Raw genomic sequence first — 71,958 nt, forward strand, 5'->3', positions numbered from 1 at the left:
TAATTGAACAGTAAAAAATAAATAAAACAAACATGTGCAGAATATAGATAAAAGTTAAAACAGAAAATTAAAAGTCTTAACGAAAAAAAAAAACATAAATATAAAACATAAATATAATAACAAAAATAATCAGAGAAAAAAATAAATACTTAAAGCCTTGAATAATAAAAAAGAGAAAAAAAAAATTGAAACTTAATACAAAAAAAAAAGAAGAAGAAAAAGAAAAAAATTCATTTGCTGTAAAATAAAAATTAAAACAAAACATAATAGAAAACTAACCAGTTTTGCTCAACAAAGTTGAATGATTTGGGAGAAGGAGGAGAGGAGGATTTGAATGTATGGAACAATTAGGATTGTGGGTGATTTTTGAGAGTATGTGATGGTTTAGATTTAATTTATAGAAAATGTGTCTCTGATTGTGTCTCTGATGCTCATATCGTGTATCTCTGATGCTCATATCATGTGTCTCTGATTGTGTATCTCTGATTGTCTAATTGATTAATGAGGGTAAAATTTTTTGTTACTGTTTTACCTCTCTTAGAATATATGAGATTTAAAATATTACTTTTTACTTTTTACTTTTATTTTTTACGTTTACCTCTTTTAACATGTATGATATTTAAAATTTACTTTTACTTTTTACTTTTACCTTAGATAAATCAGATAAAAATTAAAAAATCCCTGACCCTTTCTTCTTTCTTGCGTTCTTCTTCCTCGATAGATTTCTTAGGGTTACTGTAGCTGCGCATTCAGGCACGATTTCGCCGCTATAGCGGCCGCAACAGCCGCCACTCTTCAGCCTATTGTAGCGGCGCGGTCTGTGGCGGCCAGCTGCCGCACCGCACCGCAACTCCGAGAAAGCGCGCTAAAGCCGCCACTCTTCGACACATGATATGAGCCGCTTTAGCGCGCTTTCTCGGAGTTGCGGTGCGGTGCGGCGGCTGGCCGCCACAGACCGCGCCGCTACAATAGGCTGAAGAGTGGCGGCTATTGCGGCCGCTATAGCGGCGAAATCGCGCCTGAATACGCAGCTACAGTAACCCTAAGAAATCTATCGAGGAAGAAGAACGCAGGGAAGAAGAAAGGGTCATGGATTTTTTAATTTTTATCTGATTTATCTATGGTAAAAGTAAATTTTAAATATCATACATGTTAAAAGAGGTAAAAGTAATATTTTAAATCTCATATATTCTAAGAGAGGTAAAATAGTAACAAAATTTTTTACCCTCATTAATCAATTAGACAATCAGAGATACACGATAGACAATAAGAGATACACGAGAGACAATCAGAGACACAATCAAAGACACATTTTCTATAAATTAAATCTAAATCATCACATACTCTCAAAAATCCTAATTGTTCCATACATGCAAATCCTCCTCTCCTCCTTCTCCCAAATCATTCGACTTTGCTGAGCAAAACTGGTTAGTTTTCTATTATGTTTTGTTTTAATTTTTATTTTACAGCAAATGAATTTTTTTTTTTTTTTTTTTTGTATTAAGTTTCAATTTTTTTTCTCTTTTTTATTATTCAAGGCTTTAAGTATTTATTTTTTTCTCTGATTATTTTTGTTATTATATTTATGTTTTTTTTTTCGTTAAGACTTTTAATTTTCTGTTTTAACTTTTATCTACATTCTACAAATGTTTGTTTTATTTATTTTTTACTGTTCAATTATTTATTTTAAATAATTAATAAGTATTAGGTACACTTTGCACAGTAGCGTTGTAGCGCTACACGCTATAGCGCTATAGCAGTTTGGAGGGTTGGCCGCTATCCGAGATTAATAAGTATGATTAATTCTGTAATTTTTCCTTTCTACAAGACTTCATGTACTTAGATGGCTGAGTCTGATTTGGATTTAGCTATAACAATACAAACTCAGTTGTTTCTCTTTGTTCTTGGTTCAATAGTTAACAGTATCCTAGGATTTTGGGACTGAATTGGGCTGGGAGAGCCAGTAGCCTCTCGAAAGCTACTGGTCTATCCTTTTATTTTCTGCATTTTTTCTCCTTCTGTAATCAGTTTCTATAATCTTTATTTTCTTCAATTGTCCATAGTTTCTATTAGTGTTTGTACTTTTCCACTGGTTTCCTGCGGAGTTTTCGGTTTCTTTTAATCTCTTCCAATCTTGAGGGATGCTCGAACTACTGATTCAATTAATTGAACCTTGTACAGATATTGCTTGATGTTGTTTCAGTGTTCAACATGGTTTCTTCCCTCTCTAAAGAGAAGCAATCAATAAGAATAACTCATCAGGGAATTGAGGTTAGTTTGTATCCCTATGTTCTCTGTTGTATATATATATATATATATATATATATATGAATTGAAAGTAGTACTCTACTTGCTAATCTATTTTCTCCTCAGCTCTTTTGATATATACTACTGAAGCAGGTTTTCAGAGAGTTATACCCAGTTAGGGATGATTTTATTATATTAGAGTGTGTATGGAAATCAGATAAGTTTATATTACTTGAGAAAAAGCATAAGAGGGAGAATGAAAGTCAAGGTGAGGACTCTGGTGGAAATCTCTCAGTCCAAGCATCAGATGTCAACTACAACAGTATTGAGTCTATTCTTGGGGGTAAGAACCATGATGTGCTTGATTCTGCTATTCCATCATCACTTAGTCTTCTTTCTTTTTATATAAAATTTTTTGCTTGATAATTTAGTTTTTGCCAATAATTAAATGTTTTGTGACATATGTCTTTTAATTGCTTCTCTTTTTCTGTTTAGTTCAATTGGTTGAAGGTATTCTGTTCTGAGTTATTACTGTAGTTGCAGGATCTCGGACATGTGAGTGCAATTAATTGTGAAATAAAACAAATTAGTTTAATTGAAGATTTGCCTTGATCTCGCCATTGTTGCTTGTTTTAATCGACCATATAACATATCTCACTTTGGTTTCTGGAGTTCTTTTGTTTTAGGCTTAAGAATTGGCATCTCAATGGTTAACTGCATTTGCAAGTGATCTGCATGCTTGAAATGGCTTACAAACCTAATAAACAAGTTGGTTTTCAGGCTTAGGCCCCATTGTTTCACAGAAAGTAATAAATAAAAAATTGCTTTTCTCTCTTCTTTACTGGATACATTCATCAGTTAACTTGTAAACCAAATGATTGTAGCACAGTTGACGCTAGGGAACATGGGGGTGAGAGCATATATTCGATTCTCCCTAGTACCGTCTTTGGGAGGAGTTTAAAGTCTTAATCTTGGGACCCGCCTCTAATCGGACTAGTTGTGAAGCGATGAACCGATTGGAATATCTCCAAAAACAAATTAACTTGTAATATTTTCGTGTCATAAATTATTAATTAGGGCTCGGTAAAACTGTCTTGTGCAGATGACCAGCTTGAACCGGAGAGAGTTGAAGCAGATGCTGCTGTCAAAGATTCCTGTCATGCCAAAGATATGAATACCGATTTGCTTACTGGCTCGTTGCAGATTGATGATGGTAAGCAGACTGTATGTAGTGAGGAAGGAAGAGAAAATCAAAGCACCATAAAAGCCTCTTTAAAGGAATCTTCACCGGAGGGTGGCTTGCATGTATTATCACGATGCTCTACCGACGATAAACTTCATTCTGCTTCGAAAAAGATGGCATTTGTCTCGATCAAGAATCGTACATCAGCGCCACCCAGTGCTCCAAGTATTTATGGGTTAACTACCAATCTAAAGGCATTCCATTTCATAAACAATGAAAGTGATCAAACAAAGGATGACAAGGGGGATTCACTTGCTAATTTATTTGCTGATGTAAATGCAAAGGAGAGTCTTTTTTAAACACTGATGTTTCTGAATGCAAGCATATTGGAAATGTCTGGATTCTTTCAATTGCATTAATCTGACTTGAACGGTTGGAGTAGGTATTGTAGTTAAATTTTTTGTGGTGAGTAGGTATTGTTATGACCAATTAAAGTTGATATTACCCAACACTAAGACACAAGAACTTTGTATTTATCCAAATGCATAAACAAAGTCATATATTAACTAAATTAATACACAAAATAAGCTAATCATTTTACTTTGTCTCAATTTTTTGGTGACTCCAAGCTTTGGTCTCATAAGTTCAAATTTCATCCTAGGAAGAGCCTTGGCAATGCATATCACCCATTCTACATATTGGTTCCTGTAACTACAATGGTATATTTTGTCAATTAGGCTCCTAATGGAAGTGCCAACATTTTTAGATACAATCTTGGATTTGATAATGATCCAAAAAATAAATGAGTACAAGGTAGTTCAAGGTTTTGAATTAGTGAATTTAGATATTGCCCCATGCATAAAAAATAAGTTTTTTTTTTTAAAATAACCTAGGTCTCACTGCCCCTTACTTGACCAACAAGCTTCAGGTTACTCGAGTAAAACAAAAGTGTTTACTCAGGTAAATTGTCTCAACAGCAGTAGAAATCTAATCTGATAAGACTTCCAAAACAAAATTAGCTATGTAGATAAGCAAAGAGAATATATTAAGCCAAGGTTTTACCAATTAGCAAGTACAAACCAATGACTAAGGGAATAGGAGAAGAAACCCAGTCAGTGACAATCAAATGTATGTCTGACTTGGAAAAGCAAAAGCACTATGTTCTCAGGACAGCTTATTCACAAATGCAACAAATTTTGTGCAGTCTTTAACCCATTTGATGAATATGTACAGTTCAGTAATGTGGTCAATATAGTCTGCTAAATTTCAAGAAATTACTTAGGTAGCAATTTACTTTTACTAAAGTAGCTTTTAGCAGGAACCAGCAATAAAAGCAGACCTGAGATTAAGTTAGGGTTCGCTTTTTCTGCAGTTACTGCAGATAAGTTATCTGCAGCTCAATACGACGTCGTCTTGGTGCGGAAATCATAATGTTTTGTAATTTTAATTTATTTCAGGATTATTATAGTCTTTATAATTATAATTTTTTAATCTTTCAATCTCAAAACAACGTAGTTTTGGAAATAAATGCAGATAACTTATTTGTATTAAGTGTAGAAATATTTTTCTAATTAAGTTACTATGGTTCCTTCAGCCTTGAATTTTACAATCACTTACAAGGATGAATCAGTTAAGATGCTACAGTAATACAGTCACTAAACAATTTTCAGCTTTCCAAAATCAAATAGCAAATGTTGATTTGAAAGAATGTTCAGTAGGCAAGGAAAAATAATGCAGCTATAGCAATCTGAGCTAAAACGGATTCTGATACATTAATATTGATAAAATTTTAAATATTTATTTCATCCCAAATAACTAAAGAAAAGAAAACTAATTTTTAAAAATTTATTTTTATACTTGACAAGAAGGATCTTACACTCAAACGCTACGTTGTTATGTGAAAAATATATGTGTTGTTTGATTTAATATTTTTGAAAAATAGTTCAAAAGAAATTTTTTTTGTTCCATTAAGTTTGAGGATTTTAAATCATCAGTATGTCATAGCCAAAATGACCCAAAATAAAATACGTGAGATCCACAAGCCGTCGCGGCTAAATCATCTCTGTATAACAGGATAATCTTTATATTACATGTTTTATCATTACAATGTTTATGATAAATTAAAAAAAGTTTCGAACCATCAAGCTGTAGAACAAAAACAGATGAGATTAGGGGCAGGATATACTTACCATCAAAAAAGTTTACCACCTTTACAACCAATTTAATCACCGTTGATTTTCGTTAATCTAACAGTTATAAATTATTGAAAATTAATAATTAATTAATAAATACGACCCAATAATTTACAATAAATTATAACCTTTAGATTGACGGAAATCAATGTGATTAGGTTGGTTGTAAAGGTTGTAAACTTTTTTTGGCGATAAATATATCCTTCCCCATTTTATATTATTGTTTTCATTATTATAAATTTTTAGACAAATTTTGAATTACCAAGCCGTCACGGCTAAAATAATACAAAATAAAGGGTTTGATGTTTGTCATTTTTTTTGGTAATCTATGTTTCTCATTTTAAATGACATAAGTTATATCATTTTAAAAGAGAGATAGACACAAGAAATGAAAATCATGGGAAAAAAAGTGGATGATTTTTTTTTAATTTAAATTTTAAATAAAAAATATTATTTTGTGTCTATCTCTCTTAAAATAATATAACTTTATGTCATTTAAAATAATAAATATTTTTTTAATAAAATATGTGAGATTAACAAAGCATCACGGTTAAATTATACTTCTCAAATAAATCTCGGGTCCAACGAGATCTAAACTTTATATCTGATCTAAAAAAGCATGCATTTGTGTTTTACGATAATCTGCGCCCAAAATTTGGAGGATTAAAGCCTATGAAACAATTGTAATTTATTTTATTTATTTATTTTGCTAAAATTTAACACCAGTTAGATTCTAACCATTTTATTATTATTTAGAGTAAATATTATTTTTGGTCATCAGCAAATTTTACGATGCCCGCTTTAGTTTCTAGCAAATAAAAAGGCTCATCGTGGTGTCTAAGAAATTCAAAATGGATCCATTTAGTTAAAATCGTGGTCTCTTATAAATTCAAAAAAGACTCATATTAGTCCCCAAAAAGACTAAAATGGGTCCATTTTGAATTTCTTAAAAACCACGATGGAACTTTTTATTTGTTAGAGACTAAAGCAAGTATCGTGAAATTTGGTAAGAACAAAAAAAAAAAAAAAAGTATTTACTTTATTTTTTATCATCTTCCTTCTCTCTCTCTTTTTTTTTTTTTATAACATTTCCTTCTCTCTTTTTATGAATTTAAACATCTACCAAAGTTATGCAACTTGTCAGCATCATGATATCCTATCTTTATAGGTAGACCAGGTTTGTTGAAATGGGGATTACAATACGAAGGTGTAAAGATAAACTAGGCATGTGCAGGCAACTTGATGACATAGAGGGGCCCATGACAAATAACTTTAACATTTCTTCGTAACACTAATTGGCGCAAACCCATTTACAAAAATAAAAATAAAATTGGCGCAAACCCACCGCAACGAAGAATAAAAAATTAATTAATTAGATTATTTGGAAAATTAGAGTAATTTAAGCTTTTAGAGCATAAGCCCGTTAACTTTTATCTTTTTCTTATTTTAAAAGTCATTTTTACAAAATTTAAAACTATTTATATTTTTATAAAAATATTTAGATTTTGAAAAAAATATTTGGCTTTTGACTTCTGCTTTTTTAAAAGTTAAAATTTTTAGCTTCAGAAAAAAGTAAATTTTTGACTTTTTTTGTGACTTCTACTTTTTTTAAAAACAGATATCCAAACGAACTAAAAATGAAAAGTACTTTTTTTAAAAAAAAAAAAACAACTTCTGAAGAAAAAAAAAGCCCATACTTGCATTCAAAATAATTGGGAGTCAGAGGCGGAATAAAAGATTTGTGTGTGATAGATAAATTCATAAACCTTCTGACGTCAAAAGGAACATCCCGAAACCACATAATATCAGAGAAGCCACATAGTATCAAGTACATTCGTAGAATATTCATCACATAGGAGAAATAATGATTTTTTTTTATTTTTTTTTTTGAGTGATGGTGGTTGGATTGTTAAGAAAACTTTCATGCACTATTCTAATTTTTTTTTTTTTTTTTTGAATAAAGAGAAAAGGTATTGTTAAATAAAATTGGAAATAAGAAAGGAAAAAGGACAAAAGTTAGTGTTTACAGGTTCTGACTAAGGGAAAATACAAGAAAAGTGGAACCAATACTTTGCCTTACCCACTAATTAGATAATGGTTCTCATAAAACTGAATCTTTTATGTTGTGGTAACCGGGATATCACACATTGTATATCGTTTTTGTTTTTATTTTTTAAAAATTATTATGAATTTTTAAAAGTTTATAATAAAATGGAGAAAATTAAGGATGATATGCATAATTAAACTAAAAGAGAATCTAAAGTTAAAATCTAAACAAATAAAAATAAAAATGACATATGTCATTAAATATATCATAATTTAGTAAACAGAGATAAATTTAATTTTCTTTTTTTATGTGAAAAATAATTGCATCCGAAATTCAAGTTTTTTTTTTCTCTTACACTTTTTTTGGTATATTAAAATGATTGTAAGGGAAAGCACCCAATAATACTTGCAATGAATCCGTAGTATCAATGTTGTCAAACTCGAGTTTTTACGTAGAAACGAAAAGGGTAGTAAAAACGTAAAACATAGAAACGACACGAAACGTAAAGTTTTTACTTTCTACTACTTAAAGTTAAGATACAAAATTATATATGCATGCAAAAAAAAAAGTTACATAATGAACATATGTGTTGAGCCACTTATCTATCTAAAAGGAAAAATTATTTTTGATAACCAAGTATCAAAATTATAAACAGTGATAACTAACAAGTAATAGATAACCAATCTGCTCTAGCTGTTTCATACACTGCAGATTTTGGATCATTGCTCATCAGAATATAATTCCACTTCTTTCATTGCACACAATGATCAAAAAACACAAAACGATTCTTATAGCATAACTTATAATAGAATTACAGCTTTATAAGACATAATTATAAAAGACTTATGTACAAACAAAAAGATATCAAGATACTGTGCATATGATTTGAGGAAAACGAAAATTGTTTTTTTTTTTAATTTCTTTTCTGTAAATCTTTTTTTTAAAAAAAAATGTGTTTTAAATAAAAACGGTCAAAATAATAAAAACGTAAGTTTTTACTAGTTTTTATCAAGGATCGTTTTTACTTGCATTTTAATATGCATCACTTTAGTAAAAACGTAAATTTTTACATTTTTACACTAATTTTTCACAACAATAAGTAGTATGTCTAGATATGTTTTTTTTTTATTTTAAAAAAGCATTTTTGTGACCTCACTTTTGTTTATAGCTTTTTTTCTTAGAAATTATTCTTTTTTAATTTTTGTTAAAAAAACATTAAACTTTTTCCTTTAAAAATTACACAAAGAAACGGCCCTCAAATTAATTTTTCAAAATACCGTAAGGCAGTAAGCCTTTTAGTAAGAGTACCTGCTCCAATAGAGAACTCCAAAGCACGGACACGGTCTTTGTTTAAATTTGTGCGTGTCGGTCCGACACATGTTCTGACACGTGATTAATATTTTAGGACACGTGATTAATGTTTTGATACATGTTTTTAACACGCAGTCAACGTTTCGACACGTTTTTTTAAGGTCTAAATTTTATTTATTTATTGGTATCCTATTTTATTTTATTAACTAAACATAAAAAAATAATTTATAAATCAATTTTTTCTATTATGAAATTTGACATGAAAAATTAATAGGGTACGGAAAATTATTTTCGTTTATATTTATGTTATGAAATTTAAATATTTAATTGTTTATATGACTTATTATGGGCTGTTATATGTATTAAATATAAATTATATTATATATTAAAAATATTATTTAATATCAAAACGTGTTCCAACGTGTCAAAATATGACATTTTTTAGAATTAACGTGTCGACATGTCGTGTCATGTCATGTGTCACATGTCAATGTCGGTGCATTATATATAGAGAACATATAAGTGTGAGTGATTAATTTCTTTCTAACATTGATGGCTATATATATATTTGACAAAACAATATCATAAATTATTTTCTAATTTTGTATACAAAAATCAAAGTTGCTTAATCGGAGGCAAACATTTCACTAAAATCGAAAGGTCTAAAATCACACCTTGTCTTAGCTGGTTTGTTTAAATAGGCTTTCGTGACAAAGGGATGGACTTTTTTTTTTTTGGTGAGCTAGGGATAGACTTTATTGTCCATAATGATAGAAATAATTTGTAAAATAAATGGTAGTGGCAGTTGCAGCCTACAAATGGTAACGTGGGTCAATGTGTCCCACTCAACTCGATTCATGTTTAACCTCACAAATTAATGAGGTGTATTTATAAATGGGTTAAAATATCAGTTAATCCCATTTTATAATGAGTTGGTGGGTACTTAGTGGTGAGTTGGGCTTCTCAAGGACGGTGGATCTTGGAAAGTATTTGGGTATTCCTCTTCATCATCGCAGAGTTGGGAGGGCGGCTTTCAGTCATATCCTCGATCGAGTTCAATCTAGGATTAATGCCTGGAACCACACCAGTCTTTCTCTAGCAGGAAGAATTACACTTTCGAAAGCTGTTCTCTCAGCTATTCCAGCCTACACAATGCAAGTTTCTGTTGTTCCTCTCGGAATCTGCAATGATATTGAGAAACATATTAGGAGGTTTTTGTGGGGTTCTAATAGAGCATCTACTCGTCCTCATCTGGTTGCGTGGGATCAGTTGTGCATGGATAAAGATCATGGAGGGCTGGGTCTGAGGAAAATGAAGGAAGTTAACAGGGCTTTTATTATGAAAATTGGTTATGGGATCCTTTCTAATCCAGACGCGCTTTGGGCTAGAGTTTTAAAGAGCAAGTATAAAGTTCAGTCTGATTTGGTTCCTAATATTTCTGCTACTCGGAATAGCTCCTCTCTTTGGAAAGCAATTGTTTCGTCTTGGCCTGTGATATTACAACATTCCAGAATTTTGCTAGGTAATGGAAATTCTACTCATTTTTGGGATGACCCGTGGGTTCCGGGTTGTGGTGCACTCTCATCCTATGCTGCTATTTCTGATCCCTCTCAGATAAATCATCAGCTAATGGTCTCTGATCTTGTCTCATCCTCCGGAAGTTGGATGTGGGGGGCTTTCCAGCATAGTCTTCCCGATCACGTCAATGCTCGTATTAATAACATCCTTCCTCCTTCGGATGTTAATGGTCATGACCGAATTTTGTGGACAAGGACATCTGATGGGAGTTTTTCGCTGAAGTCCGCTTATATGGCCATATCCAGGGGTAACGAGGAATCTACCAATTTACCTTGGAATCGCGTTTGGCAGTGGCATGGACCTGAACGGATTCGTACGTTCCTTTGGCTGTTGTTAGGAGATAAAATTTTGACAAATGAAAGGCGTTGCAGACGGCACATGGCAGGTTCAGATATATGTCATCTGTGCAATTGTTTTACGGAAACTTCCTTACATGCGGTTAGAGATTGTATTGCAGCAAAAAAAGTGTGGGAGATTGCAGTTAAGCGAGAGGCTTGGGAGGATTTTTTCTCTCTTAATCTTCAGCAATGGGTGTTGTCCAATATCTCTGAGGATCGTAATTGGTCCAATTTGTCATCATGGCCTCTTCTGTTTGGTATCATTTCCTGTTTCATTTGGCAAGCTAGGAATAAGAAAATTTTTCAGGGATCTTCTGTTCCTGCTTATGGCACTTTTAGAGCTGCTATGGTCTATGGTGAAGATTTTTCTTGGTCAGAAAACACGCTTCGGGTTGCTGGTCTTGAGACTAACTCGAATAAAGAGAAATTAGTTTCTTGGGTTTTTCCTTCGGACCCTTGGGTTAAGCTCAATGTGGATGGGTCAAGTATGAATAATGGAGAAGCTTCTGCTTGTGGGGGTGTATTTAGGAATGCTAGTGGAAGGTGGCTTGTTGGCTTTTGTAAAAATCTTGGCTGTGGTAATGTTTTGTTAGCAGAACTTTGGGGTTGTCTCCTTGGGCTTGAGATTACATGGAGGAAAGGTTTCCGTTTTGTCTGGCTTGAAGGTGATTCCTTAGTAGCCCAGTTTTTCATAAGAGAAGGGTGCAGCTCTCATCATCCAGCCTCTAACTTGGTCTTGCGCATAAGGAATATGCTGGATTGGAATTGGAGGGTTAGAATTTCCCATATTCATAGGGAAGGGAATGGGGTTGCCGATTGGATGGCCTCTTTTGCCTACTCCTTTGATTGGTCTTTACAAGAGTTTGACTCACCTCCTTCTGGTTGTCGTGACAAACTTGAAAGGGACTATGTAGGAGTAGTTTGGTCTAGGAGGTGTTCCTAGTTTCTTTTTTTGTTTTTCTGTTTCCTGTTTGCTTTTCAAAAAAAATAATGAGTTGGTGGGTTGACACTTAAATTAAGCTAAAATAAAAAAAAATAATTAAATAATTATTCAATTTAAAAGATCAAAATTTTCTTCATCAAATAATACTTTTTAAATTAACATATTCCAAAGAAAATAAAGCTACTCAATATAAAAAAACTAAAATACTTGAATATGAATTATGATCTCAACATAAGCAATAATTTGTTTAGGTTGACATTAATAGGGTGGGTCAAGAAGAAGATAGACCAATTAACAAATTCATAATTTAGAGATGAGAAGTTAGCAAATTTAAGACCCACTTACTTAAGAATTTTAAAAAATAATAATAATAATACAACCCAATAAGTCAACCCATTGGATTAAATCCGTTTTGTCAATTTAGAAAAGGAAAAAATTATTCTCATGGTACATGAGATAAGTTTTTCCTCCTACACATCCTTCGATAATTGTGCCACCTTTTTCTTTTTATTTTTTTGGATGGTGAACCCCACAAATTTGTATCTATGACATAAGATAATTTATCTCCTTTAACATGATATTAATAAAATCCTTTAGAAAAAAGAAGCCAAAATTTGGAAGAGAAACAAGCAGCGAGCTAAACCAAAATGCCACAATAGTACACTTGATTGAAGGAAGAAAAATAATATCTTTAAATGAATCATGGTGCAAGAACAATCGCGGAAGATTTAGCATACGTGATAATTGAAGTAAAAGGATTACATATGAATTTGTCACATGAGAATCACAGGAGTGGAACTTTTATATTATAATTATAGATGAATGCAAATACAACCTAGTTGCTAATTGGTAAAGGAGAGATTGTTGGAATAAAATTTCTTCCAATGACAACAATTAGATTTTTTTAATTGAAATATTTGGGGAGATTGGGATTGAACCTAGACCTTACAGGGACTTTGTAATTTATGTCTTTGAAATTTTTTTATGAATGAAATATAATGGTGTTGGGAATTCAGTATTGAGTGATGAAGAATGAGTTAAGCAAGAAACATAAAAGTAAGCATCCATAAATCTAAAATCTTAAAATTTTGGGTTAAGATGTGATATCAGACTCATCTATTGTGATAGATTGTTCTTTAATATATTGATGGTAGTTATTTTTCAGACCGCCTAATAGTGGTGTCAAAGCAAATGTTTGATTGTTCGACGATGAAGACGGTGATTTATGTTCAAGTTTATAGGTTATACCAAACCTATGCAATGGAACTAAGGCTTGCTCATTCTTAGTTGGCAACCTCATGAATATTCAAAGAAGTTTTTACTAGAGAATGAGTTAATAGTTATAGGACTCATATACTTGAGGAGAACATTGCTGATAAAGTTCTAGATTAGAAAGGAATATGTTAAACATGGAACATATTAGTAAAAGGATTCATAAAGATAATGTTTTAAATTTTAGATTAAAATATGGTATTAAATCCACTTATTATGATGAATTGTTGCTTAGTCAATTAATGTAATTCTTTTCCTACCATATACTCTCCTATACCTCTTAAGAAATGGAACAAGCAAGGAGTTAATGGTGCTCATCCCCATTTAGATCTGGGGCCTCCTCAAAATTCTCTAATAACTTAAAAATGTTTTTATGGAACCTTATTATTAGAGTGATAACAAATATGATACCCTCCATCATTGTCCATCATAGTCGACTCCATGAAGATATGTCTAATAACCTTTCTTCAAGTGATGAGCATTAATTGATGGTATGCCCAATGTTCGGTTTTCATCTACTCAAAGACTCGCCTTTATTTGTATTAAAAAAAAAAAACTCACCTTTATAGCAACATTATGTATAAACCACTAATCCTCAACTATATTCGCCTGCCCATTTAAATCCTCTAAGTCAACATGTACATAAGTAGAATATCTTTAATGTTTAGGTAATATTGAAAACTCATTGCATTATTCATTAAAAACCGACAAACCAATTTATTTATAGGTTTAATATTTTTCCAACAAACAAAAAATAACTTTATTTTATCTGATTGTCGATTGTCATATGTTACATGATGAGGGAAGAGAATCCCGCAAGATAATTTCAAGTGGGGACCATATTATTTTTTATTTCTCTCTCCTCATATCACTTTCTCTCCCTCTTTTTATTTTCCTGCACAATAACTTTTCTGTAAAATAACAAGGGATAGGTTATTTTACTTATCATTTTTTTCTGCCTATCTTTGCCTATCACTCTCCAATACCGTTAGATCAGAATCTCAAGAAGAGAAAGAAAGATAAATGTTAGTTAAGATTCTGATCTAATGATGTTTTAAAGTAGTAGGCAAAGATAGGTAGAAAAAATAGTAGGTAGAATAACCTACCTCAAATAACAAATATAAAACTGCTCTTATATATGCATAAAAGTGAGTAGACTTTATTAGGAAAAAATTTATGGTAATCCCGGCTTATCATGCTTCTTCAATCGAGTATATGACACTTGAAAAATAAAATGATTTTCTCTCTCCTCATATTCTCTTATGAGTCTCTTTACTTACAAAACTCCACTAGTGACATGTATATGCACGAGATAAAATTATTTTCTATATGAAAAGCATTAACCTGTTTATTCATATATATTTATTCCACCTTTTCATTTATGGTTAATATCGTCTAAATTATATTTTTTTTTCTACTTTTAATAAAAGAATATTTACTATCCTCGTACATAACATGCCTTAAGAAAAAAGGTTTTGTTTTACTAGAATGATCAACAAACATAACATCCCATGCATCAGGAGTAAATCATTGTAGATGCACGTCATTTATGAGCATTAACATTGCTAAAATGTTGGTCCAATCACACTTCATCTGTAGTGACCATTGATCGGCAAAACACCCCATAATTAGTCTTCTATCTATACAATAGTCTCCCCAATCCCCATCTATACAAAGACCCACCTTGATAAAGACACCCTGTAATGTAATTGTACACTCTCCAAGTTGCATAGTTGCATGTGACTGAAATATATGAATCTCTTGTCTCAATCACTCCACTTGAGCATATATCTAAGTTATTATGAGTTTTTAAAAATGTCATTTGTCTAAATTCAAAAAATGTCACTCCAATTAGATACGTTACGTACGATGATATCAGAAAAAACCAGCATTGCACCTTCACATGTATGATGTGGTACTTTAATAACCAATGCTTGTGTAGGTTCCTCATTCTAAATATATTGAGATGTATATTTTTTATAATTTTTTTATATAATGATGACACTTATATAAAAACGCTAATAAAACTATAATTAATTGAAAAAATTAAGAACAAAGAGCTAAAAAGTAAGTAAAATACAAGGGAAACTGGGAAAGAACGAATGTTAAGAATAAAGTGAAACACAATTAAAAAGTAACAAAAAGAACAAAGAACAAAATATAAAAAACAATAAGTAAAAACAGTTAATATTTCCACACCAAAAAAAAAAAACAGTTAATATTTACTTGATTTTGAACCATCGCAACTATTTAAACAAAGATTAAAAATAAAGTGATGAAAATGAAAGGGATAAGTTGCAATGCATTTATAAATTAAGTTTAGTGTTTGTCATTTTAAATGACATAAGTTATCTCATTCTAAGAGAGAGATAAACACAGAAAATGAAAATCATGGGAGAGAGAAAGTGGGTGGTTTATTTTTAATTTAAAATTTAAATAAAAAATTTATTCTGTGTCTATCTCTCTCTTAAAATGACATAACTTTATGTCATTTAAAATGACAAACATTTTTCCTTGTAAATACGTGTAAATCCGGGTGCTAGATGGGTTAAGGGTCCCATTTGGATGGATTTAAAAAAAATGGTTTTTTATTTAATAATTGTTTGAAATATTTTAGGTTTGCATCAATATCTAACAAATATTTATAAATAAAAAACAGAAAAATATTTGTTCTTTTAAAGGATATAACTTTGTGTCATTTTAGATTCTAACTGTTGATTTCTGTTAATCAACGGTTAGGTTTTATTGGGTCAAACTTATTAATTAATTAATAATTCACAATAAAACCCAATAAATCCTAACCGTTAATTGACAGAAATCAATGGTTAAGATTTAAATTGACACAAAATTATATGCTTTAAAAGGATAAATATTTCCCAAAAAAAAATTAGTCTCTTTACTTTTATAAATTGTTGACAAAAATTTGCTTAAAAAAATACTTTTTTAATTGCTTTTTTCCTTACCTTTGCTTTTATCAAAAGTGGAAGAGAGAGTCTTGTGCACTGTTAATAAAATCTGACTGACCCGACGGGTCGAACTGGGAACTAATAAATTGATCATATAATCGATTCAGTTGAAGTAACGAATCGGCCATGCATCAGAATCGCTGCGACCTGGTCTGACCTGACTGGTTTTTATGAAAATCGATAACTCGATCGGTTAACCGGTGACTCGGCCCGGTCCCAAAAAAAATAAATCATAATGGACATATTTGAATATTTTTTTTGCTTATTGACTTACATAAGTTATGTACCTACAACACTAATATTATTTCAATTATGCTCTATGCAGAAATTTTTGATTTGATTTATTGTTAGAGATGTCATTTTATGAACCTGAAGCCTCGTATCACGATCATTATATTTTTGTTTGATCCTTTATTAAATAATAATATGTGATTTATTATATTTTATATTAAAATATTTGAAATTTTTATCATTTTTTTAGATATTTGAGTATATTTATAATTTGTTAATATAAATTATAAAATTGTATATAATTACTGAGTCACGTGGTTAAACCAGTGACCCAGTACCTTCTCAACCAGGTCAATGACCGGATCGATTTTAATAACCTTACTCTTGTAATCAAACGGGTTTGAGAATTGAAGACTCACAAAGGAAGTTGGGGAAATTAATGACTCAGGCTTTGAGAACTGAGGGAATTAAAGGCCATGTTAAGTGTTATCTCAATTGGGGTCCTGAATTAATGGATAATCGGTTTAATTAGTTGGTTACTAATTTAATCACATAAATTAAATATATATATATATATATATATATATATATATATAATAAAATAAAATACAATATATATATATATACAATAAATATAAAATAGGAAGCATTTTTGCTAAAAATTAGAATTAGATCAATAGTAATTGCTATAAGTTATAATTTTTATGGTTTAGGTTATTCTTTAATGATATTTTTCAAGTATTTTGTAAAAAATTTCGCGGAACTTATTTTTGAAATAGCTTCAGCTTATTCAGGGAGCTCAGTTGGTAACTTGGCGCTGAGTTAGTGGGGTTGGATATGTGTTCGATTCCCGCTGAATGCATTCTTGGGGAGGGGGCTGAACCTTTAGCCATCACTGTTCCCCCGCACTCCGGATTAGTCCCATAGCCGGCTCAAAGAGTCGAAGCTCGTGGGGATACCGGAGGGAGCCAGCTCGTCTCAAAGAGATAATTAGGGTTGGGTAACTCCAAAAAAAAGGGGAGCGCATTCCGCAGTCAAACGTTGGACAATCATGCATAATAGGGGTGTTTATCAACCGATCCAAACTGCGAAAACTGAATCGAAAAACTGATAACCGAATAAACCGAAAACCGAAAAATTGAAAACCGAAAGAAAATCGCAAATTTTAATTGGATTGGATCGGTTTTCGGATGGGTTGATGAAAACCGATCCAATCCAAACCGATCCAATATATTAATTATTCTCTACCTACTTGTCCTTTCTCCAATCATAGCCCAAAAATTTTTAAACTCAAGACTCATTAACTCATCAACTAAACCAAAAAAAAAACTTAATCACGTCTCATCAACTATGGTACTGTTTACTGGTATTTTTGTATTTCAATTTTTTTTTTTACAAAGCCAATATATACAAAAGATGTTATTTGCACAATAATCATGAAACTTATTTTAGGATTTTCAAAAAACCGAAAACCGATCCAATCCAAACCGAAAAAAATTGGATTGGATCGGATCGGATTTGAAAAAAAAATCTAAACCGAATGGATGATTACATGATCAAACCGAAGGAATTGGATCGGATGAATTTTGCTTCCAAAACCGATCCAATCCAGACCGTGAACACCCTAATGCATAATATATTCAGAATCTTAGTGCTTAAGGCATACGTGATTCTACTTGCTTCTTTCTCGTCAGAAAGAGAATCGGTTTTAACAGCAAAGTCAAGCATTACAAATGGAGTTCAATTGAAGCGTATTTATTAATATTTGTACCCATTATTATTCTTTCTTTTTTATAGTAACTAAAATAAGAAATAATAATAAGGTCAAAATATTAGTATATGTTAATGCATATTAATTAAATTTAAAATGTATGCAACCGAGATTATAAAAGACAAAATATAATTTTATTTTATTTTTTTGCAATTTCTGATATTTCTTTTGGTAGGATATATTTTTTTATTGGGATAAATTATTCTGCCTACATTTATTTAACCCATTCACTACCATTAGATTTAATTTCATATAACAGTGGAGATTATTTTATTCATTTTTTTTCTTTCTGCACTGTCTCTCTCCCTTTCTCTCTTTCCTTTCTCCTATAAACACATTACAATTCCCCTACAATGAAACCTACATGTGAGGATATCAGGCCTATTAAGAAGAGAAAGGAACCTATATGGACTAAAGACTATGTCTTGTAGAGTCAGTGAAAGGTCCAATTAATAGTAGAAAGGATTGTGTACGGTCAGTAGCATAGTCTGATGTATAGTTGATTCATTGAGGTGGATATTAACTACTATATAATACAATGGGTTGTATGTACAATGGGTATGATGAATAAAGAACTCTTTTCTGTTTTCTGTTAAATCTCTTTCTCTAGTCAGATACAAGTCCGCGTCTTGTATCAACTGGTGCTTTCATTTTGACCCATCAACCATGAGGGTTCAAGATTTGGCCGAAGAATTCACCGCTCACCGTGATCAAGTTCATCATCAAGTGAATGAATCGATTGAAGCACGATTTGCAGCGATGGAGGCACAACTTAGAGAATTTATGTCTCGTTTTCCTCAGTCACAACCAACAATTCAACAATTGTCATTTACCCAGCCACCACCAACAATGGGTTCTGATGATCGAGGGTCTCTGCGTTTTGTGAAAATGGAGATTCCTTCATTTGAGGGTCAAGACCAATTGGATCTTCAAATCTGAACTGTTCTTTCGTCTACAACAGACTCCGGATCATCTCAAGGTCCAAATCGCAGGGTTGAAGATGGACGATGTTGCAGGGGACTGGTTTCAATGGATCTTTAATAGTGGTACTTTGCAAACGTGGGAGGAGTTCACTAAGGCAGTGAGACAACGTTTCGGTTCGTCACATTACAGAGATGTCAGAGGAGTTCTTGTAGAATTGACCCAAAATGGTTCCTTGGCGGATTATATGCGAGAATTTCAAAGATTGATGAACCAGGTACATGATCTCAGTGATAATCTTTTAATGATTCTTTTCATTTCAGGATTGCAACCTGATCTTCAGAGAGCAATTCAGTTGCATTGGCCCACTAGCTTGCATCAAGCTATGCAACTAGCCTTAGCTTATGATAGCCATCATTCTAAGCTTCGTTCCTCTTTCACCAATAGTACCAAGAAATCCTTTCATCGTCCCCACTCACCCACCAATACTTAGAAAGCTACCCCTTTAGCTATTCAATCATCCCAAACACTAGCCTTACCATCCCCACCTACAGTACCTGTTAGAAAATTATCATCCGAAGAAATACAAAAGAAAAGAGAACTGGGTATATGTTTCACATGTGATGAAAAGTGGACAGCTAGACATAGATGCAAGGCCAAGATGATGCTCCTTATAGGAGGAGTAGAAGACTCGGGTGAAGAGCAAGAAGAAGAGATAGTTTGGGGTTTAGAAGAACCCAAGGGAACCAGAATTGATGCAGCTTTGAATTCTCTGTCAGGGAGTAATAATTCGAGATCCATACAATTGCAGGTCAGTATATTGAATCAAGGAGTGAAGGTGTTAGTAGACTCTGGAAGCTCTCACAACTTTATTAGAAGAAGGCTAGCAGAAGAACTTCGGTTGCCTATGACAAAATCTTCTAAAATGGGAGTCTTTATGGGCAGTGGAGAATTTCTACTTTGTGACAGAAAGTGTCCCAATGTCAAACTCCAAATTCAAGGCCATGGATTCACTACAGATCTGTGGGTTATTGAGTTGAGAGAACTACATGTCATTCTAGGAATGCATTGGTTAACTCAACTAGGCAAGGTCACCCATGACTACAATAATTTGTCCATGGAATTTGTATGGCAGGGAATACCACTAAAATTGAGTGGCTGTCAGCAACAAGGAGAAGAGTTATCAACAGAGAGTATGGAAGGTGAATGTAATACTCTCTCACTGCAACCTGTTGAGGAGGCTCAAGCAAAGGCAATTTCAGAATTACATGCCTTAAAAGATAAGGTTAATCTTGCTTTATGGTCAGTTTCAATCAACTGCAGTATAGTATTTTCCATTCCAAACTCGTTGCCACCATTCAGAGACATGACTCATGCCATTCAATTAGTGGAAAATTCGAAACCAATTGCTGTAAAACCATACAGATATCCTCATCACCAAAAAGAGGAGATTGAGAAACAAGTGAATGACCTGTTAGGCTCGGGATTCATCCAGTACAGCCATAGTTCTTTTTCCTCACCAGTTTTGTTGGTGAGAAAATAGGATAATAGTTGGCACATGTGTATAGATTACCATGCTCTTAATTCCATAACAGTCAAGGATGTTTTTCCAATTCCAACCATAGATGAGTTGTTGGATGAGCTATTTGGAGCTTCAGTCTTCAGACAATTGGATTTGAGATCGGGATATCATCAAATTCGCATGAAGTCTGAAGATATTCACAAGACCGCTTTTAGAACACATGAAGAACACTACGAATTATGTGTCATGCCATTTGGATTAACAAATGCACCAGCCACTTTTCAAGCGGCAATCAACAAAATTTTCAAACCTTACTTGCGTAAGTTTATAGTAGTTTTCTTTGATGATGTGTTGATTTACAGCTCTTCAATGGATGAACATGTCCAACACTTGGAAATCACCCTTAGGTGCCTATTACAACATTCTTTTTTTGTTAAACTCAGCAAATGTGAGTTTGGTGTGCAGGAGATAGCTTATTTGGGCCATGTAGTGACTGTTTCTGGTGTTAAAGTTGATCCAAGGAAGCTATCAGCAATAACAGACTGGCCTACCCCTCACTCTATCAAGCAACTAAGGGCTTTTCTTGGTCTAACAGGATATTATAGGAGATTTGTACAACATTATGCTTCAATAGCCCATCCACTAACTGAGCTGTTGAAACATGATAGATTCTCATGGACTCCTGAAGCTGATGTATCTTTCCAGAAGTTGAAGGTAGCCATGTCCACAACACCTGTGTTGAATCTTCCAGATTTTAGCTCTTCTTTTGTCATTGAATCAGATGCATCAAACTTTAGAATAAGGGCTGTATTATTAGAAAATGGTAAACCTATTTCATTTTTTAGTAAAAAGTTGGGGGTTAAAATGGCAGTAGCTTCTGCCTATGTTCGTGAGTTATATGCATTAACCAAGGCTATCAAGAGGTGGAGAAACTACCTACTAGGTTCTCATTTTGTGATAAAGACAGATCATCAAAGTTTGAGGTAATTGCTTACTCAAACTATTCAGACTCCTGAACAATAGAAGTACATGTCTAAGCTTCTTGGATATAGTTTCAGCATTGAGTATAAAACAGGACTTTCCTATGTGGTGGCAGATTCACTATCTAGACAACATGATGACATGGTGCACGGTACAGCTCTAGCTTTGATATCTGAACCTAAATTTGACATTATTAATCAGATTAAGTCAGAAAATTCTGCAGACCAGGACTTATTGGCTATACATCAGTCATTGGTAAATGGTACAAACAAGGACCCATTTATTACGTGTAAGGATGGCCTGTTGTTTTACAAAGACAGATTCATGTTGGGCACACAATCCCAGCTTAAAGCCATTCTGATTACTGAAGCTCATTGCACACCTTTGGGAGGCCATGCAGGTGTATTAAGGACATTCCTTCGAATCTCTGCTTCCTTCTTTTGGAAAAATATGCACAAGGAGGTCAAAGGTTTTATCACTCAATGCACCATTTGTCAACTGGTGAAAACTTCTACTCAAGCTCCAATGGGTTTGTTAAATCCATTGCCTATTCCAGAAGCTGTCTTTGATGATTTAACCTTGGATTTTATTACGGCCTTGCCAAAGTCACAAGGATTTACCATCATTTTAGTAGTGGTTGATAGACTCACGAAATATGGACATTTTGGTCCATTGCCTGCATCTTACACAGCTTCAACATTGGCTCAATTGTTTTGTAATATGATTGTGAAACTTCATGGGTTTCCAAGGTCCTTGGTTTCAGATCGTGACCCAATATTCTGAAGCAATTTTTGGAGGAAATTATTTCAATTGAGTGGTACAAAACTCCATGCAACATCAGCTTATCACCCTCAATCAGATGGTCAAACTGAGGAGACCAACCGATATATTGAACAGTACCTTAGAGCTTTTTGCTCAGAACAAAATCATGCTTGGTCTTCCTATCTTTGCTGGGCAGAATTGCATTATAATACCTCTTTTCACTCTTTAATTAATACAATACCATTTGAGGCATTGTATGGGAGAGCACCAGTGATGTTACCTATGTACCCAAGGGTTTTGATCAAAATAGAAGCCTTAGACACATTACTTCAGAAGCGCAATGAAGTCTTAACAAGTCTCAAGCTAAACTTGCAACGTGCTCAACATCGAATAAAACATCAAGCAAATAGGCACGGTCGAGATCATACATTTCAAGTGGGTGATCTAGTCCTAGTTCGTCTTCAACCTTATAGACAACTATCAGTAGCAAGGAGAGCTAATCACAAGCTTGCTAAGAGGTATTTTGGCACTTTTCCAATTCAGAAGGTTATTAGCTCTGTTGCTTATCAGTTAAAGTTAGCTGAAGGCAGCCAAATCCATCCTACTTTCCATATTTCAAGCTTGAAACCATTTCATGGCTCAGCAAATCTTAGTGCTTCACCTCTGCCTATAGAGAGCGTGGATAACAAACATGTCCAAGTGCCCATTGCAGTATTGAGTTCCCGCACAGTGCCAATCAGAGGAAGAACTCAGCAGCAAGTTTTGGTCCAATGGTCTGAAACGGTACCTGAAGATGCATCATGGGAATCAGTTGGAGAGCTTAAAAGAGTTTACCCTTCCCTACACCTTGAGGACAATGTTGCTTTTGAAGAAGGGGCAGTTGTTACATGTGAGGATAGCAGGCCTATTAGGAAGAGAAAGGAAACTATATGGACTAAAGACTATGTCTTGTAGAGTCAGTGAAAGGTCCAATTAATAATAGAAAGGGTTGTGTAAGGTCAGTAGCATAGTCTGATGTATAGTTGATTCATTGAAGTGGGTATTAACCACTATATAATATAATGGGTTGTATGTACAATGGGTATGATGAATAAAGAACTTTTTTTTTGTTTTCTGTTAAATCTCTCTCTAGTCAGATACAAGTATGCGTCTGTATCAAGATTATTTTATCCTTTTTTTTCTTTCTGCACTGTCTCTCTCCCTTTCTCTCTTTCCTTTCTCCTATAAACACATTACAATTCCCCTACAATGAAACAAATCAACACACACGAAAAATTCAAAACCTGAGAAAACAAATAACCCTAAAACTAAAACTCACGAAGCACACAAAGATAAACAAACCCAGAATGAGAAGAGAGTGTTTATAATGTTTGATTTAGTGTGCAATGTTATTATATATAGGAAAGGAAGAAGACATCGTATCATGAATAAGTTGTGGGAATCACGATCTTCTTCGAAATTTTGTTATTGAAAACAAATTCATCAATGCTCATTTGATGTGTGAACAATAGCGACGGAAATTACAAGAAGAAATTTTGTCCTGTTGCCAAAGAGAGAGGAGAGAAAAGGATACGAGGCAGAAGAGAGAGAAAGTGATAAAAGAATTTATTTTATCCTCTAAATCTTCATTTTTGGATGAAATTAAAATCTAACGGTGTTAAATGGAATATGCAAAGGTAGACAGAATAATCTATCCCTTTTTTATTTATATTAAACAACAAAAAATAATGACTAATTGAATTTAATTCGTAAGCATTATTGGTATTTAACACTCGCCACTCGTCGCTCAATTATTTATAAATGCAATTATAGGGATAAATGAGTCATGTCAAGTTAAACTCTAGTCTAAATCATTATTTAAGAGAAAAACTATTCACATGTTACATTAGGTAAGTTTTTTTTTCTTACATATCCTTCGATAATCGTGCAACCTTTTCACTTTTTTAGGTAATGGGCCACCACTATGTGTCTATGATATAAGATTTCTTCTCTCTATAGCATGAGACTAGATAAGCCCTTATTTAAAATGTGAGTAATACTTTTCTTATGTTACATAAAAAAGTATTATCTCTCACACGCATATTTTTCGAATGGGTTCCATACAAAAAAAAAATTCTCTCACCTCCAACTCTTCTCTCTATATTATTTATTGTTTGAGTAGGGAATAATATTTTTATTTTTTTTTGGAAATACAATGAAAACTAAAGCAACATCAAAAAAGCCCTATACTGGGCACAATCTTGGGAGACTAACTCACCTCAAGTCATTACAAAGCAATTTCAAACAAGCCGTTGGAGGGACATCCAGCACAATCAGTTGTCCATCCTGATGAGGTGCATGAGTAGCAAGCCAATCAACAACAAAATTGCCTTCTCTATAAGTATGACTAAGATGAATAATCCAGTCTCTTTGAAGCATGCTACGAGCTCGGATGATTAAAGCAGAAAGAGGGTGACTTACGTCACACCCTTTTCTAATAAATTCCAAAGCCACCTTGGAGTCACCCTCCACAAAGACTCTCCTAAATCCTTTATGCCAAGCCAGATCCATACCTGTCAAGAACCCCCAAATTCTCGCTGAAGTAGAAGTACCACTCCCAAGAAATTTTGTAAAACCAGTTAACCAGTTCCCAGCAGCATCCCTTATGACTCCACCATATACAGTCCTTTACCCACTGTCTATGCTGGAACCATCCACATTAAGTTTAACATAACCCTCAGAGGGAAAATTCCAGTGAATAAGACGTTCCTCTCTTCTAAGCTTCTGATGACCAATCTTAATAAGGGTTTCATTAGCCAATTGAATATTACCACAAGTGAAGGTAATGCGCCTAATGAGACCATATTCGAGGTGCTAGTTTGATCAAAGATCGCCTTATTTCTTTTCCCCCACAAACACCAAGCTATCACCCCAAAATACAAAGGCCAAGTTCGATCAGTTTGAAACGGACTTTTTAATCCTAGATTTGTCTGAATCCATAGGTGAAGATCCATGGAGAAAAAGTCACTGCGGTTATCAGAAGGAACCTAATGCTCCCATAATTCCCTGGCACCAGGACAATCACTAATGGCATGTAAACTATCCTCAAGATTATAATGACATCTCAGACACGCTGCATCTGTAGCCATGTGACGATGCACTCTACGAACATTAGTTAAAAGAGAACCTCTGTAGAGAAGCCATAAGAATTGTCTAATACGTTCAGGACCAGGCCAAGCCCAAATTACCTTCCAAATCCTATCCTGATGATAATGCGAGGTACCCATGAGATTGTTATAAGCTGATTTCACTGAAAAAAATCTCATCTTGGCTACCTGTCCAAATAACACGGTCCGGAGTAAGATCCACTGTAGGAGGGAGCACACTACGACTCTTGTCTAATATTGAAGTAGGAAGAAGGTGCAGGAATAAAGGCCAGTCCCAATTACCATAACAAGTTACAAATTGAGACGTAGACCAATGAGTCATAATAGGAGGAATAAGTTGAATGACCAGATAAACAAGTTGAGGACACCCTGGCACCCACGAATCCATCCAAAAAGACGTATGAACCCCATCCCCTAAAATGATACGAGAATTCTCTAGAGTTTGAGGCCAATACTTAACAATAGCCTTCCATAAACCAGAATCATTTGCTGAAGCCGAGATACTTGGAATGAGCCTCTCCTCCACCTTATACTTGCTACGAAGGACCCGAACCCATAACTAATTACGATCAGTCATGATACAGTGACCTAGCTTCATGATAAAAGCCATATTATTCTCTTTAATTTTACGAAAACCAAGCCCCCTTACAATCTTCGGCAAACAGACCGTCTCCCAAGAAACCAGGTGAGCTTTCCTTCGTTCAGAAGTTGATCCCCAAATGAAATTCCTAGTTACACTCTCAATACGATCACACGTACCACTAGGAATAATATAAGTTTGCATATGATATTGAGAAATTGCAGTAAGAACTGACTTAGCCAAAGTTGATCTTCCTGCCAATGAAAGAGTACGTTGATTCCAGGCATTTAAACGAGCTTGCATCCGATTTAAGATATAGCCAAACGTACTCTTCATAGCAGGGCTATGACGAAGAGGAATACCCAAGTATTTAGCCAAGTCATTTGTAGGAGAGAAGCCCATCAACTGCCTTAAATTCTGCACTCGGGTATGATTAACGTTTCTGGAGAAGAAGACTTTTGTTTTTTCCTTGCTAACCCTCTCACCAGAGCACCTGCAAAAACAATCAAGAATCTTATTAATAATAACAACTTGCCCTTCTGTGGCTTCTGTAAAGAGCAGAAGATCATTTGCAAAAAATAGATGGGAAAGCAGTGGTCTCATTCTATTCAATCTGATATGCTTCCAAACGTCCTCCTGAACTACTACATTAATCAAATGAGCAAGTCTTTCTATGCAAAGGATGAAAAGATAAGGAGACAAAGGATCTCCCCGACGAAGACCTTGATTAGGAGAAAATTCTGTCGTAGTTGATCCATTCCATAACAAATTCATTGTACATGACGAGACACAACACATGATCAGAGAAATGATATTCTCATGCAAACCAACATTCACAAGCGTGTCTTTCAAAAACTCCTAAGAAATCTTGTCGTAAGCCTTTTCTAAATCAACTTTGACAGTCATCCAACCCTTACCTCCTCTCTTTTTATTCATGGAATGGATGATTTCCTGAGCCACAATGATATTATCCGCTCCTTGTCTACCCTTAATAAAACCCCATTGATTAGGCATAACCAAGTGAGCCATATGAGATTTCAGCCTATTAGCCACAATCTTAGTTACAGTCTTGTAAATAACATTACAAAGGCTAATAGGTCTGAAATCTTTAAGTAATTCAGGCACATCAATCTTAGGAATCAGACAAATCAAAGTTTGGTTAACCTCTTTGATATTATTCGGATGAAGGAACACACCTTTCACAAAAGAAATAACTGACTCACCCACCTTATCCCACTGAGATTGAAAGAAAAGAGCATTAAGCCCATCCTTCCCAGGCGACTTGTATGGACCAAAAGAGAAGACTACATCTCCGATCTCCTTACTGTTTGGCATAATACTCATCGTGTCTAAAGCATGCGCTTCAATAACTGGAAAAAAGCCACGAACTGGAAAAGCCAGTTTAGGTAATGGATCTTTTGTGTACAGATTTTCAAAGAAGGAAACAACCATTTCCATTAAAACCTGCTGATCACCAATCCAAACTCCCTCCGAGTTTTTCAACGTATCTATGTGATTCTTCTTACGTCTGGCAACCGTCACAGAATGAAAGAAACGCGAGTTCCTATCTCCAAGAGCGAACCAATTCAATTTCGATCTTTGAAACCATGTGATTTCCTCTTGAAGATAAATCTTGTCTAGTTCCCTCCATAGATCCTTTTGCAACATCTCAAGGCTATGACTGTACTGATAACTAAGACATCCATCAATACCTTTAATCCTTGCATGCAAATCATTCTTTCTTTTCAGAGCAATCCTATAAACATTTCTATGCCATCCCGAAGCATTAATCTGAAATGTCTCTATAGCATGCATGCAGTTTACATTGTTTGACCAACATCCATTATCCACCTCATGAAAAGTGCTCTCTGTTAATCAGGACGCTAGAAAATGGAAAGGACGCTCCCCTCTCGGATAAATAGCAGGCTTACCTTCCCATAATAACACTAGTCGATGATCTGAGCCAAAGAAAGGCAAGTTGAAAGCCACACGGTTAGGGAAAACCAAGTTCCAATTATCATTAGCGCAAACCCTATCAAGACGTTCCTGAAGATTTCTTCTTTGCCAAGTGAAAATAGAACCTTGATTGCCAATGTCAGACAAGCTACATTCATCTAAACAATCACGAAATTCCCTCATGCTATTCCAGTTATGCCCATTACCACCTAGCTTCTCATACCCATACAAATACGTGTTAAAATAACCTACTATCCCCCAAGTCGCATTCCTCATGGACTGATCTAACAGTGAAGACATAATTTCCCACAGTTGAATACGTTCCTGTCTTCGCGAACTTGCATAAATAAAAGTCATAAACTCCTCTCTATTTTCTTTTACCCAACAAATTTTAGTATGAACAAGTTGGTGATGAGAAAAAAGAACATCCACTGAAACTTCATCAGTGTTCCAAAGCACCCAAATACTGCCAGAAAAACCAACAGCATCACGATGAAAGTGACCAGAAAAACCAAGACGCTGAATAGCTCTATCCGCCATAACACCACTCAATCTGGTTTCTAACAAAGCCATAACTTTAATACTGTATCTATGAGAAAGATCCTGAATCAGAGGCGGAAAACTCCTTTTCCCAGCCCCTCTACAATTCCAGGTCAAAATATTCATAAAAATAATCTTAAATTTATCAGAACAGAAACCGGCCCTAAGAAAGAGCATTGGTATAGACCGAAGTCGCACCCAAAACGTCCAAATTATCCAAAGGGATAGAATCCTTGTGAGTTTGATAAAAATTCCTCACTAACGTAAGAGCATCTGGTTGTCTTCCATTTTTACCTCCATTATCCAAGCCACTAGAAGAAGGAAGAGTCTCTTGCTGATCATTAACCACATGAGACGTCTTCCTCTGGAATTTAGATAAAGAAGGGTGCAAGACAATTTGTCTATCTTGGAAATCCTCTGACATATTCTTCTGAGAATCAAGTTTAAAATTATTCTTTTGAGATTCTGTACCTTTTGAAGCATTTAATCTGCCTTTGCTAATATTAGCATTCTGGACCAGCTGATGAACTTTAGCAGATGATGCAGTTGCTTTCTTCTTTTGGTTCTCTTTGAATTTTACTCCTTGACTTTGGACCTCTTTTCTCGACTTGCCCGCGGATAGGTTAGCAGATGGAGAAACTGTTTCCATTTGAATATCCTTTTTCACCAACGGTTCTTCATTATGAGCAATTAATTTTCCATGATTAATTCGTGTCAGACCAGATTCAATGCTGATTGAATCTATCACTGGAGAATCGGAAATAATTAAGATATTATTATCCTTTTGAGCCAACTCAGCAATAGCTTAAAATCTTGAACCTGATTGAATGACCTGTCTGTGATTAGGATCAGAATTGGAAACTGCCTTATTACGTAACGCTGCATTATTAACAACGCCAACTTGTCTCTTACCCGATGGTAATGATTCCTCGGAATAATAGTTTTCTAATGTAACATTAGAAAAGTATTACTCTTAAAATATTTCAAGCCTAACTTGACTTGTTAGTCTCGTATAAACCAAATTATAGGATTGATCTGATTTATTCTCAAAAAATATAAAGTCTGACTTGTAGTATCAAACCTACTAAGTCTTAAAAAAAAGCATTATGTACTTTGAAAATTATAGATTATGATTTTTTTTTTTTTTTTTATGTTTAAGTTAACGGAAAATCAATACAATACAATAATTGAAGCCACATTGCAATCCAAAATATTGACAATTTAATTATATTGTTGAAAATTATAAGATATTATTTTACTAATAAATAATTATATATTATTTATAAATAAATAATAAAATACTATTTTTTTTTGCATACATAATATACTATTTATTAAAAAATACAAACGGAGCCTAAAAACTTAGAGGTAACTTGATTTTTAAAGATATCTTTAAATGAGTTCAATTATGTACTATAATTAAAGGGAAAAAATGTGTATCATTTTAAAGGATGTAAAGTTGTGTCATTTTAAGTGAGAGAAAAAGATAGATAAAGGAAGAGAGAGAGAGTGGACAGAAAAAAATACTGATGTGGGTCCCATCTCTTTATGAGAGTGAAATGATATAAGTTATGTAATTTAAAATGACAAACACGTTTTCCATAATTAAAATGAGCCTAGTCATAGGCATATTAGACTCTAGGCCACGAATAAGTCGTCTGATTTATTTACAATCTTAGGTGTAGTTATTATTTTAATATATAGTTTTTCTTTCTTTTCTTTTACATTTTTTTATGTCTAATATATAAAATTAATTATTAATTTTTAAAAGAATTATATAAAATTATGTTATAAATAATATTTTTATCGATATATCATATCCAAACATTACCTACTTCCCTTGGATCATAAGATAGTATAACATATGAACTCGTATTATTTTGCAAATACGAGGAAACGATCTTTTTTTATATTAAATAAAAAAGATATGATCACTCAGAAAATTACAAATTCACAATCATACATAAATGAATGGGAAAAGTGTCTATCCTTTTTAAGGATACACACTTATATCCTTTTAAGAGAGATAAAGAAATAAACTTGAGGAAGAGAGAGAGGAGGGAAAATTTTGTAGTTTAAAATTTGAAAAAACACACTATATTTATCTAAAAGAACCATGCTTTTAAATGATAAATAATAAACCCTAAATAAATTAATAATGATAATTTTATAGCTATCTATTTTCAATATTTTTTTTTTCTTTATAAGTATTAATCCACCCTTATAATTATGATTTATCCATATCATCGTATCATATTTTACTCTTTTTTTTTTTACTTTTTTATACCAACGTATCATATTTTACTGAATACGAGAGGATGTCACTCATTTTACCTAATAAACGAGGGGATAGGATATTGTGACACACAAATAATATTACGCACAATGATACGACCACATCTTAATCGTTGATTTCTGTCAATCAACGGTTATCAGTTATTGCGAATTAATAATTAATTAATGAGTTTGATTTGAAAAATGATAACCGTTGATTGACGGAAATCAATAGTTAAGATGTGGTCGTAACATTGTGCGTAACATTATTTGTGTGTCAGAATATCCTATCTCATAAATGAGTTAACCAAACTAAAGTTTGCTATAAAAAAGAGGAGGAAAAGAAACAAACTATTGAAAGGAAGGTGCGGTTTTTGTTTGGGTTTGTGAGTATCGGAGAAGATGGGTAACGGGAGCAGCAGTTTCTTATTTTGCGGTTGCGTTGAACAATCAAGCGTTGGGGTTGTTGAACAGTGGGGTCGCTTCCATCGCCTCGCCCAACCTGGCCTTCATTTCTTCAACCCTTTCGTCGGAGAATGCCTCGCCGGCGTCCTCTCCACCAGGATCTCCTCTCTTGACGTCCGCATCGAGACCAAAACCAAGGTTCACCTTTTTTCCAATTCAGTCTTAGGGTTTTCTATGTCGTTTCAATTTTCACAAATAATTAAACGATTTTTTTTAAAAAAACTTTTATTGTCTCTTTTTTTTTTTTCTGATTATTGTGTATTTTGAAGTATCAATTATGAGATAAGAATTGAGAAAAAGAGAGAGAAATATTGAGTGTTTTTTTATTTTATTTTTTAAATTGTGGTGCAGGACAATGTGTTTGTGCAGTTGCTTTGCTCAATTCAATACCGAGTAGTTAAACAAAATGCTGATGATGCTTTTTATGAGTTGCAAAACCCTAAGGAACAGATCCAGGCTTATGTTTTTGATGGTATGCTTTTTACACGGTTATCAATTTTCCGTTGACCATTTCTATGTTTTATGGTTTTTTTTTTTTTTTTTTAACTGTGTTTGTTTTGGTGTTTCAGTGACCCGTGCTATTGTTCCAAGAATGAGTTTGGATGAACTCTTTGAGCAAAAGGGTGAGGTTGCCAAAGCTGTGTTGGAGGAACTTGAGAAGGTAAGTTACTGCTTTTGTTAAATGAATTCTGGCCATCTTCAATGAAATATGTAAGAGCTGGTAAGTGAAAAGAACCTTAAGGGTCCATTTGATTCGCTGGAAGGGAAAAAATAAAATAAAATTGTATCTCGTTTTGATTGTTCAAATAGCATACATACCTGACATAAAACAACTCAAATGACTACATGAATCTCTAAATTTTTGTTACCCACTAAAATAAGTTATAGAATCTTGTCCACAACACAAAAAGGAAAAAGACCAATAACTACTACCCTTCTTTATCCCAGTTTTATTGCATGTAAAACAATGCATAGCACAAAGGGTATTGCAATATATTTTGCTTTATTCTATTCATCAAACAGCTAACAACACAAAGAATTGTCCCATGACTCGACCACTTGTGTCACAAAAAATTGTCCCTCAATATGCAAAATCAACCTCAAGTCATACACAAATTTAGTATGTATTTAGTTTTGTTCCTCTTAAAACTAAATGAGTTTATGCTAAAGCATCTGTTTTGAAATATGACAACTCAGTAAGATTTCGATTTACTCATTCGGTTCCTTATGCTGAATTTCTTGCCGTTTTATTTATCTGCATACCAATATTCCATTTTCCTGAAATTTGCGTATCAGGTGATGGGAGAATATGGATATAGCATAGAGCACATACTGATGGTTGATATTATACCTGATCCTTCTGTGCGTAAGGCAATGAATGAGATCAATGCAGGTAATAATACTTTATGGTTTTAGATTTTGTTTCCCCTCATATGGACATATCATGCAGTGACACATGTATGTATGTACCTCAGTCTCTTCGTATGCTCTTCTCATTCCATGGGCTTCCATCGCATGCCCTAGATGAAATTATACTATGGGCAGTCAGCCAACAAATTTTAATGATAATTGTAAATATTAGCCTGTAATGACTTGGTCATAAATTTTTTTTTTTGTAAATATCTGTTGAATTGGGTTCTGAAAGATAATTCTGTGTGTTCTGTTGGGTTACTACTTAATTTTCTTCCCATGTTTTTTATTTGTAAATATCTGGTGAATTGGGGTTATCTTAATTGTAGTTCTGTGGGATCCTGTGTGCATCTTGATTGTGTGTGTGTGTGTCAGTGTGTGTATGTTTATTCCGTCTGCATGTCCCTGTTTGCAACCTACTTATTGAGGATTGATTTTACCTTACAGCTCAAAGGATGCTACGTGCTAGTGAATACAAAGGAGAAGCTGAAAAGGTGTTTCTAGTTAAAAAAGCAGAAGCTGAAGCTGAAGCCAAGTATTTGGGTGGGATTGGTGTGGCCAGGCAGAGACAAGCTATCACAGATGGCTTGAGAGAGAACATCTTGAATTTCTCTCACAAGGTAGAAGGCACTTCCTCTAAGGAGGTGATGGATCTTATCATGATCACTCAGTACTTTGACACTATCAAAGACCTTGGGAACTCATCAAATAATACCACAGTCTTTATACCCCATGGACCTGGCCACGTTAGGGATATTGGTGAGCAGATACGCAATGGAATGATGGAAGCAGCCAGTGGTCAAGTAAATATCATTTGATCTTATAGTATTGCCTATATATAAGTTTACTTCTCTCTCAGACACATTGGGATTCTACAGATATGTAATATGTTTCTGCTGCATTGTCCGGAATTAAAGTTTTGGAACACTTTGAATTTGTAAATTATCAGTTTTCAGTCGTACTATACAGTCCTTGCAGTCATACTATACAGTCAATGGCATTGTACTGTTGAAACAATTCGAAAATGATATGCAGCTTGCTTTATAGGAACCTTTTTTCTTTAAAAAGAAAAAAATAATAATTTAGTTTTCGTTTTCCTGTTTCATGGATTATATATGTTTCCTTGTGACACCAAGTAGTATGTGCATAACATTTTTACCTTGGGAATGTCTGATTTCATACTTTCTATTTGGAAGTTGGAAACAGTTTCAGCTTCTATTTTTCAAATTCACGGTTGATCCAGGCACTCATAAGATCAAATGTAACGTTTATGTGGTACACAGGTCTTGCCATTACTAGATAATCAAACAAAACCACGTTCAGGTACACAGGTCTTGCCATTACTAGATAATCAAACAAAACCACGTTCAGAGTAATTGGAAAATTTGTTGGTCATTCTTGGGTAAATCAATCAAGGACACATGCTATATTTGTTATGGTTGGATTGACTTGTAGAAATGAAATTTTTGTGTAGGTAATATGAGTAGTAAAATTGTTTAGATATAGTGGCACTGTTGATTTCAACAGATAAACGCATCAGTCGGAATAGCAACTATGCAGATAGTCAACATGCCTAACCTAATTGCCCAAAAAGTTGTTATAGCTTTCTTTATATATGATGAACGTAATGATTATTGTGCATATTGGTTCTCGATTTGACAATGGTAACTCTGAATATCGCTTGGGGGATATTTATAACTTGGTGATATTTTTATTGGAAATTATTTTCTTATGTTGCATAAGATAACAAAAGTTTCTTACATACACATGTAGAGGAGAGACGAGAGAGAATATAAGCAAGAGAAAATGTATAAATGAATTCTATTTCTTTATACGTGAGTATAGGAAAGTGTTTTTAGAAAACAGTTCCCCCTATTTTTATATCTAGGAGAACCATTCCTCGGGTTTTGCTTGTCCTCTAGTGTTATCCCGTTGTCTGTCTACCCATCAAAGTTAATAGCTTCAGAAAAAAAAATAAAAAATAGATACATGACTTGTCCTAAACGTATACAATCAGTACAGTTGTTATAACTAGATATCTCCTCCATAATTTTCATTGTCGTATAATACTTTTTCGTCATTGAAAGAATCTTAAAAACACAAAGTCGAAGCAAGTCAATAATCCTATTTTTGGCTTCCGATGTCCAAGTATTGTCTAAAACTCTTGAGATGCTCGCTATCTGTGACATACTCCTCTAATAGTCCAATGACATTTCTCGATCCACCTGCAAACTTCAATGTCAAAAATAACAATTAAGGGAAGGAAAAATACATGAAAACTATTGCTTAAAGTTCCATATGGTGCCAAGTGGACAAGCCTTCACCAGTCATACATAAAATGTTGCTCTATGCACATAACCATGAAGTTATGATAAACTGAAATAATGTTGGTATGAAACTTCACTAAAAAGCTACTGGTACAGAATCCAATTAGCATAGAAATGTTTTGGAAAAATGAGATGTGTTCATGATGGTAAGTTACTCCTTAATAATTATGCCTTACCTTGCTCCAACAAGAACAATCTTGAGTTAGCATATCAAGCTATTGTTTAAGTACATGTATACAATAAGAAACGGAAGTGTACAAACCTCAGGCAGCAGTCATTATGTGAAGCTGTAAAGAATTGACACAACCACAGAGTGACGCATTCTTCAAGAACCAGACTAAAGCAAATAAAAACAAAAGCACCCTTTAATAAGTCAATTGCAGAATTGCTCAACAATGCAAATAGTGAAAAGTGAGAACTTTACCTCTTCCGCCCTTGATCTTTTCTATCTTATTTGTATGTAATTAAAGGTGTTGATCATATGCACAGCATTATCTTTCACCTTAGCTAAAAGCTTATCATCAAATGCATACCTTTGTCTCGCCAACTCAATATGTGAGAGAGTTCGCCATATTAACAAAAATGCAGCACCGTGTCAAATCCTGGTAGTAAGGATTATGAGCAGGCAAATAGGGAAACATGCACAAGGAAACTTATTTGACATGTGTAGCACTTTCTTTATCTACCAGTAGTCTTTGCAAGAACAGATTCCATCTTTGAAATGGTGATACCTTGTCCTGTCTCTAACTATAATTACTCGATCATAAACCTTGGAGATGAATTTTGTTGCTTGATGACAATCCCCACAAACTCTTAAATTCTTCACAATGCGAATTGGAGTTCCAGGTGCTGTGTTCATCAATCCAAAAGCAATAGCCAACTTCTCACTGTGTACGGACAGAGCAGTCTCTTTATCTTCCTCATCATCAATATCAAGCAGAAGTTCCCCTAATTCAGGAACATACCCAGCAATCTTCAACTTGGTCGTCATCTCATCCAAAAATGAATAAAGCTCCCTACTTTGAGGATGGGATCGATCTCCAACAAGGAATTGATGGAATACACCCTTCAATTCAATTGAGCTGCAACCAGGAATTTTTTTTCTGTCACTACTGATTTCATTCTTCTCTCTCAGCATTCTTGCTTCATTCCATCTCCCAGATGTAGAATATATATTACCCAATAGAACATGACACCCTATATGGTTAGGATCCATTTCTTTAATTATCCTGCCTATTCTATATCCCCGCTCCATATCTTTATAGATTCTACAAGCATTCAGCAGTGCTCCCCAAATTGCAACATCTGGAGCCATGGGCATACTTGAAATCATGTCTTCAGCCTCCTTCAAGAGCCCAGCACGACTAAGTAGATCTACCATGCATCCATAATGCTCTATTTCTGGGTTAATTCCATAATCACTAACCATCAATCTGAAATACAATTTTCCCTCCTCGATCATATACCCATGGCTACAAGCATTTAGTAAGGCAATGAACGTGACTTTATTAGGAGAAACTTTTTCAACCTTCATTTGCTCAAAGACATTTATAGCCTCATTGGGTTTTCCATGCGTCGCAAACCCACCGATCATGGCATTCCAAGGCCAAACCCTTCGCTTCACATTGTGTTCACAGAAAACTCTTGATGCAGATTCTATCTCTCCGCACTTTGCATACATGTCAATGATGCTAGCAAGAAGCCGCTCATTCATCTTAATCTCGCTCCTGCCAATGTAAACATGGATCCACTTTCCTTGATCTAATGCTACTAGATTTGAACAGGCTGCAAGAGCACTTACAAGGGTATATTCATTTGGTTTTGGACCTACTCGCAACATCTTGTGGAAGAAATCCAAAGCTTCCATGAAACAGCCAACCTATAGTAAGTAGGAAGTAACTTCAGACATAGCACAATAACAATCAAGTTAACTACAACAAAATATGATATACTTTCAATTGCATACTTGTGCAATATCCACTTCAAAGGAACAAGACAATCATGTAAGATGTTAGTATCATTATTTTGTTTACTTCCCAATCCAGCAATACCTGAACATAACCAGCTATTATAGTACTCCATGATACAACATCTTGCTCTTGCATTCCATCAAACAATTCCTTAGCTTGACTCATGTCACCCGATCCAACACAGGCTGCAATCATTGTGTTCCAAGAATACAAGTCTTTATCCACAGCCCATTCGAAGACCTTCCGACCCTCTTCCACAAGTCCCCACTTTCCATACATACCAATCAAGGCATTAACAACAAACACGTTGTTCTCCAACCCAAATTTCATGGAATGAACCCGAACCTGTTCCCCCTCCTGCACGCACAACCCATTTCCACATGCACTAAAAGAAAACACAAAGCTATATCGATTCGGAAAAATACCTGTATCCCGGGTTAACAAGCGGAACACCACAAGGGAATCACGACAAGAATCAGGTGACAAAGAATGTGCTTTGATCATAGTGTTGTAAATGAATAAGTCTGGTTGAGGTATTCGATCAAACAGTTTGTGGGCATAAGAAAGAGAAGCAAAAGCAACAAGCTTGAGGAGCTTGTTGGCTAAAACAGGGTGTGAGATTAGAGCAGTGGTGATTAACTGAGCATGGGTCTGTTTAATTTCTTGCATGGATTTGCATGATTCAATCAAAGATCCTATTCTAAAACAGTGATCAGATTGAAAAGTTTTTGCAAACGTTGAGTAGAACCGAATCATGTTTTGAAAAGGTGCTAGTGTTGGCACTGAATTCAACTTAGACCAATTGACATATAGCCCAAGCATTTCGTCACGGGCTGGGCTCAGGCCCTTTTCCCACTCGCAAATTCTACGGGTCAATATATGGGCCTAAATAAAAAAAATTATGAGAACTCATATTGGAGCAGAAATATTTGATTTTGTGCATGCAATTTAACATTATTAGGGATAAATGGTGATTTGATAAAGGTGAAATGTGATGTTATAAACTTTTAGTGTGTGCAGGGGTGAGCGTTTATAAACTTGCTTAGAGAATTTTTATTTTATAAAATTAATTTTATTTAACAGTATCTTTGAAGTGAAATAACTCATGTTTAAAAATTCTTATCTAAAAGCGATTTTGATACAAAATCTCAACCCAACATTAAAGCTTTGTTAGAATCACGATTTGGAATTCTGAATAGTTATTTGAAGCTTACCAACATAAATACAAGGGTTTCTATTTTCTTATAATATTTTATGTGAGATCCACATCTATAAAAAAAAATAAAAAAATTACTGCATGAAAATCGAAAGGTCGCCAAAATAACTCTCCAGTAAGAGAGTTGTTTTCCCCTAAATTGTAAGGGTCCCCCAACTTCTCATGTTGCTATAATTTTTTTCCTCTTATGCAACCATTTACAATTATATATTAGAGGTAGTGCATAGTTGTAATATTAAAATTGTTTTTTTTCTTTCCACCACGTCAGCCTGAGGAAAGAAAAAAAAATAACTTTTAAAATTATAACTATATATTATCCCTAGTATATAGTTATAATTAATTGCTACAAAAAATCTCTTTTATGCAACAAGTACATTTCCCAAATTCTAAACATGTTATTAGAATACTAAAATTGATGTATTCAAAAAAAAAAAAAAAAAAAATACTAAAATTGATTGGGACGACAACTTTAAACAAAACAACATATATTTCATTATATAGTTTTCTTAAAAATTGCTGTTTCAATCGTCTTACGTTGGCCCACATATTAAGCAGATCAACTCAATTACACACATTTAACAGTTCAGTTAAATGCAAATTCAACCCATTAAATGGATCCATTTGAGCCTTTTATCCCATTTTCTCAATTTTTTTTTAATTTTTTTTTTGGAAGATGATGGAAAATAAACAAACAAAACAGAAGACTCGATCTGTATCATCCTGAGAACTGTTGTTCCCATACAGTCACTTAAAACCATATCACTACAAGCAATAGTATGAAGGCTAAACCAAGAAATATTCCAATCGTTATTATCAGCTATATGAGAAGCCATCCAATCAGCAGCCTTGTTCCCTTCTCTAACATGAGAGATCTCTACCTTCCAAGGCCTCCATTTTCTCAACGCTAAGTTGCTAATTGACGCATATTGTTGGTAAGAGGAACGAATCATTTCATGTGACATGAGATTATGTCAAAGTATTTCAACCATGTAAATACAAATATATGATTATTGTTTTTTTCATATCCATTATTTTGATGAATGAGCATTTATTCTATTTTTTCAATACTAAGTTGCTAAGTGATGCATATTCTTGGTTAGAGAAGTGAATCTTTGTAACAAATGTCATGTGAGAGGATCTCACTTTCTAAATACAAATCAACGGTTATTCCTTTTTAATCAATTATTTTAATGAATTCTTCAATTACCATTAATTTTGTTTGGGTCCGTGGCCTATAATGGATCGAGCTCAAATTAATGGGTTCCCTAATTTCTTATTTATAAGAGATGTTTACATATTCAGCCATTATAGTGCGAAAAAAAGAAGAAAGAGAAAGCGCAAATCAGAGACGAAGTCATCATAAAAAAAGAAGAAAGAGAAAGTGCAAATCAGAGACGAAGTCATCATAGCACGAAAAAGAGAAACGCGCAGAGAAAGTGCAAGTCAAAGACAATGTCATCACTGAAGAAGAAGAATACCCTATCGAGTAGGATTCTCTATCCCATTTACAAATAGAAACACTTGTGTGAGACACTTGTGAGTAGTTCCATCCTTTAGATGGTGAAGTCCTCTGGTTATTTAGCCAGAGTGAATCTTTTGTAATCCCATTATTCATAGTGGAAGTTTTTCTGGACTTGGTCCCGTAGTTTTTGCTCTTCACGTCGAAGAGATTTTCCACATTAAAATTCTTGATATTCTCTTCTTCTTTATCTCTGTTTTTTAATTTAATTTGTTATTACTGTTCACCAACGCTTCTGCAGGTCGACCAGAATAAGGTCGGGTTAAGAATTGTCGGGCTCTGAGACACAACAAATATGAATCATGATCATTTTATACCGATACAAGTTATATTTTCAATTTTAGTTATTAATTCTATTTATATATAACTACTTTAATTTATTAAATATGTAAATTGTTAGATGTAACTAAATCAATGACTAAAAGTTGGTATAAGAATAACAGGCCCAATTTATATATGAAAGGCTAAAATCTTCTCACGTACTACGATGTTGGTAGGTTTTCTTTAATCTTTGTGCCTCAGCCTCTAACCACTTATTAATTTGAAACTCGCTGCAATGAAATTCTATCTTTGGTTAAGTAAAGGAGGAGGATAAGAATGGACAAGAATAGGATCTCCAACTAATTAAAATATTGCCTCAACAACACTATTCAACCACGCAGCTTCTAATAAGAATATGTATTTTAATAAAATACAAAAACACTTTTCATTCGAATTCATCACTTCTGTCCTCAACTTGTTTAAAATCCCTTGCAACTTGGAGTTGATTTACAATACATTGCAAAAGAAGTTAGAATACATTTTTAAAAAATAAATAAAGAGAAACTGTGTGAACATGTGTTTCATGAATAATATAAAATAAGTTGGAGTAATGTACACTTCAACAAAGATGACAAGCATGATATTGCATAAGACTACAAACTACTATGATTTATAAACAACCCCCCAAAAAAAAACATAAGAATCTTGGCATGTTATTAGGTTTGAAGTGGTCCAATGGGATTACATTTACATGTGTTTTTGCTACGAAGCTTAGTATAATAATAGGTTTTGGTGGCCAGTTGTAGGCATTGTTTGCAGGTACAACAGTAATAATTATGGAACTAGAGGAATACAAGAAAGAAATGGAGACAGAAAAGTATAATAAAGCTTTGTAATGATCATACACGATAAACATTATTAGGTAAGGTAAAATGGAGATTTGATGGCTGCACTAATTTGTTCACTATGAGTATTAAGTTCTAACTAAAACGACAAAAACTCATTATTAATATGAGATTTCCGTTCTAATTTTACAAATTTTTTATTATTATTGTTAGAGAAGGATTTTTTAATTCCACTAAGAAATCTTGCTCCTTATTTCAGTAATTGATTTATGTCCATTTGATGGTTATAATTTATTTAAAATTAATAATTAATTAATAAATATAACTCAATAAACTACTGTTGTTAGATGGAAAGAAATCAACGGCTGAAATAAAGAGTAAGACTTTTTAATCTTACACCGAAATTAAAGATCTTCCCTCCAATTATTTTTTTTAAAAAAAAAATGCTAAGGTGTATTATTTTTTAGGTTGAACCTCCTTGATTTATTGAAAGGAAGAAGAAAAAACAAAATCAAGCATAGCATTATCTTGAAATGAAATCTCATAAGTACTCCATGGATTGCTTTCAGAATGAGGGTATGTTTAGCTTTCAAGTGTGAATGATTATTGGTTGGTCACTTTCCCAAAGTAGTGTAATCCAATTGAGTACTAAAAATATTGCTGATTGGTGCTATTATATATGTTGTTACTCTTCCTTTGTTAAACCTCCCCTCTCCCCCTCTTCTCTTTATGCCAATTATAAGTCACATTTATGTATTAGTCCCTATCTAATGTCTATCTTCTAATAATGCTAGGGTCCATCCTCTCTTTTAATCAATGTAAATTCTGAGGGGGTCTGTGGGTAATAGACTAATAGTACCATACAATTATTATTATTTTTTCTATTGTTTTTCTGATTCTCTTGATATTGGGGCCACTTAAATAAGAGCCAATTATGCCATAGATTGGTGGAGGAAACAGTGAAGACAGAATGAAAAAAGAAAGAAATCTCATGCAGAGAGGATTTGTATTGGCAAAGTTAGTAGGGTCAGGCATTAAGTGGGAGCTGCAAAAGTAACACACCATGTGATAGAAATGGCACATAATGGCTTGTACTTAAAGTTAGCTTCATAACAAGTGAACGCAATAAAATTACAATTGTAGTTAATGTCTAATTCAACAACGTATTAGTTCTTCATCTCTCATTATATAACATGTCTATTAAGTTTGATCTTAGCTTAAGCCACACAAGAAAGGATAATTGGGATAAGAGGAATTGTTATCTAAGTTAATTACAATTAGAAAATTTTCAAGTAATACTAATAGTGCCTTTGAAATTAGAGTAGTGGTAAACATGCTTCTTTGAGACACAAACATGGGGTCAATTGGTAATAAGTTATTTCGGCTTAATCAATGGTATCGAATTTGAATTCCTTGAAATTTACCTCTATTAAAATTTAGTAGGAAGAAATTTACCGCCCATGTAATTTCACCCGACTCGAATCAAATTAATCAAGTAATCAATAAACAACTGAAATTTGAATTTCGGTGTCTCGAGACACCTCCCCACTAAACTTTTGAATGAATATGATATTATGATGTTTGTTCCAACGTATTGTTTGAAATTGATACTTGAACTCTTTGAAACCATATAATCGGACCAAAAACAAAACCATATGGAATCAAAATATCTGTAATTAACTTTCAATCTGAGCCTCAAACTTGTCATTTTTCTCTCTCTTTCATTTGCACATGAAAGTAGGCTAAAGGATTCATGTTAGCACCAAAAGCATTATTGAAGTGTATGGCAAACTCAAGCACCAGACAATCTCTTTATTAATTACAAAGAGCGAGAAGGTTGGATTCTTGTGTAAATAAATTAAGGCAATATTGGTTTCCACTCAGCACTTGTCACGTGAGAATGAGTCTTAGTTAAAGCCCTATAATCCCTTTCCCCATATTAACTATTTTTTGCCATTACTTTATCAAATTGTTCAACATGTCAGCGGTTTATTGTATTTCCAACTCAAATCCATATTATTGTAAAGAAAAATTACGTAAATAAAGGAAAAATATTTGTCCTATTATATGAGATAAGTTATTTCTTATTACCTCAAAATAACATTTTTTTTGGGATTCTAAAAAAAAATACAGGGCATTTTTGAAATTTTTGCTTACCTATAATAGCATGATTTTTTTTCAAGATATCCTTTATTTTTTTTCAAACCCAAAATGATATCATTTTCAAATTATAGAAGATAAATGTATCACCTACTAGGAAAAAAAAACACTAAACCCATAAAAAAAAACTGGTTTCTATAAATTTATATAGGAAAGACAAAGGACTTCTAAAGTCCTTAATTTAGAAGTGTTTCAATAGAAAATTTGAAAATATTATATATATTAAAATTTCTATAAATTTTTCATTTTTTATAATGGTGATTTTTTTTTAACTTTAATCCAAAATCCATGATAGTTTGTTTGGAATTGTTATTATAAGGAAATATTAAAACTCACTAAAATTGATTACCAAAAAAAAAAAAAAAAAAACTCACTAAAATTAATTAACACATTTTTCTCTCTACCTTCTCTGCGTATTTTTAGAGTGAAAAAATTGAAAAGAAATTTCAAGCATTTCTTCCTGTGAATTTCTAGATGCTGATTTTCTGAGGATAACTTTAGGGGTAAATAATATTAACCTTCTCCTAATTAGTGGGAATAAATATATAATCTTGAAAGACAAAAATATATTTACCTCACAATTCTAGACATACCCCATATTTTACTAGTAGAATTCATGACCTAAAAATAGTTTTTAAAATAATTATTGGCTTTTAGTTTTTAAAACTCAAAATGAGAATAACTTAGTATGTTTTTCAAAAAAAAAAAAATAGGTTTATTATTTTAAAAAAATTCGTTAATGACACTCATAAATAAATTTAATTTCTCTTTAATTTTAAATTACTTTGTACACACAATCTTGTAATTATGAAAATCCATTAATAGTATTTTTATTAATAAATATAATTTCTTCATGTCTTTAAATCTAATGATATTTTTATTATTGTTAGGTCCTAGAAGACCGTATTGCTATACCGTATGGTATGCGTTCATAAATACCCTAGAGATAGGTATCTAAATTGACTTATAGTCAACACTTCAATCATTGTGCACAAGCAACAGGCTTGTAGCCAAGATGTGAGTGTGTGCAAAATGTTGGCAACCTATGAAGCACCGACACTTCAAAAACCCTGACATGTCGTATCCAACACTCTCCGACACTCCGACACTCCCCGACACTCTAACACGTGTTATAGAAATTCAAAAAAAAGTTTCAAATGTTGCGTTGCGTTGAGTTTTTAGTTTCAACTATTAGATTCGTTAAATTTCGATTACCATTTTATTGAGTTTAATATAAATATTTGAGATATCTTATGTTTCTTTGCAAAATTGATGAATATTATAAGTTTAGTTTCATTTTTTTGTTAAATTATTGAATATTAAATATAATATACACTACATAAATTAAAAATATTATTTAATATCAAAACGTGACCTAATGTGTCAAAATCTAATATTTTTTAAGATTAACGTGTCGGAGTGTCACGTGTCCCGTGTCAGTATCGTGCTACATAGTTGGCAACAATAGTAAATAGGTTAAAAAGTGTGTACCTGAAATTTTTAACCTCCTTACCTCTTGGGCTTGTGTAGATCTCTCAGTTGTAGTAGGATTCAACTTCCTTTCTGTTGGGATAGGGACTCTATCCTTAGTAGCCTTACTGTTTTATATTGTTAAGATAATTGGATAATTATCTTTTAAGGGATCCTTGGGTAGGTGGTTAGGATATAAAAATATTCCATAACAATTATCCTCCTACTTCGAAATTAATTTGTAAAATTTATATTCAAAACATTTTTTTTAAAACAAAAACATTTAGCATACCCAGATCTTTCTGAAATCTCACCTTCTAACACCGGGTCACTATCATAGTAATTCCATATCTATTTGTAATAAATTGCCACTTCTATCATTTTCCCATTTAATTGAAGGGGTTTATGGCTCTCAGGAAGAGACCATTTTTCTCCTGCACACAGAAGAATCGATGGAGCCCACCTAATATAAAAATAAAAATAAAACAAAAATGGGATGCACTGCTTTTTATGGTGACAGCAGGAGAAAATTTGTCTTTGCTACAACAGCAGAATTTGATTTCCCTTAATTGAAATATATGAAACAAATTATTTAAACGAAATTTCCAAAGCAAATGTGGTGGAGTCAGGATTGTCCACATGGAATCTTCACATCTTGAAATACTCTTTAAGCTGAAATAAGTAAAAAAAAAAACAGAAACAACCAAATAAAAAGAAAAATCTAACCTAAACAGAAACACCTAGAAGAACATAGGTGTGTTCCTGGAAGAGAAATTGTCGTGTGAATGTACTCATGTGATACACAATTCAAATTAACTTTAAGATAAATTTTGTAGATTATAAACTTAAAAATAAAACTTGAAAATTTTATCAAATATAAGTATCTAATACATGAAAAAAATGTTTAAGTCCTTTATTTCTATCAACATGTGCATAACAATGTTATGATTACCATACCCTCAAAAACAAGGAATAATATGGGTTTACATAAAATGTTTCTACTACATCTGACACGTAATAGAGGACCCCTTGTGGAGGGGTAGGTAAAGCTAGCTGTTATATATATATATATATATATATATATATATATATATATAAAATATGGCAAGCAATACCATTTAGATCTTAAGACCCACAGTCAAAATTTTGATAGGAGATGAATTGATTAATACATAATCATTGTCCCACAGTCCACAATTTGATAGGAGAAGAATTGATTAAGGTGTAATCATTGTCATCATCACACTCAAATTTTCAAATCTACCAAAATACTACCAAAGGTTAAAGTCTACATGGTTAGTTAGCCCATTTGCATCAAAAAGACAAGGGGGAGGGAATATCAACTGTGTCTAACATCAGCACCAAAATATTCCTTTTCAGATTAAGGTCTACACTTTCACAAGTTTAAAAGTATTAATTGAAAATGAGAAAATTAATTCAACTAACCCAAAATAGTATAAGTTAGAACACTATTTGTCTGAATCTTTTGTTTGTATATCACACTGCTACAATGTTGCCTACAAAAGGATAAATCCTGATACACAAGACTCTCTAACTTGTGATGATAGAAATAAAGGTCAATTGTATGCAATTTTACCCTTATATTTTTGCAAAAACGTTAATGTTGTCTACTCCTTACTTATTTTTTTATGGTTACTTCCTCCATCCTTTTTTTTAATTTTGGTTGGTTTTTGGAAGCAAAGGAAGCTTGTTTGATCACTCATGCAAACACAAGATACATGTTATTAATGAATAGTAAGCCATGAAAATTTAAATAAATTCATGAGGGCAATGAAGGATTAAGAGTCAGAATACTTGACCATAACACTGAAATTATATTATGTATAAATGTATCTTCAATTCCAAAACAAACACAGTTGTTTTTAGTGGGAAGAAAAAGGAGAGACATTAAAAAGAAAGATTAATCATGGGGGAACATTGAAAGGGTGAAGATTCTTGTAAAAAGATGGTCTTGTCCTATACCAATCATCACATCCTCCTCTCCTATACAAGAACCAGACTGGAATAAAAAAATAAAATAAAATTATACCATACAACCAAAGAAAAAATAAATTAAAAAGTAAAAGAAAAAGAGTGTTTTTCTTTTAGTTGGTCAGCAGTCAGAATTGCTTGCCATTGCCGACACACTGTCACTACACCAAATTGAGAAGAAAGATAAATCAGCTATGAAATCAGCAATACAGCATCTTACACTACTAATGAGGTTCAGTCAGCCCACACAACTTTTTCATTAACATACTTGGTTGACATTTTCCCAGTCATTAAGGAGGTGCAGACACTTTACTTACTTCTGGCCTTGAGGTTGGTGTAGATACTTAAAACCATAGTGAGAAGAATTACCAATATGCTCCAATAATCTCAGATGCCATTTAACAGTTTAGTTAAATATAAAACTAATGAGAACAACATTACCATAGTAGGTAAGAATTTCTCCATAATGAGAGAGCATCACGAAAAAGTAGGAGGTAATGGGGTGGTCAATGCTTAGTGCTAGTTTCAAGCTGCTGTATCATAGTTCGTGCAATAAAAGGACAGGACATACTTTGGCATGTTTTATAGAGTTACCATCCTAAATATGTATATCTATATATATATATGAGGTAGGATTCTTTGACACCAGTGTCAAATTTGAAGTTTGACACCACATCTGAGAGCCGTTAAATCAAAAAGATCAATGATGTCACATGCTTACAAATCAGTTGATCTTTTTTGATCTAACGGCTCTCAGATGAGGTGTCAAACTTCAAATTTGACATTGGTGTCAAAGGATCACCTCTCTCTCTCTCTCTCTCTCTCTCTATATATATATATATATATATATATATATATGCGGTTATCATTTCTGCAACTACTATATGTACAACAATTAAATTTGGAGAATCATAACCATACAAAGATGGGTGAAAGCATTAAATATGAGAAATCAATGGTCAAGATTAATTGTTGTACATATAGCAGATGCAGAAATGATTTTACCTATATACATATATATAAGGGTTTGGTGTTTGTCATTTTAAATGACATAAGTTATGTCATTTTAGGAGAGAGATAGACACAGAAAAACGGAAATCATGGGAGAGAGAAAGTGGGTGGTTTTTTTTAATTTAAAATTCAAATTTTCTGTGTCTGTATCTCTCTTAAAATGACATAACTTTCTATCATTTAAAATGACAAACACTTTTCCCATATATATAATATTCTATAAGTAAGAGTGACAAATGAGATCAAATTTGATCACCACCAGAACTCTTGAACTACCAGCCTGCTGTTCATGGCTTCAATAGTCCCCTGAAATATAGATGCAGAAACAGCTGAATGATGTTGCAAGTTACAATAACCCTCTCAACCATATCTTGTGCCTCCTCAGATCGAACAGGCCTCCTTACTTTCCTTTTTTTTCTTTTTCTTTTTTGCTTCAACTTTTTTCCCAAGTCGTTTTAGCAATCATGGCAAGCTAAACGGTTAATTCTGCAAAATTCCAATTATCAACATTTGAGATAAACAAATATTGTGCATAAGGCCCCATTAACAATTATATTATCACAAAAATTAATGCTTAGAATCAAAGTAACCAAAGGTTGTTGACATTAGCACAAAAACAATAATAAACACATACATAGAGAAAGAGAGAGAGAAACAGTGTGAGGATTGATGTGAAGGAAGGCTACTCATAACTCACTCTTCTTTGACCATGACAACCAAAACAACGACAAGGATACCCACTCTCCATTGTGGGCCTAACCATTTTGTAGGAACAAACACCCCATGATGGAGATATGCCAGATTATCTATTACAAGTGCTTCTTCAATCTTCTTCCGAGGTTGTCATATGTCAAAACCATGTTTGGTTTGCCACCCACCCTACTGCTTCAAGCTATTCCAACTCTGCAGCAAAAAAGCAACAGTCAAATTTTGGGAGCCTTCTATTTTTGTGTCATACTTGTACAAACTTAACTGCACCATATCCTTTGATATTGTTTCCATCAGATTTCTCAATTGATATAGTTTTCAGGGAATTCCAATCAAAATCTCTTGCTACATAGTGTTCTCATTATTGTGATAGCTAATCACATGATATCTAGTTATGGTGAAACATGACTAGGATCAAATGTAGAGATATCCACAGCTATGTTTTTCTTTCAAGTTATAATATAAAAATTAGAAAGGGAAGGACACTTATGAGAATGTTGTGAACTGTTGGAAACAAAACATGAATCAATTTTAAAAGGTGTGGCCAAAAAACGGTCAGAAATATGTTTCCACTTTCCTCTAAAGGCAATCAATCACATGCATCAATAGCCCTCTCCGAAAGAGATACTAAGATAATAACAAATATTGTTCAAGAAATGCTGTCCTACAGTTTGGTAGTTGAAATTTACTTGAAAGTGGATTTACGCTCAATTAGTGACTCCTTTGTTTGAGGGTGAGTTTTAGAGTCGCTGAAAGGTTGTTCCTTGTGACCGAAAAGTTATAGGTTCAAGTTTCGGAAACAATCCCTAGGTAAAAATATAAGAGTAATGGTGTGATTAATCAACCATCATCCCTGCCTTTTTTACTGAATCCTTTGTTTCCAATAGCATGGTTGAATTTGATACCTATAAACTTGAGAAATGTATCAGCAACGATATGACTTTCAAATCTAACTGGTTGACTGAATTTGAAAATTTTCATCTGATGATAATGAGGATTCTTTTAATTCCTTGTTATTAGAACAAAATAAGAATAATTGCTAAAACGTGCCCATCTCTGGCAAGTAAAACAAGTTGGGGTCAGTCCAACAAGTACATGGTCAATGTTCAAGTGGTTCAAAAAACCAGGAAACATGAAGAGAACTCTTTATTTGGCTAAAGACCCAACAAGAAATTGAAACTTCTACATCAAGCAGTTTGCACAAAGCAGGGAGACCTTTTGTTCTATGTGGTCAACTCAGATTTTGAACTAAACTTGAACACTAAAGTCTTTGGAAGTGATGGAAATCAGGAGGTCAAACAGTATGATAATTCATCTTATTCTATTCAGTCACACAATTTAACATAGCAATCAGAATCTAGACAATGTTTTGTGTTATGGCATATCGAGACATGAACTATCAATTGAAATATATAATCACAATTCCATGGACTATATTGTCATCCTTTTCCCTATTCAAGTGAAGAAATCGTGTTAATGTCCCTACATGACATCTATTTAACGTAGTTATCGTTGCAAAAACAAATAAAAATTCTCCAGCCATAATCTATTCTGCTTTTTTAATAATTTTTCGCACAGACCATAAAGTTCAGTTCACTTTGAATTTTTAAATATTTTGCATGAGTGCTTTATATCAACATCATATCAGTGTCAATAGCTAAAAAAGAGAACCACATAAATTTTAATATAATTAAAATCAATCCACAAAGATATTTCCAAGGTCATTACAATGTTTCTAGTCCACCATTTGATCTAGAAAAAGTGAGTGAAATAGAAGAACAAGTAGAAGAGGACTAAAATCATGTCTGAGTATCTCCATGGCAATTAGGAACTGAAGTATTCACACACGAGGAAGTTAGTAAACATGGCGTTGCTCATTATGGCCAATTTTATATATTCATTATTCCACAGGAACTAATAAACGCAGCTTTTTAAGTTATTGATAGACATTTGAATTAGGACTCGGCCATTCTCATTACAAAATCACTCTAGCAAAATTTGTGACATTTTTCTTGCTCTCTTCTTGGATTGTTATTATGCCAATACATGAGCAAGGGTTCCTCCTTCATAAACCCCAAAAATACAAAATAATTCCTGAAAAAAAAGATTGATGATTCATAAGAATCAAAGCTGATAATAACACAGTCACGAACAACATGGCTTTTATGTCCCTTCTAATACCCTTCTGTTTCAATCCCAAAGTCACGAAAATTTTTCCACTAGATGTAAGAGAATAATTGAAGAGTTCTGGAAAGAATCTGATAAATCCTACAATTACACAATTCTATAGGAGTTGAAAAGAAGCACATTACACTAAGGATGCATCAGCATAGACCTCAGCTAGCATGCCATCCTCACTACCAGTCATGGCAAACAGTTCTGCATCCTTTTCTTCCTCAGTAGAAAAATCTCTCCTTTCAAGCTTGGCATGAGCTGCAATAAATATCATTTTCTGAGCTCTTTCCAAGCCAATTCTTGAGTGTTTATTTGCAGAAATTTTCCTCATGAAAGACCAATTACTCTTAAACCCGCATGCGGTTGCATGCAGAAAAATGAGCCTCACTGCAATCTTCCCCAGGGATTTAAACTCACTCAAGCATGTTTCCCATACAAGCCTACTGCTCAATGGATTTGCAACTTTCATCTTCCCAGTCACAGGGTCCCTCTGTTTCATCTGAACAGCCTGTGCATAAAGTGGGTCAAGCCCTTCTGACCTCCATTTCATTAGCTCCATTAACACAACATGAGCTTCTTCTCTGGAAGCTAGCCTTGTGAGTAACTTATCTACATCTTTCTCTTGTTCACGCGTCAAACACTTGAATGGAGGAAGGTACTTTCCACTTGTGTCTTTAATCAAGTAAAGAGGATCAAGTATAAATGCTGCTGACCATGCAGGGTGATAATTTTTTCTGAACCGTTTTTCAAGTATTTTCTCCACCGGTCCTTCCACAACATTGTATTTGGCACACCATTCCTTCACTTTGGTTCTCAGCTCCTCCCAAAGAGGCAAGCATCGACCAATCAATGGCCTCTCAGCCTCAATGTCTTGAACCATTCCTCTTATAAGCTTCACAAGTGAATAAACTGCTTCTAGTTCATTCCAAAATCCATCATTCTGAACCATGCCACACACTTCTCTGGCCAGTGGATCCTCCATGCACATTACCTTAAACGTGTCCTCCAACATAACCATTTGGATTACTCGAGCGCAGCTCAAAATGTCCTCCAGCATTGGAAACACAGATGCAAAGTTCTTCAAAGGATCACATTTTGGTGAAGGGACTCGAAGCAATCCTGCATACTCCATCTCCTGCATCCGGTACTTGAGAAAAGCATTCCTCACCTGAGATTCTGTATCAATAAAATTTGCAACCTTTAGGCAATTCTCAATCACAACCCTGAAAAGTTGTAGCTCGTTGTTAAAATCCTTGATTAAACTAATGAACCCCTGAAGCTGACAAGAAGTATTTACCATCCAATGGTTCTGAATCTCCAAGTTCCTCAATGCCTTGGCCTTAAACTTATCCGCAACAATACCGACACACCTCTGCACCACACTCCCACTAACATTATTCACCGTTTCCCACAAAACCTCCTCTGCATACTTGGATGACACCACTCCCCCAGCAGTAAACACTGCCTTCTGGAACACACTAGTCCCATTGGGAAGATTCACCATAAACTTAACCAAACTCTCACCCCCACAACACAAGCTATACCAATTCCTGTTCTTCCAACCATCACTAGCCACCTGGAAAAACATTGCATCCCTTATCTTAGCTTCAGACTCAGCTTTGGCTTCACTGAACCTAACATCAAGCCTGTTACCAGAGATTTCACGCCTCAAAGTTGTTGTTGTTGGCAAACCCACCTGGCTAAGAAAAGCTTGAAACTTTCTGTGCTCAAGAGTGGACAAAGACACAGACCCACATGACTCATAAAACCAATCTGCAAGCAAATCCAAAGCAGAATTAACCTGTTCCTTGCTCAAAGCAGGACCAGGTGAAGTCTTTGGACTCTTCAGCTTCTTCACACTGTCCTCAAACATAGCCAAAGCACACAAATCTTCCTTCCCACCAGACAGCACCAAATGATGCTGATTCTGATGCTGGTTCACCGTGTTAGCATGCACCTGAGTGTAGCCAATTTCACCACCACAAGGACCAAACCGTGATGACTCCACCATTGCCAAGGCATGGTTTTGATAACCTGTGGGTGAAGCCACACCCATTTGAGGTGAACCCCTCTTCCGGTTCGAACCGGCCGCCACTGAGGAAATTGGAAGAGGAGAAGGAACCGAACCGGGTCTCAAACCGGTGCTGAAATTGGAACAAGTCCCTCTCTTTAAGTGCTCCGAAGCGGTTCTCGAAGGGTTCGAAGCTGAAAACAAAGAGTCACAGAGTGAACACTTGAGCTTCACCGATTTGGGCAAACCCGTATCAGGATTTCGAAGCAGAATGGGTTCCAAGTGTGCCCAATACCAAGCACCTTTTCCCTTGATCGCTTTGTTACGAACCGTGACGAGACCCTCGTAGCGTTTGTTCACGGCTTTGACGGCGATGTCGTCGGAGGAAGAAGAAGGGAGTGGGTCGGTGGAGGTGGAGTTTGTGGAGGCCATTGCGCCGCCGCAAAGGGTATCTGAATTGGTGACCAAAATGGGGTCTTTTGGTTCCCTGAGGTTGAGGGTCAGAACCGGGCAGTGTTGGTGTTGTTGAGGGGTTGAGCTTGTGGTGAGTGTGGTTTCACCATTTTGGTGGCAGTGGGTTTCGTTTTGGGGCATTTAGCCATAAAGGGTCACCCCCTAAGACGGTAACAGAGACTGAGAAGCAAGCACACAGCACACAAAGTGAGTGGAAGGAAGAAGAAGAAGAAGAGTGCAAGGTGTTTGATGAATTGTTTAGGTGAAGAAGAAGGTTATGGAGGAGAGTCAGAGAGTGAGTAAGTGAGGGAGTTTCTACTTACTACACTACAAAGAGAGTTAAGAGAGGTGCATATAGAGAGGAGTTACCCAACAGGAACTTGGAAAGAAGGAAGGGGGCGTTTGGTACGCGGTATTTGGCCGGATTCCCGGGAAACTGAATTTTTCTAAATTTTAAATTTTCGAATATTATCGTAAACTGAATGTAAAAATCATATTTTTGAAAATTGAGATTCCCGGACAAATAAAAATTTCTCTTGTACCAAACGCCCTCGAAGAGAGAGAGAGAGAGAGAGATGAGTCAACCAAATTTGTATTTCTCAACCAAAAAGTGGACATTGTTTTTTAACTTATTATATTTTATTTCTCTCCTTCTTTCTTTTTTATTATAGGAATCAGGAAAAACAAAGAAACAATTTTTAGTAGCTAAAATAAAAAAAAAATGTTTAAATAGTACTAAAAATAATTTATAATTAAAATTTTGTTAAATCAAGCATATACTAGTTTTTTTTCTTCTTTTTATAATATCAATCTAAATTCTCTTTGTACTACTTTATTTATTTTTAGCTTTTTTTTTTTCATTTCTTACATTCCATACTACATCGTAAGCCTTTTTTGCAGTAAAAAAAATGCTTGTTTACTGAATTGTAAGTTAATTGCTTTTTATTTTATGGAAATTTAAAAAGGAATAGAAAATTGCATGAGTTGTAATTGGTTCTTACACATAATTGTAAGTGTATCCATCAAATATTGCATTTCTATAGAAAAATATTTTTCATTTTAACAGTTTAGTATGATTATTATATAAACAAATACATTCGAATTTAGTGATTATTTAACTTGATATTGAGAGTGGCTTTTTTATATAGTTGCTAATTTACACTAGTCAATCATCCATTCTATATTGGTTGAAAAAGAAAATAATGTTTTTTAATAAAATCAGTTATAGTTTCTTTTTTCTTTTATCTTAAATGAAGAAATAACTAAAATCAAAGAAAGAACAAGAGATTGATAACATTGAAATGGCTATTTTGATTGTTTTATAATGGAAGAGGCCTTATTCTGGATTTCAATAGGATCATAGAGTAACGTCCGAAGAGGATTTCATGGTTGTTAGCTTTTCTCAAATCATTTTCTGCCTTACAAAAAGGAAAGCTCTTAAAAAATAAAGGGTTAACTTCAATTATTAAGCTACTTGCTTACTTTTGTCGTCTTGTTATTTGATTTATTCCTCGCTTATCTTTGTAATTTTGCTCTACTATACACTATATATAGTTGACTCAATTAAACTTTTACAAAAAGGAAACCAAAATTTGTTTCAATTAATTAAATCACTTTTTTTTGGGGTCAAGTTATCGGACGATGCCCTAATTTTTTGGTATACCCACCCTAACAATATTTTTGAGGCAAATAGCCCCGAATATTTTCGTAAGTTTTAATTTTTTGAGTTGATTATGAGATTATTCCGAGTCAGGATTTAGTCACATTTAAAGTTCACCATCCCTCTTCAAAGATAATTTGATGAGAATCAATATCAGGTTCTCTCCCTACTATACTGAGCCTATGTTGCGAACTGACTTACACTCATTGGATATATGATGCCCTATTAGCTCAATATGCTCATTCTTTAAGGTATAATAATAATATTTCACCGAAAAGTACTTATAATATATATGAAGAGTATATATTTTTTATTATAAGTAATGGTTATTTTAATCTGATTATACTATATTCCTATAATCACAAGCCACTAAGAGTGCTCTAGTAACGGAGGGTTTGGATATGTTGTATTAGGTTATTATGTATTCAATTTTCACTTGTATTCAAAAAAAACTATTCCTATAATCACATTTTCTATCAAAATATATAAGCACACTTAACAACATAATAACTGCATTTATTAATTTACACAAAAAGTACTATAATTGTTAATTATAATTATTCTATTTGTCAAAAAAATATTATTCAATAATCATTTTAAAATAAGAAAAAAAAGTGTTTCTCTTGTCACTGTATATAAAGCTATCTCTAACAATCCCAAAATTACGTTGTTTTGGGAATTGAGAGAATTAATGAAAGATATTTTAGAAATTTTATTTATTTCTTTGTTATATTAATTTTACCAAAATACTTTTTATCAAAGTTTTGAAGTTGCAGGAGATAACTTTATCTAAATGATAAACCCAAATAAAAACAATGCCTAATATAATTAACATTCAATAATAATTTTAGGAATTTTATTTATTTCTTTGTTATATTAATTTTACCAAAATATTTTTTATCAAAATATTTTTTATCAAAGTTTCGGAGTTGCTGGAGATAACTTTATTTAAATGATAAATCCAAATAAAAAACAATGCCTAATATAATTAACACTCAATAATAATCCTCCCATTAAATTATATTATTTTTCAAACATAAATATGTTACAAGTCCATTCAAGTCAAAATATTCAAGTCAGATTCACAATTATAATAAGAATATGTTAAAGTAATGCAACTATGATGATTACATAAATGCTTTTACAATGTAAGACACGCGAATAATTTAAGTTTAAAAATGAAAGATATTTTCAGCAATTTGTACTATTATATACAAATGTTGTTTATAGCCGTAATCACTTTTTTATGTTTTTCCTTGCTAGTTCTTACCCTCGCAAGTTAGGGGATGAACCGGAATTTACCCTTAACTTTCTGTGGTTAGTTCCTTTTTGTCCCGATGATTCAAAGGTTTGACTCTTCATTAATTTCATGGATGTTTTTCTAATTGAGAATTTTTCCCACATGATATAAGGTGGAAATGATGGTAAGTCTTGAACAATTAATATATCATTCAAAAAAGTCTTTTTTTTTTTTTTTTTTTAAGTTGCTTCCATTCATCAGCGCAATCAATTTTTTATTTATTTATACATAGCAATCAATGTTTTAGATAATGGCAAATTTGAAGATGGCGCTTTGGACTGGTTGATAAAGTGTTGAATTTTAAAAAAAAAAGGTTAGTTGAAGTAGTACATATTTATTCTGCTTGAGGAAGATTTTGGATTCAAATTCTTGTGAATGCATAAAATTTATTTTGAAAAAGCTAGTATTACCATAATATGGATATTCTTAACTCGAATAGAATTGTCTCCAATAGAAGATACTTGTGGTTTATCCAGAAAAAAATATTAATTTTGAAAATGTATGATTTATTTTTCTTTATATTTCAACCAGATTAAAATAAAATTATTATTTCTTTCTTTGCCAGTTTCATGATAGAAAATTCTTCCTTCTCAAAATACAAGTGCTTTATATATATATATATATATATATATATATATATATATATATATAGTTTTTGACTTTTTTTCTTCTCTCTTTACTTATATATAGCTTTTTATGTTAAAGAAATGAAGGAAGATGAGTTCATTAGCCAATGAAAAGGACAATTATAAGTTTACCAAAAAGAAGAAGAAGGACAATTGTGCAATTTTATAGTTTTAATGAGATTATAATGAAACATTTTGACCTACATGATAATTTACTCTTATCAATAACTATTTGTGGAAATACTGCAAATAAAACATCAAAGAGACCATCATCAAATGAAAGATTGATGATATCATCCATTCCATCACAGTAGTCATACCGATGCTTGTTGATTCAACAAAACAACTTCCATTACGAATTTTCAATATTTATATGATTAAGATGTTTCTTTTAGTAACTGATAACTTCAGCAAGATTTATTTAGTCATAAAAACCCAAGCCAGTGTCACAACTACCAGCAGCATGTGTCTTTTTAATTATCATTACCTATATGCTATATTGTATATATCATGATGGAATATAATGAACAAATAAAGCTAGGCTTCTTGCCGTTATCATCACTATCCATCCTACATTTTTCCTTTTGTTAAATAAGTAATTTTTTTTCTATTTCAAGAAAATTTAAAATTAGGGAGGCATGCCCAATGCAAGATAAAAAAGACCATCAATTTTATAGAGAATTTAAAGTGGAATCACATATCTTGGATAGGAGATTTTAACTTATTGTATCAAGCCTCGTTGGCTAAACAAGTAATTTTGAGTATAATATTTTTTTTATATCAACCTTAATTATTTCTTTGAGACGAGATAGTCTCTGAATATCTTTATAATTTTTAATTCTTTGAGCTGATTATAAAACTAATCCTGAGTTAGGACATAATTATAGTTAAAGCTTCGCATTTCTTCTCAAAAATGTATTTAGTGGGAATTAAACTCAAGTTCTTTCTCCACTTATTTGGCTCGTATTGCTAAGTAAGTTACATATGACTTTTTTTTTACTACTAAGTACTCATCAATCTACATTTATTATGAATTGTGGTATATCTATATTATATATATAGTTCACATTATAAAATTAGTATAAATACCTAAATGTAATCCTTAATGAATTATGATTTGGTGACAATTAATACAATAGTATACGATAAAAGAAGTGGGAGGAGTAAAAAGAAGGAACAGTACATATGATTGGGATGAAAAGTCAAAGCTATACATACTTGGTTTTGGTGAGGAGGGTGATGAAATAATTTCACCTAAAGTATGTGGTTGTTAAGCATAGACTTTACATGTATTATCAGTTGTAATGTCTCATTCACCTTTTAAAAGGGAAAAAAAAAGGATAACAACACATTGTAATTGATTCTTTTATGTGAACATTTATAAACATGGACAGTTTTTTTATTGTCATATAATGGTTGATCTTTTGCAAATTATGCAGTGATGCACTCACAGAAGCAACCAATACAATTGGATGTGTTTTCATTTTATTATTTCCTTCAATTGAGTAGAGATACCTTTTTCCCTTTTTAGTCACTTATTATTAATTAGATGAGTAGAACTTACGACAATGAAGTGCATAATTCTTGCTATATATAGTTCTGCAAATTAAGATGAAGCTATAAAATAATTCCCATTCTGGAAAATATTAATAAAAATATGGAAATTGTTTGGTACATTGGGGAAGAAAAATTTTATTATATAATTTTCTTTTTTACCAAAATGAATTTGCATTTCCATTTTTTATTAATAAATTAGGAATACAGAAATTGGCATGCTGGTGAATAAAAAATCAGCCCATTGTACAAAAAAAAAATTTATTTATTAAGAATAAGTAGGGCAATTCATTAAAGATGAAAAATGAGGTGGAGTTTATTTTCTCTCAAATTTCGAGTTTGTTATTATTTTGCAAATCTCAAGATAATATAGCGTAATTTACTTAAGATTTTTAACTTTATTCGTCCAATGAAAAAGTAAAGAATAAAAAAATAAGTTTATGTATCATCCATATAACTATAAAATATTTTCATAAAATTTAACAAGTTTATGTTTATTTAAATGATATACTAAAAAATAAATATCCTTGCTCATATACTACCCAATTGAAAACTATTTTGACGTAATAAAAGACAAAAGTTTCATGGGATAAAAATTGAGTTTTTTATGTTAATTTTAATTTAAAAAATATAAGGTATATTTTTAGGGTTTAATGCTTGTCTTGTTATAGGAGATAAATTTATCTACTATAATAATGAAACAACGTGAGTTTAGAATTTGGGAAAAAAATTATCATTATAAAAATTAATATAATCTCAAAATAAATTAAAATTATAGAAGTATATTTTCATCAATCAAAACTAGTTGTTCTAGGGTCACGTGAAAATTGTCTCTTATATGCTCAACCAAAAGTGAAGTAATGAAAATGTATGTGATTAGTAATTAGAAATTCCTATGCACATCCTTAGGTAATCTATATTAAATAATAAGTTTCTTTTTAAAAAAATTCCTGTAAAAACTAATTAAACTCGTAGAGTAGATTAAAGAAAATTAGCACTAACCGAATTGAATGAGATATTAAAAAAATTGAAAGAGACCTACAAACAGAAAAAATAAACCATTTAAAGAAAAAAAAAGTTTCTCATTATACCAACCCAATATACATGCATAACAGCATAAAAACAACAAGACTCACAAACATGGTTAAGCAAATGATAATATTAATAAATTTTGAAATAAACTATATTTAAAAAAAAAAATCATTTTATAAAATGAATTTTATTTACTATTTTTCATTTTTATTTTATTAAGTAAAGTAACATTCTCTTTCTCATTAACCACTAATTTTACTTTTATCTCCCTTTTATTGAATTGAAAGATTGTAAACCACTAGATTAGAACAAAATAAAAATGGTACGATATAACTATAAGAGTTATATTGTTACATTAATATCAAGTGATCTTTCGTATATATGCAGATAAAAGACACACACAGCAATAAGTTCAACGGTTACCATTATCACCCACCACAATAGCTTCACTAGTGATTTCGAATTTAAATCTTGATAGTTGGGTTAAAAATTTGGTAGAGAAAATTTTATTGCCCTACTCAATTGGATTAGTCAAATAATCAAAGAACCCATGAAAAAAATAAATATAAATATTTTTATGTTCATCATTACGTGATGGGAAAAGTTATTGTCTTTTTGCGAATTTTGTGCTAGTTTTAGGGTTAACTCGAGTTTTACCAAAGGCAAACATTTTTTGAAACTCATATTTCAACCTTTTGGATACGTACTGTGCCAAACCAATTAACGAAACATTCATTCATCCATGTGATATAACAAAAGGTAAAACCTCTCTCTATCTATAATGTGTTATATATATAGAGCTATCATTAATTATCATTATCATTAATCATTACATAATACATGTTACCACATGTGTGTCTTTTAAATATTGGCCTTATATTTGTTATCAACAAGTAAGGTACAGAAAAAGTTCAAACACTCAATCAATAATCTCTCTTTTCTATCTTGTCGGTATATTCGGTTTTGCAATGTAATAATCAGTGTCTTTAATTCTACGATAGCCTCACTTATCAACGGCAAAAAACATATCTACTTCCATACCAATAATGAAAGTTAATTTATAATGTATAGATTAAAATTGCCAGATGATATCACTTCATATGTCCATTGTGCTCATCATCATATCTTAAATTTTGTAAAAAACATCTTGTCATATATATATATATATATATATATATATATATATATATATATATATATATATATAACCTCAAGATGCATATCTAATTCGAGTAATACAAAATGACATCTTCATAGTCAATGAAAATAATCCGGTGCTTTTTGTTGAAATTTAGACACTAAAAAAAAAATAGAAAACAATATACAACTATTTTATAATTTGATCCACCAATATTATAAATAATTTTTTATTTTATTATCTAAAAATATGTTAACATATTATTAAAAAAATAATTGTAATTCTAAGGTAGTGGACTAGCTAGTGGATATGATTGTCAACTACTTTTATTGATTTGGTAATAATTGGAAATTATAACAAAATGTATAGGTTGTTAGAAGTAGATCTATTAAGCATATACAAATAGTATACCACCTAATTACCTTATTTCCTCTATGAGGAAATAAGAAAATTAAGGAACCCGCGGCTATTGGAAAAACCACAACTATTGTTAACCAAGGAAAAAAAAGAAAAAAATTCGTGATAAAAATAAGATATACTTGGGACAGAAAAACCGGCGCTCAAAAGAGAAAGGAAATTCCTTTCTCTTTTGAGCGCCGGTTTTCTCCAGTAAAAAAAAACGCATTCGTGTGGTGTTTTTTGACACGTATCAATAAGCTAGACCCATGCTTCGCGTTGTTTCATGCCATAAATAAACTCGAACACTTAAGAAATCGGTCGGACAAGCGGATTCACACCTCTTACAACCAACACAGTCCTCTGTTCTTGGAGCAGAAGCAATTTGTTTAGCTTTACATCCGTCCCAAGGTATCATTTCTAATACATCTGTGGGGCAGGCTCGGACACATTGAGTACATCCTATACATGTATTATAAATCTTTACTGAATGTGACATTGGATCTATAGTAATTTTTGATGTTCAAAAATTCAAAATTTTCAATCTAGTAAACTAGTAAATGAATCGTATATTTAGACACTAGATGAATCAATGATTTACCAGAATTTTGGTAATAAAAATGGACTTCTAAATCAATTCATAAGAAGACAAGAAAACCAAGATACTTTGATTTCTTATGTTTTCGAAAACATCATCATAAGTTGTGTAGCATACGTGCTAATTTTAATTGATTAATATTACGTTAATACTACTCTGAATTCCATTTTTCATGATTGATTGTGGTTAATACTATTTATTCAACAAATTAGATTGATTAATACGAGTTGATTTTCTGTTCCGATAAATGGAGGAAACTATAGCCGGACCAATAGCTGCTTCAGCGGCTGCAATAGCTATAACAAAAATTGAAAAAATATTTCCTTTTAATTGGCGACTATCAAAAAAATCAGAAAAGGCTACGAGATTGATATTAACTGCATTCAGTATAAGTTCAAGACACATAAGGGCTCTAACCATATTTCGGCTCGTTATCAATCCACAGATACCGATAGAAAATAAATAGGCACTCAAAACAAGTACATGTTCGAGCATCATTGACCAACTCCTTATCAATTTGGATTCATTTCAATATGAATAACAATTCAATATGAATAATCATTTTCTACACAAACAAACAAACGCTCTTTCACCCTCAGAATAGAATTCAACGGAAAAATAAATATGATAAATTCAATCAAATTGAATTTTTTATTTATTATATTGTCAGTTATAAAGATTTCGGAAATAAATATGCGATTCTAACAATAGCACCTATCAAAGCCGAAATAAGAGCACCTATCAAAGCCGATAAAAGAATTATTGAAATGAGCTCAAATGGAAGAAAAAAATCTGTTGATAAATGAATTCCAATTTGTTGACTTGTACTTATCAAATCTTGCTCTATAATCTGATTGGATCTTGTAGTCCAAATAATACCGTACCATGATGTATCTGGAAGAGTAGTTATTAGTGAAATAAAAATGCTTGTACAAATCATAAAAGTAATTCCATCCCCAACAGTCCAAAGATGAAAATTTTGGTAATACTCTGAGCCATTCATGAACATCACAGCAAATAGGATTAAAACGTTTATAGCTCCCACATAAATAAGTAGCTGTGCTGCAGCTACAAAATGGGAGTTTGATAAGATATATAATAAAGATATACAAACAAGAACCAATCCCAATGAAAAAGCAGAAAAAATGGGGTTGGTAAGTAATACGACTCCTAGACTTCCTAATACAAGACCGGATCCCAGAAAAACTAAAAGAAAATCATGTAGCGATTCGGGCAAATCCATTATATGGAAAATAAGAGATAAATAAATCGAGATTTCATGACCTTATTGATACAACCGGGAAAAAAAATAATATACTCCATTTCGATTTGCATTGAATTGAATCCAATACTCAAATATTTAGGGGTGTTAATTAATGTAGGTACAGTTAGAGCACCTTTATTTCTTTTTGAAGAATAAAAAAATTCTTCAAATTTAAATTATTCGATTTTCTTTATATATAATATTATTTGATTTATATGATTTTCTATAATAATTTATTATTAATTATAGAATTCTTAATTCTAAATAATCTTATTTGATTTGAATTGTTCGAATTGTATAATCGTCAATCACTTGTGTTGGTAAACGGCCCAAAGCAATTTGATTATAATTCAATTCGTGGCGATCATAAGTCGAAAGTTCATATTCTTCAGTCATTGATAAACAATTTGTTGGACAATACTCAATACAGTTACCACAAAATATACATATTCCAAAATCAATACTGTAATTAAACAATCGTTTCTTTCGAATATCAGCTTCAAGTTTCCAATCAACAACAGGTAGATCTATAGGACATACACGAACACATACTTCACAAGCAATGCATTTATCAAATTCAAAATGGATTCGACCGCGAAAACGTTCTGACGTGATTAATTTTTCATAAGGATATTGAATTGTTACGGGTAAACGATTTGTGTGGGATAAGGTAATCATCAAACTTTGACCAATGTACCTTGTGGCTCGGATTGTTTGTTGACCATAAAATTAATCCATTCTTAGCCTAGGTAAAGTCCATCTTATTGTGATAGAAATGAACAAGAACAAATAAGTTTTAGCTAGTGTAATAAAGATACCTATTGTAGTTCCAAAAATCTCATATGGTTTATTTATTTAAAAAATTCAAAAAAAAGATGTATGGAGTAGATATATTTAAACCACCCAAGTAAAGAGATGTTACAAATAATGAAGAAATTAAAAGGTTTAAATAGGAAGCAACGTAAAATAAACCAAATTTGATACCTGAATATTCGGTTTGATAACCCGCTACTAATTCTTCTTTTGCTTCTGGTAAATCAAAAGGTAATCTTTCACATTCCGCCAGAGAAGAAATTAGAAAAATGACGAAACTCATAGGTTGATGCCACAAATTCCATCCCCAAAAATCCTATTTTGATTATGCATCAACAATATCAATTGTACTTAAACTATTAGATAATCCTAGTCGGTGTTGTATTTTTTAGGCAGGAAGTTCTGTTTTTTTATTAATTGGAATTTTGGGTATCGGTTTATATGGTTCTAATGAGCCAACATTTAATTTTGAAACATTAACTAATCAATCGTATCCCGTGGCACTCGAAATATTATTGTATTGGGGATTTCTTATTGTTTTGCTGTCAAATCACTGATTATACCCTTACATACATGGTTACCAAACACCCATGGAGAGGCACATTACAACACTTGTATGCTTTTAGCCTAAATTTTATTAAAAATGGGAGCGTATGGATTGGTTCGAATTAATATGGAATTATTATCCCACGCTCATTCTATATTTTTCCCCTGGTTAATTATATTAGGTTCAATTCAAATAATTTATGCAACTTCAACATCTCTTGGTCAACGAAATTTAAAAGAAATACTGGGTGGATCCTATTTCAAAAAAAATACTTGACCCGGACGTTTTCGGGATGCCCTTAATAACCAACGAGTGGCATGTGTTTTTCCTTGTGTGGATCCTATTTTAAGGGAACTTGATGAGTCGATCCACCTACACATCTTGCTTTTACTACTATATCGGGAGTTACTCCTCGTTTTCCTTGACGTAAATCAGATAGTGGACTTGTTTCTGTCTTTTGTTTAATCTTTTTCATAGCTCGATAGATAATTTGATAAGCCAATGATTTTTTTTCGTATTTCAAAATACGGTTAACCAACATGTTAACTAATCGATTATGATAAATTGGATCGGATTTTGCGATTTTTTGTTCTGTAGTACCTCGCCGTGACATGAGTGTGAAAGGGGGAATTTCTTTTTTTTTTAACTTAGAGGGGCTAAAAGATCATTTATTTTGGCTTTTTGGCCCCATAGTGTAGGGTGGATCTCGAAAGATATGAAAGAACTCCCTCTAAGCCATACATACGGCTTTCCACAGAATTTGATATGTATCTGAGATCGAGTATAAAATTCTGTTTACTCACTTGAAATTGAGTATCTGCCCCCCTCCTGCTAGGATTGGAAATCTCGTAGTTTACATTTCCATACGATTGAGTCCTTGGGTTTTTGAAATAGTGTAAAGTGCTTCGAATCATTGCTATTTGACTCGGACTTATTCTAAAAAAGTCGAGTCATTTCGAATTGGTTGTTGACACAGACAAAGTCAAGGAAAACATCTGAAATTCTTTCTATATTGAACTTTGGACATATCATAGCTTTGAATCTCTTTAGAAAGAATATCTTCTGTCTCATGGTAGCCTGAATCAGTTCCCTTATGAAACTTTCGTTATTGGGTTAGCCATACACTTCACATGTTTCTAGCGATTCACATGGCATTATCAAATTATACAAGTCTTAGATAAGAATCTACAACGCAGTAGGGTTCCTCGAACAATGTGATATCTCACACTGGGTAAATCCTTAACCCGTCCCCCTCTTATTAGGACTACATAATGTTCTTGTAAATTATGGCCAATACCGGGTATGTAACACCCCGTATATATCCGGTAATGTTATCATACTATCGTATTAAGCTGCGCTTAATTAAAAATGCGGAATATCTTTTCCTTTTCAATTATGAAGTCATTATCATTACCAACTTGCTTATTAATCAATTAATAAAACATCGCATGTATGCAATTGCAATAAAACAGCTAACTGAAATACCTCATTAATTAGAATAACATAAGTATGTCTCTAGTCACGGAGCTACAACATGTAGGCCGGACCAACTAGCAGTTTATACAACTCAGACTAAAAGTACTAACAACATAGTGGCATGGACAACTCTCATGCTCACCCAAATAAGGCATCAAAGCCCAATAGAAAGTCTCAACTCAAATCATAAAGAGCAGAAAACATAAACAACATCCAATCCAGTCATGTCAGCAATACAGCATAGATATCATAATCAGCTAAGCTCTAGCCTCCTGCCGCCAGAGGCATCAGTCCCCATACTACCTGAACCTGAAATAAGTGTTCCCCAAACGTGGGGTGAGATCTCTAAACAAGAAATCTCAGTAAGGCAAGGGGTCCTCAAGGATCTTCCACCCCAAGCTCACTTACATGTGCAGTATAAGTTCAAAAGCAGTTTATCATCATCAGTTCTAAAATAGTGCAATGCAGCAGATAATCATGTCATGTGTGTCAATTCTATTCCACTGGCCAGAGAAATGCAGGATTTATATACGTCTAATACCCACAAATAGTGCAAGACGCTACTTGCATCCACCCCGGATCACCGTCTTGTATGACGCCACATACTCAGGCTTACCGTCAATATGGAACAACACATGCATATTAAAAGCCATTACACATAAAGCTCAACAACATTTCAAGTATTCAAAGCATGTAACACAGCATGCATATAACCATACCCTCATGGGACATGGTGGAACCACAACATGGCTAAACTGAGGACACGAAATCTTACCTTGCAAGCTAACTATCCAAGCCAAGAGTCCGTACAAGCTCAGGACCCACAAACAGCACAATCACAATCTGTTTATATGAGAAATATCATCAATAACCATACTCTAAAGGTTTGTTTCATTATGACAACATTTCCTTATTCGATTACGTCTTTTCTAGATCATAATTATCAAGCACTAAGTCCCTTAATTATAGGTATCACTGTTTCCCAACAGTAACACCAACTTCCTAGGCCATCAAGCCCACATGGGAACTGTCCCACGCACAACAAACTGATTTATGGTCATTTTCACAGGTGATAATCGATTACCAAAGGCTGGTAATCGATTACTGCACATGGTAATCAATTACCACCAGCAAGGTAATCGATTACCACACATGGTAACCGATTATCAATCAAAAGTAATCGATTACCACGCGGGTAGAACAACATTATGTAGATTTTTTCTGCATAATCCGAAGCCAAATTGCCACCCCATGACCCAAGGTCCGGTTTTGACCCAAAACAGAAGTTCAATACCACATTTTAGACTTAGATTAACAACCTTAAGCTTGAATGATTAAAGTTAACTCATTTCATAACCAAAAACAAGCCATTATCAAGGAAATTCAAAGGAAAGTTCAAGGTATACCAATGGAGGTACAAACTCAGCAAAAAGAAGGCTATTGGAGCTCTCTAACAAGGCTCAAAGATTCTGACTTTGCAAGAGCACGAAAATACAACACAAGGTTGGACCTTTCTCTTCAAAGATGGCTCCTTGAAGCTCACAATGCCACTATAATGGCTCAACAACCCCCAACCTCCAAAGTCAGCAACAAACACTCTCCAAACAGAGGTCACAAACTCAGAATGATACTCTCCACACCCCTCCAAAGCCAACTCTCACAAGCTACAAGTGTTTAGGAGAAGAATTTGTGAAGGAAATGGCCCCAAAGCTCAAGAACAAGATGAAGAAGCCATGGAATAGTGTTTAAAAAAACTGGTCAGCCACCCTCCACGTAGAGAATTCTGAATGCCTAGGGTTTTGTGCCTTAACAAGCCTATATATAGCCCACTTAAACATTAAACACACAGATATAACATTAATTGTTACGCTTAGAATTTTAATCTCAAACTCAGGATTCTTAACCTACTCAATTTTACAAGAATTATCATATTTTTCTTATATTTTTCGGAGCACCTTTCCGGTACGCGCTTTTCATAGCCAGTACCAGTTTCTGGCACCAGTTCTCATTATTTTAATTTGAAACTCGTTTTACAATTCCTACATATTATTCTAGTAATTATCATGCACTTATTATAATTTTCTGGAATACTTTTTAGGTACACATTTATACTGACTAGCAGAACCGGTATCTGCACTTTTCGTCAGAAAAGAGACTTTCAGCATTATTACCCACTTACTATAATTATTAGAGCCTCATAATAATTATCAGGGTCAATTATGGAATTATTTTCTAATTTCACATAATTAATTAATTAACTTCCTTAATTAACGGTGCGGGTTCTTACAGGGTATATAAGCAGTGATCTCAAATCCAAAGGTTAAGTGTATTCTGGCAACTTTATGTAAGGCAGAGTTTGGTTTTTTGGGGGGTAATAGTGACAAAGTTGACAGATAAGTCACCCTTACTGCCACTCTACAGAACCATACATGAGATTTTCATCTCATACGGCTCCTTGTTCAATTTTTTCGAAGTCATTGGATCTTTTTCCTCGTTCGAGAATCTCCCCCTTCTTCCACTCTGTCCCGAAAAGGAATTAGGACCAATTCAGCCACGTTTTCATGTTCCAATTGAACACTTTCCTTTTTTTATTATTGTCAAAGGAGAAGATTATTCTTTTTACCAAACCTATGTGGATCCAATCAGGATCTTATAATAAGAGTAAGAAATATTTCTCGATCAATCCTTTTGCCCCCTTCTTTTCTTCGAGAATCATAAAGATCCTTTTCAATCACGTTTGATTTTATTCGTTTGGAATATGGACTCTTTTACTGCATTTTTGTTTACTTCTTATTTTATTTTTTATTTTATTTCTTTTTTCTTCCATAATTCCTTAAGTCCTATAGGTTTGATCCTGTAGAATCTGACCCATTTTCTCATTGAGCGACTGGTACGAAATAAATCAGATGGATTTTTCAATCAAAAGTAATATGTGAAATCTTCAATTTTTTGCTCTTTCCATATCCCTATCTCGTGGGTATAGCGTTTGAATCAATAGAGAATCATTTCTTCTGTATCTATTTGAATCGAGATTCTTACATTCCAATTCCTTCCCGATACCTCCCAAGGAAAAAAAAATCCCAAAATTGACGGGTTAGTGTGAGCTTATATCTATGCAGTTATGCACCCTTCAAATAGGAATCCATTTTCTGAAAGATCTCGGCTTTTGTACTTTGGTGGGTTTTCGAGATCTTTTCGATGACCTATGTTGTGTTGAAGGGATATCTATATGATCCGATCGATTGCGTAAAGTGTGTGGTAGCAACGAAACCGAGGAAAGTATATAGAAAAGACAGTTCTATTTCGGTTCTATTAGTATTGGATTAGTATTAGTTAGTGATTTAGGCTCAACGAGTCCTTTCTTTCGTGATGACTGTTGGCATCAGTCCAAAAAAATTTCTCTGTTAACCGAGGAGAAAAGGAGCTCAGTGGCAAGAGGATTGTAACATGAGAGAAGCAAGGAGATCAACCTCTTTCAAATACACAACATGGGTTCTGGCAATGCAATGTGGTTGGACTCTCATGTCGATCCGAATGAATCATCCTTTCCACGGAGGTAAATAAGTGCCCTAGGTAAGAGGATAGCAAGTTACAAATTATATCTTGGTAGGACATATATTTTTATTACTATTCAGTATTTTTTTTTTATTCAATTGAAGTAGTTAATGGTGGGGTTACCATTCTCATCCTTTTTGTGATGACGAATCTTGTATGTTTTCTTAAGAAAAGGAATTTTTAAGTTTAAGATAATTTACTATTTACTAAATGAAATTCATTTAATTAACTTTGGTAATGAAACCATATTCTTGAATCCAAGACTGCCATGCTTGAAATCTCAAATGGAATTCATTAATTAAGTAGACTTGATCTTATATAATGCCTTTCCTGATTTCAAGGTTGTGATAATTAAAATAAAGTATTAATAATTAGTAGTATCGTTGGTATACTTCTTTTTTTTGGGATATCAGTATTTTCCAAGAATTAGTGGCCAATATATTTATTTTTTTTGGTGAAAATTAGTGGCCAATATTTAATTATGTAATGAATGTAACTTACTTAAAATATTAAATATAAGAATAAAATGAAAATATGACTAAATATATATTAGCAGCTAAATTACAAAGAATGATAATAAAGGAATTCCATTATAATTATTATTTGGATAATTGTAATTAATGTATTAATAAAAGCAATTACTCATGTTAATTATTAATATATAAAGCATGATGAATTATTTAATGCACTCTAACTAAGCATTTCAGCACGAGTTGTGAATGATCTTTGTTCATGCTTTAATTAAAAATTTGGCCCAAGATGCGGAGACTTTGTATTCCTACCATGCCCATATGTATTTAACTTTGTAACATGTACTTTTCGATAAAGTATCATGAATAACTTAATATACGTTAAGAAGTAAGTTTTGTTCATTTTGCTTCTTAATTAAAAATTTACTTCAAGATACATAGAATGTGTAAATCCAGCTATGTCCATGTCCATGTCCATTTTACTTTATAACATGTAGTTTCCATCATTATTTATTCATGTTAGGATTTAAAACTTTCATTCAAATGTGTATTTAGAATGACATGCATGTTAATAGAGTATCTCAAGAATCAAGAAGAATGTGAATAAATATCTGTATTTGCACAATGAAGGGACAAAAAAGAAAGCAAATGAGGAAGCTATTAAAATTTAATATATGTCATATAATAAGCTGAGGTCTAATAATAAACATTTTGTATATATTTCTTGAAGATTCGGTAATCAACTTTATGTGACTTAAAACATTGCGAAAATAACTAAATCCTGTAGCTTCCCATTCTAGTTTCCTTTTATTGGTTGACAAGTTTTAGTTGGCGAATTAAACAATTGTATTATACAATCATGGCAGCAATAAGGCCAAGGCTCAAATCCTACTTTCATTATTCAACACTCGTGAAAGAAAATTGGCAAATTAAAGGTTCAATGAATCTTCCTTTAATCATATCCATTTATACGAAATCCACCCCTTGCGGAATACGCCTCCTTCTGTTTATTAAAGCATATATGCACTACAAACATGTGGCCAAGAAAATATATATATATTATAAATGGGGTTTGCATTTATCATTTAACATGACACAACAAAGTTTCCTACACACATAACATTTTGTGAGGCTCACACTTTTTAAAAAAAAAAAAAAAAATTACGGCACGCAAAACGAATCTCTATAACATTACACAATCATTTTTCCTGCAACGTAAATCTTATAAAACCTATTATAAATAATACAAAGGGTTTTAATCACAACTACATTGCGTTGGATGTAAATTGGTTCATTTTATATGAGTATATCGTAGTTTCGCTTGAAACTTTAAGTACCTAATGCATTAAGATTTTAAAGGATTGTTTTGGATAAAAAAATTTATTGGTATTTAATTAAAATTCTTAAGGATTATAAAAAAAGTCATGTGGTATTCGATGCAACAATTAAGATTTTTTTAGTGTCTATCCAAATCCAACGGTATTCAATAAGAACTTTAAACAAAAAATAAATAATCTCTTAGTATTCAAAATTCTGAAAATTTTAATGGATTTTTTATTAGTATAAATTTTGTAGTATTTTTTAATGGGAGATATAAATATTATTAGTGCCTCACAATCCTACCCTAGCTCTTCATATTTCTTGGAATTTTTCTATTGCTGCCCTAGCATCTTCTCTAACAACTCAATGTATCTTTTTATGTTCTTCTTGTGTCTCTCTATGCAAGCTCTTTATATAACAAACTCACATCTCGATTTATGTCTATGTGCAATTTCTTTATGGGTTTAGTGTGTGTCATTTAAAAAGGCACAAGTTGTGTTCTTTTAGTGACTTACACAAAGTATGACCGGTCATACTTCGTGTAAATCTGAAAAATTACTTTTTTTTTCATTTTACACGTCAGCGATATGACTCTAGAGAGAGAGAAAAAAAATAACATTTAATATTGACACAAAGTATGACCGGTTATACTTTGTGTAAATGACCTACACAACTTTGTCCTTTTAAATTATACTTCTTTTTCCCTTTCTTTATAGGGTTTTATAAGAGTTATGTTGTAGGAAAAGTAATTGTGTAATGTTATAGAGATTCGTTTTGCGTGCCTTAATTTTTTATTTGTTTTTTTGTTTTAAAAAGTGTGGGCCCCACAAAATGTTGTGAGTGTAGGAAAATTTGTTGTGTTATGTTAAAGGATAAAATAAAAACCCTTTATATGCTTGTTGCTTTATGGATTTATGTCATCATATGTCTCAGTTCTTTTAGCTAGCAGAATGCTGGTTTCTTCCAGCAACCTTAACAGAACAAAAAAAAATACAAATAGGCATTGTTGTTGATAATTCAGAGGGGTTAAAATGTCCAAACTTCATGAACGAGTGACAAGATTTTGGGGTTGAGGGTGAAGAAAAAGAAAGACCCAGAAACATTATCTATTCCTTTCTTTCACTCTCACTCAAATTTCTCATAAACCCCACTCAAAAAAAGAAAAAAAGAAGTGCAAAACAAACTCATTAGGAGGCCGTGAAGTTTCAACCAATTTTTCAAACTCAAGAACAGGAACGAGAAGATGCTAATACTTTGAGAAATAACATAACTTTATAAATGTGGAAAGATGTTGCTTACGGTCGTAAAGTTATATCAATTTGCTATGAAATTGAGAAAATTGTATTATTTTTTTCTTTTTATTAATGTTGTTGCATGTCTTTTTTTTTGTGGACTCTTGTAAATTTGAATTTTTTGTTAAAAATTTATATGATTTTTTAAAATCTTGTAATTTCA

The 71,958-nt window shown here is 33.0% G+C and overlaps 4 protein-coding genes across 9 annotated transcripts in view; 2 read left to right on the forward strand and 2 right to left on the reverse strand.

The window, feature by feature from the left end:
* Positions 1–3,934, forward strand: part of LOC133298282 (uncharacterized) — a 19,430-nt gene extending 15,496 nt beyond the window's left edge. For all 3 annotated transcript variants that reach the window (XM_061497549.1, XM_061497550.1, XM_061497551.1), the window contains exons 7-9: positions 2,182–2,271; positions 2,401–2,590; positions 3,350–3,934. In XM_061497549.1, coding sequence (XP_061353533.1) covers positions 2,182–2,271; positions 2,401–2,590; positions 3,350–3,789 — 720 coding nt within the window. In that variant the 3' untranslated portion in view covers positions 3,790–3,934. The remainder of the gene's footprint in view (positions 1–2,181; positions 2,272–2,400; positions 2,591–3,349) is intronic.
* A 27,179-nt stretch (positions 3,935–31,113) lies between these two features.
* On the forward strand, positions 31,114–33,709 carry LOC133298277 (protein PPLZ12). The gene is made up of 5 exons (XM_061497542.1): positions 31,114–31,364; positions 31,578–31,698; positions 31,796–31,887; positions 32,523–32,619; positions 33,084–33,709. Exons 1-5 carry the CDS (start codon positions 31,164–31,166, stop codon positions 33,452–33,454), a joined length of 882 nt encoding a protein of 293 aa, XP_061353526.1. The 5' UTR covers positions 31,114–31,163; the 3' UTR covers positions 33,455–33,709.
* Positions 33,710–34,501: 792 nt separating this feature from the next.
* On the reverse strand, positions 34,502–37,689 carry LOC133298280 (pentatricopeptide repeat-containing protein At3g62890-like). Of its 3 annotated transcripts, XM_061497548.1 has the most exons (4): positions 37,015–37,689; positions 35,497–36,842; positions 35,226–35,300; positions 34,502–34,868 (listed from the first exon to the last, which is right to left on the reverse strand). In XM_061497548.1, the coding sequence occupies exons 1-2, from the start codon at positions 37,687–37,689 to the stop codon at positions 35,646–35,648; spliced, it is 1,872 nt and encodes a 623-aa protein (XP_061353532.1). In that variant the 3' UTR covers positions 34,502–34,868; positions 35,226–35,300; positions 35,497–35,645. The 3 variants fall into 3 exon arrangements, with proteins under 3 accessions (XP_061353532.1, XP_061353531.1, XP_061353530.1); XM_061497547.1 differs by having other exon boundaries at positions 34,502–34,861; positions 35,226–36,842; XM_061497546.1 differs by having other exon boundaries at positions 35,226–36,842.
* Positions 37,690–47,149: 9,460 nt separating this feature from the next.
* Positions 47,150–53,064, reverse strand: LOC133298279 (uncharacterized). Of its 2 annotated transcripts, none has more exons than XM_061497545.1 (3): positions 50,428–53,064; positions 48,105–48,310; positions 47,150–47,893 (listed from the first exon to the last, which is right to left on the reverse strand). In XM_061497545.1, the coding sequence occupies exons 1-2, from the start codon at positions 52,893–52,895 to the stop codon at positions 48,295–48,297; spliced, it is 2,484 nt and encodes an 827-aa protein (XP_061353529.1). In that variant the 5' UTR covers positions 52,896–53,064; the 3' UTR covers positions 47,150–47,893; positions 48,105–48,294. The 2 variants fall into 2 exon arrangements, with proteins under 2 accessions (XP_061353529.1, XP_061353528.1); XM_061497544.1 differs by having other exon boundaries at positions 48,042–48,310.
* Between the last annotated feature and the right edge of the window lie 18,894 nt (positions 53,065–71,958).

This window comes from Gastrolobium bilobum, unplaced genomic scaffold (assembly GCF_033153095.1).
Source record: "Gastrolobium bilobum isolate Gb01-03AN ecotype WA unplaced genomic scaffold, APGP_CSIRO_Gbil_v1 utg25312, whole genome shotgun sequence".
Classification (NCBI taxonomy): domain Eukaryota; kingdom Viridiplantae; phylum Streptophyta; class Magnoliopsida; order Fabales; family Fabaceae; genus Gastrolobium; species Gastrolobium bilobum.

Bases quoted from the DNA above. Each gene is read 5' to 3' on its own strand.
- LOC133298280 (XM_061497548.1), bottom strand. From the start codon at position 37,689: ATGATTCGGTTCTACTCAACGTTTGCAAAAACTTTTCAATCTGATCAC. The intron at 36,843-37,014 runs GTATTGCTGGAT...TACTTACTATAG, and splicing joins TAATAGCTGGTTATGTTCAG to GTTGGCTGTTTCATGGAAGC.
- LOC133298279 (XM_061497545.1), bottom strand. From the start codon at position 52,895: ATGCCCCAAAACGAAACCCACTGCCACCAAAATGGTGAAACCACACTC.
- LOC133298277 (XM_061497542.1), top strand. From the start codon at position 31,164: ATGGGTAACGGGAGCAGCAGTTTCTTATTTTGCGGTTGCGTTGAACAA. The intron at 31,365-31,577 runs GTTCACCTTTTT...ATTGTGGTGCAG, and splicing joins GCATCGAGACCAAAACCAAG to GACAATGTGTTTGTGCAGTT. The intron at 32,620-33,083 runs GTAATAATACTT...TTTACCTTACAG, and splicing joins AATGAATGAGATCAATGCAG to CTCAAAGGATGCTACGTGCT.